The 72,089-nt window shown below is 35.8% G+C and overlaps 1 long non-coding RNA gene across 1 annotated transcript; it reads left to right on the forward strand.

The window, feature by feature from the left end:
• Nucleotides 1–9,980: 9,980 nt before the first annotated feature.
• On the forward strand, nucleotides 9,981–57,323 carry LOC140527325 (uncharacterized). Its single transcript, XR_011974765.1, has 3 exons — nucleotides 9,981–10,223; nucleotides 31,262–31,329; nucleotides 56,817–57,323. It is a non-coding gene; the product is annotated as an uncharacterized lncRNA (long non-coding RNA).
• Nucleotides 57,324–72,089: the final 14,766 nt, after the last annotated feature.

Consider the following 72,089-nt stretch of genomic DNA (forward strand, 5'->3'; position numbering starts at 1 on the left):
TACAACTGTGTCTAATATGGAAACGTGTTTTACTTGATAATACATGCACATATATGTATATACTTCCTATTTCAAATTTCAAATCTGTTATTTTAAAAAGAGGGGTGGAGAGGGAAGGAGAAAAATTAGAAACTCAAAATCTAGTAAAAATGAATGCTAAAATTTATCTGGACATAATTGGAGTAAAATGAAATACCATTTAAAAATAGAAATATCTTAAGTTAAAATAACCTCCCTTGTCTTTCAGAATTCATGCCATATGCCCCTACTGAAATAATAACCCCTCCGTTCTTTCTGGATTATTTCCTGCTTTCTAGTTCAAGCTTAAGTAGGTATCATGTGGCAGCATTAATTGAGCAATGATCAATATGATATTCCTCATAAGGCCAGGTCAATCAGCAAGTACACAATCTCAGAAATTTCCATTGAGTTTTGGTAAATCCTCCTCATTTTATATTAGGCTGAGAAAGGCTCATGGAATGAACTTGAAATACACACTGTCTATGGAAAGTTTAACATTTTTACCAAATGTTTTACTCTTTACTCTTGTTGCCCTCACCCGCAATAGATAGTTAGTCATCAAATTCTACCTTCTCTTTCATCATGTATTTACTACATTCATCCCCTTATCTCCATTCACTCAGTCACTATCCTAGTACAAAGCCTCATTACTTCTCTCCTGAACAATTTTATCAGTTTCCTGATTGGTCTCCCCGTCTCGAGTTTCTTCACACAACTGCCAACATGATTTTCTAAAGTATAGTTCTGATTATGTAACTCCAGTAATTAATCCCATTAATCTCCAGTAGCTTCCTTTAACTTATTATATAAAATATAATCTCCCTGTTTGACTTTTAATACCCTTTATAACACTGGACTTAGACTACTTTTTCAGTCTTATTAAGTATTACTCCTTCTCACATATGCTGCAGTCCAACTAATCTAGCTTTTTTCTTGGTTCTGATCAATCACATTTGCCATCTATGTCTTTACATTATCTGTCCCCTGCATATGGAAAATCTTTGCTTGTCTCCTCTGCTCTTAGAATACCTAGATTTCTTCAAGGTGGATGTCAGATACCATCTTTTGTTTCTCTATTCTTACAGCCATTGATAATTCCCCCTCCTTGCCCCATTAAAAAAAAATCTGTATCTATTTTATATAGGTACACATTGTCTCTCTCATGCAAACTTCTCAAAGATGGTGACTTTCACATTTTTTCATATCTCCAGAAAAAAACACAGGGTCTGTCAAATGGAAGGCATTGAATAAATGATTTTTGATTGATTGTTGACTCCTGTTTGCCCAGAACAATAATATCTTAATATCCCATCCACCACCTATCCTCCCTTTAAAATAAAATTAAAAACAAACAAATAAGAACAATTGTTCCAAAACAGCAGTGAATTTCATCTTATAATGTACACAACATTCCTTACTCCATGATGTTCTACCCTGAGGAGGAAGGTATGCTCATTGTGTTTCTTTTGGGACATTGTAATTAATCTGTGTTCAATTGCCTCTTGGATTTTATTTTTTTTTAACTTATTGTAATCATGGTTATATCATCTTCTGGATTCTGCTTTTTTTTCACTTTGCATCATTTGCTACAAAATTTCCCATGCTTGTCTGAATGCTCTGAATTTTTGTTTCTTAAAATGAAATTATATTTCATTAGATTCACATTTTTATAACAACTTACTAGTTAATAGGCATTCGTCTTTTTTTGCTACCCCCAAAAATACTTAAATGGCTATAGAGATTATGTTTATGAAAATTTCTGGTTACATTATTAATTAAGTGATCATTTGGTGAAGGGCACAAGAAATTCAAGGACAATTCATGCATAATTTCAAGTTTTGACTGACGTATTAGCACTTTCTATGTACCACATAGACATTTAGTACATATCACATTGACATAGTACACATTTATATTCTAGGTAAATTGTTGTATCCTCACATGATATGGAAAGTTACTGGAGCTCGGAACTTTGTGGATAAACATTTTTCTCAACTAGGCCCATGTCATCACAACATCTTTGCCCCACCCCCCAAAATAATATAGCACTTGTAGAGAAAAGTAGGGCCTTTATAATATCTGGTCACCTCCACAGATAGTAATTACTTGCCCTGCAGTGGTTCTAGAAATCCAATCTATATGTATCATCTTGGAAACATTTCTCAGGAACCAAAGCCAGAGACATTTCCTTATATTCTCAGTTTCTGAACAGAGAACTGGGTTAAGAATGCTCACAATGGGGGACTCTTGTTATAATTCACTCCCCAATATAAGTCCACCTGTATCATCTTTCCCATCCTTACTGGATAATTAGTCCATTTATTCCTTTCTCATATTCTCAGTTATACTTCACTTTCTGTGGATCACTCAATAATGTTATCCTTACTTGATAATCAGGGAAGCTAGATTTCTAGGCCTGGAATCTGGAAAAATCATCTTTTATGAGTTCAAATCCATTCTCAGGCCCTTATAAGCAGTGTAACCCTGGGCAAACCACTTAATTTCCTTTGCCTCAGTTTCTCATCTGTAGAAAAAATGAGCTGGAGAAGGAAATTTCAAATCACTTCAGTATCTTTGTGATGAGATCCCCAAATGGGGTCACAGAGTCAGAACCAAAATGACTGAATAACAGCAACATTTTTTTTTCACAAAAATCCTGGTGTTATTTATTTATACAGAAATTGTATATGCCTTCATCACATACACACTAAACACACACAAGGGTTTGTTCTCATCAGTGCCACAGATAATGAGCTATTATCACCTAGTAATGTTTGAGAGTGGGGTCTTAGGGACTTGAAGGAGGAGAATATTTGGGACTTCAGTTGCAGGAAGTTGTGCCAGAAATTCAGTTTGCCAGTGCGGCTACCCGTTTTCCCCTAGGACTTTCAACCACAGCACATTGGATTTCAGTTTGGAGGTTGCCAGCTTTAAAAGGTGAAGACACTCATAGTACTTAATATGCAATTAATATTTAAAGAACGTTTACTTCTAGTACTAATCATAACAAAATATTTACTTGCTATTATTTTGTGATATTGATATTCTCTACATTCTTCCTCAGAGAAAATGTATTATTGCTATTGAAAAGCCTACTTTCAGGCCTTGTATCAATAGGAAAGTACTTTATAAAACTTGCCTATGAGAGAAAATTATATATCCCCTTAGTGTCATATGTCTTGGGGCAGTGAATAGAGAGAAGTAATGCCAGTTGTTATTTCGAAAAATAATCTTTCAATTCAATTTTATTCCATTTTTTATTAGAGAGGGAAAAGGAATAAACAGAAACTCTAATTTGATCTTAAAATTTGTTTAATTACAGTTTTATTAATTCCTTGGATTTTATGTTAGCTATTTAATGACCATCCCTGTTGTCCCCCTCCCGTCAAACAATTAAAATATGTAAGAAAACCAAATAATTCAGCAACCACCTCTGCCAGTGTTTGCAAGATGAAATATTCTTTCCTAAGAGTCCCCCACATTTCTAAGAAGTCAGTCCAATTTGTTATATTTGGGGGCACAGTCTTAAAGAAAAAGATAGGAAGGGAAGTAGGAACAACTAATTTGAATAATGTGCATATTATTTCTTTTATTTCTGTAAAATCAATACATAACCTTATGGGCTTCATCTATTATTTAAGAGGAGGTGTCAATATTCTTATCCAAATTCATTCACAAGGAGTGCAAGGTAGACATTCTACAGTTATGCATAGGTAGATTATCCATTTGATTGTTTATTTTTTATTTCATAGCTCACAGATTTAAAATTATAAGGTACTTTAGAACTGGAAAGAGTGAGATTATCTGAACAGACTGGGACTCAAATTCTTTACCTCCTAGATATGGAAGATGAGGCACAGAGAATGGATGTAATTTGTCCAAAGTCACTCAGTAAATAATTCATAATTCCAAGTCACTTTTTTTGATATCATATATAGAGCTCCCTCCATTAAAACATACTGTCATGAATTTTGTTTTGCTGATGTAATTTTTTTGTCTTTTCTGATATAGTAAAACTGATATGAGTGTTTCATCCCCCAGGAAACATGTATGCTAAAGCTTAATTGTCCAGGGGGCTATAGTCCTCCTCTCCTCATGTTTCATTCATTATTATGCAATTAAGAATATATCCTCATTTCACTGGTCCATCATACCCCACTGCTTCACTCCACTACTAATAGGGCATCCTAATATTAGCACAGCTTTAGCACACTCTGACTTGGAGAACTGGATTGGAGTTCACATCTGTTTGTACATTCTACTCATCTATCCAGACATTCACATTGACACTTAGAAATATTAAACTATATACATGAGTTAATATTGTAAATTAAAACTCATTTCTTCAGAGTTTTTAATATATTTTAATGGACCTATTAATACCACTTCCATATTGGTAAGTTAAGAGGTTATTTTCCCCAAATTTATGAATTTATTTGTTTTGAGTTTTCAACAGTCACTTCCAAATTTTTTCCCCTTCCCTCCCCAAGATGACGTGCAATCATATATGGGTTCTACACATGCATTCCTTTTAAACACATTTTCATATTTCTCATGTTGCATAAAAGAATTAAAATGAATGGGAGAAAGCATGAGTAAAACTAAACAAAACTAAACACAACAAAAAATAAAATACTTTGTTTCATTCAGGGTTTTGACTCCATAGTTTTTCCTTTGGATGTGGATGGCATTTTGCATCATGGGTCCTTTGGAAATGTTTTAGGTCCTTTCAATGCTGTGAAGGACTAATTCTATCAAAAAGAGTTCTCTCATGATGTGGCTATTACTGTGTATAATGTTCTCATGTTCCTGCTCACTTTAATCACCATCAGTTCATATAAGTCTATCAGGCATTTCTGAAGTCTACCTATTTGTCATTTCTTATGGCACAATATTATTTCATTCATGCATCATAACTTGCTCAGTCATTATGCAATTGATGGGCATTCCCTCCATTTCCAGTACTGGGCCAACACAAAAAGGTCTGCTATAAATATTTTTGTACATGGAAGTCCTTTTCCCATCTTTATGATCTCTTTGGGATACAATCCTAGAAATGGTATTGCTAGGTTAAAGGGTATGCACATTTTTGTAACCCTTTGGGCATAGTTGCAAATTGCTTTCCAGAACGGTTGCATCAGCTCACAGGTCCACCCACAAAGGATTAATATTCCAACTCTCCCACATTTTCTCCAGTGGTTTATCATTTTTCTGTTTTATCAGGTTAGCCAATCTGATAGGTGTGACATGGTACCTCAGAGTTATTTTGATTTGCATCTCTCTAATCAATAGTGATTTAGAACATTTTTCACATGTGACTACAGGTAACTTTATTTCTTTCTCTGAAAACTGCTTGTGCATATCCTTTGACAATTTATCAACTGGAGAATGACATGTTTTCTTGCAAATTTGACTCAGTTTTCTAAATATTTTAGAAATGAGGCCTTTATCAAAGGCTCTAGTTGTAAAAATTCTTTCCCAGTCTTTTGTTTGCCTCCTAATCCTCATTGCAATGACTCTTTCGTGTGTGAAAACTTTTCATTCAATTTGATGTCATCAGAGTTATCCACTTTGCAATTTATAGCGTTCTTTATCTCTTGGTCATAAATTCCTCTAATTTCCATAAATTTGACAAATAAAGTATAGCTTGCTCCCCTAGTTTGTTTATAGTATTAGCCTTTATACCTCAATCATGTACGCACCCAGACTTTATTGTGGTGTGTGGTGTCAGGCATTGGTCAATGCCTAATTCCTGACACGCTATTGTCCTATTTTCCCAAGAGTTTTTCTCAAACAGTGAGTTATTATCCCAGAAGCTGGGGACCTGAGGTTTATCAACCTGTAAACTGCTATAATCATTGACTGCTACATCACCAGTACCATGTAGTTTTGCTGATTGCTGCTTTATAATACAATTTAAGATCTGGTATGGGTAGTCCACCTTCCCTAGTGTTTTTTTTTTTCATTAATTCTCTTGATATTCTGGATGTTTTGTCTTTCTGGATGAATATTGATATAATTTTTTTCTAGATCTATAAAATAATTTTTAGTAGTTTGATTGGTATAGCATTAAATAAGTGAATTAATTCAGGTAGAATTGATATTTTTTATTATATTAGGTCATCCTATCCATGAGCAACTTCTGTTTTTTCAACTGTTGAGATTTGACATTATTTATGCAAAAACTGCCCAGCAATTGTGTTCATATAGTCCCTGGATTTTTTTTTTTTGTAATTTGGTAGTGGTATTTTCTGTTTTTTTAATCTTCAATGTCTATTTATTTATTTTTACTTTTCAATATTCATTTCCAAAAAATTTTGAGTTCCAAACTTTCTCCCCATTTCTCCCCTTCCCCCAACCCACAACACCTTGTATTCTGATTACACTATCCCTCAATATGCCTTCCCTTTTATCACACCTCTCCCTTCCATTATCCCCACCTTCTCTCTTTTCTTATGGGGCAAAAGAGATTTCTGTACCCAATAATCTGTATGTCTTATTCCCCAGTTGTAAACAAAAATGTTTCTCAACATTTGTTCCTAATACTTTGAATTCCAACTTCTCTCCTTTCCTCCCTTTCCACCCATCCTCACTGAAAAGGCAAGAAATTCACTATAGGCTATATATGTGTACTTTTGCAAAAGACATAATAGGCATGCTGTGTAAGACTAACCATATTTACCTCCATCCTATCCTGCTTCCCATTTATTCTATTCTCTCTTTTGACCTTGTCCCTCCCCAAAAATGTTTACTTCTAATTATTTCCTTCTCCCATTTGCCCTCCCTTCTATCATCTCCCTCACCTTACTTATCCCCTTCTCCCCTACTTTTCTGAAGTGTAATAAAGATTTTCATATCAAATTGAGTTGGTATGTTATTCCCTCCTTAAGCCAAATGTGAAGAGATTAAGCTTCACTTTTGCCCTCTCACCTTCTCCCTTTTCTCCTTCATTGAATAAGTTTATTCTTGCCTCTTTTATGAGTGATAATTTGCCCCATTCCATTTCTCTGTTTGTCTTCACAATATATTCCTCTTTCGCCCCTTAATTAAATTTTTTTAGATGCCATTCCTTCTTATTAAACTCATCTTGTACTGTGTGTGTGTATAATCCCTCCAAGTACAGGTGCTAGTTCCATATGGGACTACCCATTTAGTAGTCCCATAATTTTTAAATTTTTTCTCCTGGATCTGTTTTCCAGGTCAGTTGTTTGTCCAATGAGATATTTCACATTATCTTCCATTTTTTCATTGTTTTAGTTTTGTTTTGTAATTTCTTGGACTCCTAACAGGCTTCAGGGAGTCCCTGGCAGCAGCAATTCCCAGATTGCTTAACCCACAAATACCACAGATAGCTTTAAAGGTGAGTGAGGAAGTTCCTTCAGCCAGGAGAAGGGCACACAGTCTGGACTGCTGGCAGCAGCCCCTGCAGAGGCAGCTTCCATTTTTGAAGCCCACCACCTAATATCCCTGGGGGAACTGAGCAAGCAGATGATCTGAATCTCAGCCCTGAGCTCAGCCCTGGGTTGAGGAGGAGCACTGGTGTGGTGGAGCTGGAGGTGGTTGTTGAGAGGAAATTCTACTCACAGATTCTGGGTAGAAAAGTTTTTGGTTTCTCCCAGACCAGTGAGCAGGCCAGGAGAGGAGTAAACTCTTCTCCCTTGATTGTGCCACCTTGGAGGAACTGAGAACTTACAGGTCCCCAGAGTGTACCCTCCTCTTGACAAAAGACTCAAAAGTCAAGTAACTGCCTGAAAAAATGCCCAAAACAGGTCAAAAAATAAGACTATATAAGGTTACTTTCTTGGTTAACAGTTATTTTCTTCCACCCTTTCTGATAAGGAAGAACAATGCATAACATCAGAGGAAGACATAAAAGTCAAGGCTTCTCCATCCAAAATCTCCAAAATAAATATGCAATTGTCTCAGGCCATGAAAGAACTCAAAAAGGATTTTGAAAGTCAAGTAAATGAGGTGCAGGACAAATTGGGAAGACAAGTGAGAGCAATGCAAGAAAACCATGAAAAGCAAGTCAACAGCTTGCTAAAGGAGACCCAAAAAATGCTGAAGAAATTACACCTTAAAAAACAGACTAACTCAAATGGCAAAAGAGGTTCAAAAAGTCAGTGAGGAGAACAAAGCTTTAGAGAGTAGAATTCACCAAATAAAAGGGAAGTTCAAAAGTTCAGTGAAGAAAATAGTTCTTTAAAAATTAGAATGAAGCAGATGGAAGCTAATGACTTTATGAGAAACAAAGAATTACAAAACAAAACAAAAGAATGAAAAAGTAGAAGACAATGTCAAATATCTGATTAGAAGAACAATTGACCTGGAAAATAGGTCCAGGATAGATAATTTAAAAATTATTGGTCTACCTGAGAACCATGATAAAAAAAAAATAGCCTAGACATCATCTTCTATGAAATTATCAAGGAGAACTGCCCTGATATTCTAGAATGAGAGGGTAAAATAGAAATGGAAAGAATTCACCAATCACCTCCTGAAAGAGACCCCAAAGGAAACCTCCTAGAAATATTGTAGTCAAATTCCAGAGTTCCCACATCAAGGAGAAAATATTGCAAGCAGTCAGAGAGAAACAATTCAAACATTGTGGAAATACAATCAGGATAATACAGATTTAGCAGCTTCTACACTAAGGGACTGAAGGACCTGGAACACGATACTACAGAGGTCAAAGGAGACAGAACTAAAACCAAGAATCACCTACACAGCAAAACAGAGTATAATACATCAGGAGAAAAGATGGAATTTCAATGAAATAGAGGACTTCTAAGCATTAATCTCATTTCTCTTCCCATTTTTTCCTCCATCTCTATAACTTGATTTTCAAAATCCTTTTTGAGTTCTTCCATGACCTGAGACCACTGCATATTTTTTGGAGGTTTTGGATGCAGAGACCTTGACTGTGACGTCTTCTTTTGATGATATGCTGTGTTCTTTCTCACCTGAAAGGAGTGAAGAAAATACCTTTTCACTGAGAAAGTAGCCTTCTATGGTTTTATTTTTTCCCTTTGTGGGGCATTTTCCCAGACTGTTACTTGAGTTTTTGTTCCTTTGTCAAATGAAGGGTATAGTACTCTAGGCTTCAGAGGTTTTGTGCAGTTGTCTTCTGAGATATTTCTAGGGACCTATAAGTTCTCAGTTCCTCTAATGTGACACCCTCAAGGGAGAGGAGTTTACTTCTCTCCTGGCCTTTGCTCTGGTTTGTGAGCAAGAACAAACATTTTTTTCTACCCTAGAACTGTGAGTAGGGTTTCCTCTCCACAGCCACCACCAGCTCTACCATACCAGTGCTCCTCCTCACCCCAGGACCTCCACTCAGGTCTGAGACTCACTAGCTGCTTGATTCCCCCAGGGTCGTTATGCCGAGGGCTCCAAAAGTGGATACTGCTGCCTCAGTGACTGCTGCTGCTCTGTGGTCAGAACTGTGGCTGATCACAGTCCCCTTTCACTCAGGTGAAAGAGATTTCTTATTGACCTTTGAAGCTGTTTTTAGTGTTTGTGGGTTGAGAAATCTGGGAACTTCTGCTTTTACCTGTGATTTAGTGGCCTGTTGCCTGCTCTAGTCCTGTATATGCTATATGATCCAGGCTGCGCTGTGCTCTGTTCCTAAGCCCTTCATGGTTGACTCTTCCTGCTGTCCTTCCAGACTTTCTTGGGCTGGAAATTTGTTTCACTTTGTCATTTTGTGGCTTCTGTTGTTCTAGAATTTGTTTAGAGTCATTGTTTACAGGTATTTTATAGGTTATGGGGGGAGATCTAGAGAAGGCCAGTCTTTTTACTCAGTCATTCTGGCTCCTCATCCCCAGTAAGTGTCTTTCAAACATTCAGTTTGTGGGTTGATAGCCCCAGAAACAGTTGTGATTGCTGCCATGAGTCCCATATTTCTCTCTCACCTGAATCCACTTGACTTCCATCCCATGCTGAGAGGTTTGGGAAGCAGCACTACTGCTGATGACTCAGACCACCTGGGGCCTTTCCCACTCCACTATGGCAAAGTCTATGCTAGTGTAGCCTGCATGCTCTGAGCTCCCCCAACCTGGTGTAACATCTTTCCAGTCGACATTTTGGGCTCTGCTGTGCTGGAAATCTGCCACACTCTGTCTCCTAGTGGATTTGCCACTATAAAATTTGTTCAGGTTTAATTTTTAAAGGTATCTGAAGGAATTTGTGGAAGAACTCAGGTGAGTCCTTGCTTTTACTCTGCCATCATGGCTCTGTCCCCCATTATGAAGTTATTTATACCATTCCTGCCTTCCAGTACTGTGGGAGGGAGTGTCTTGTACTGAAATGAAAGATGAACTTGAAATCAGAAAATACCTCAGTTCAAAACCTACTTCTGAAATTTATTAATTGTGTCCATCATAAGCAAGTCATGTAGTGTACATAACCCTAATTATTAAAAGGGTGACAGTGATAATAGTACCCCATAGGAGTGAGATTAGGATCAAATGAAAACAAAGTAAGAATAAGTGTTAAGCGCTTGACCAATTTTAAACTACTACGTATATCCCAGCAATTATGGAAAATAAGTAATTTAACTGAATAATGGACAATTTAATTGCCCATTATTAATAAGATAGATGTGATCTAGTAAGCATCCTGCCATTTTACTTAATCCAAATAACAAATCAGAAAGAAAGATTTAAGGAGGTACCTGGAATGTCTGAATGGAGGATATTCATATAACAAGACCTGTCCTGTATCTAGGGTCTTTTTTCCCCAAAACTATTTTATTTCTCATATAGAGATGACAATAATAATAACATCTTCATAAGAGGTCATCCATCTATTCATTCATTTATACAAACAAGCATTATTTAAGTAATCGTGTGCCAAATTTTATGTTTTGTGCTGGTATAGGAGACCAAATAAATCAAACATTCCCAGAGCTCAAGGGCCTTACATCCTACTGGGGGGAATAACATATAAGCAAAAAAGTAAATTCAAAATTAGTCACATAGAATGATTTTGGAGGCAAAAGGATGATACCATTATCTGGAAGGATAAGATGTCTTCAAATACAGGGTAAGACTCCAGCTGAGTTTTGAAGATCTAGGAATATTGAGAATCAGAAAAGAAGGAAAACATTCTAGAGAGGAGACAGTCAGTATAGAAGCCATAATAAGCCTCTAGTATGTGTGCACATAAATTACATGAATACAATATTCAGACTCCTCTACACACAAGCAACGTTTTGCAACCAGCTGTGTTTTCTGTCCTAATGTGTTGAAGTAAGCATCTAAATGGCAATAAACTCAAGACATTTCAAAGTATCTATAGACATTTGTTTTCTTCTGAGAGTCTGTAAGGCACAGCAGTAAGAGCACTGGATTTGGAGTCAAGAGATGTGAATTCAAGTCATGACTCTGCTACTTACTGTGTGACCCTGGGCAAGTTACTTCATGTCTTTGAGCCTTGGTTTTTGCATCCAGAAAATGAGTATTCTAATACTTGCACCATCTATATCATAGGCTGATTGTGAGGAAAGTCCTTTGAAAATTTTAATGTACTTTATCCTGTAAACATATACATATATGAAGGAATTGTTTGACTTAGGATAGTTAATTTTGAGACAGTTCTCATTAGTGATTTCATCCCAGTGCTACTGGTGATATACCAGCTACTCATTTAGGCTATTTATGCCTGGCCTGTAGTAGAGCATTATGTACTCATATTGGTCTGATCAGCCACAGCTGGACACATTGCACATTGTGTCCTATTTTAATGATGTAATTTTGGTCATCTTTGAATATGAAGGACAAGCCCTGGTGATATAATTACTTAATTCTTTTCCATGTTAACCTAGTGTTGACTACCTCGGAGTGACCATCTCATAGGAAGTGATCATTGCTGTGGTTATTGCCTCTAAAGTCACTTTGCCAATTCTCTTTTTTAAAAATCTATTCATACCAATCCCCACACACATTTTCTCATATGATACAGCCAAATTCTCTGCTTTGCGGCTGTGTGACTGTGTCTACCTCTCCTTACATTTTTAGGGAGGAGAGTAATTACAGAACACTTACATCTGTTATTCATTATTCATTGCCAAACCTAGTCAAGTCTAGACAGATCTTTTGCAGATATGACTTACTTGACCTCTAGAAAGACTAAACAGAATGGAATTTAATTACTTGTTTAATATTCATGTACTAAAAGAGCTTGTCTGAGGGATAGTCTACAGAGATTCCTGCAAGAACACAACTATGTTGGGTGAAAAATCAAATGCTACATGTTGCTTGTAAAACTAGAAGTAAAAGAGAATAAGGTATACAGGAGAAGGAAAAGGTCTAATAATTAAATCAGGTACTACAAAAGTCAATATTGGTTAAAAAAATACCAAGTAATAGATAAATTTTCTTATGCTGTTGTTTGTTTTTGTTTAACGGTATTAGTGAGAAAATGGAGTTGGGGCAGGATTGATGAAAGAGGTAGACCTAGGTTGGACCTATGCCTAGTCAACAAGTAAAGATGATTTCAAGATCAAGATGCTGATATATTAAAAAATCACCAAAATATAACATCAGTATACTTCCTTACTATGTCACTCATATATATGATTGCAGGATTCAGATCAACCTGACAAATAACTAAGAGATGTTCTGGTCCAACTCCTTCACTTTTGAGATGGGAAGACTGGGGCAGAAAGGCAGAGCATGTTGAACAGTGTCACAAAAAATATATGAGAATTGGTATGTTTCAAACAAAGTCTCATACAACTTAGTAGTGATCTGATTGTAAAAGGCTTCCAGAGAAATTATTCAGTGTTAAAGAAGAAAATTACATTGCATATGTATATGTATATATGTATACACACACACATACATACACACCTGTGTGTGTGCATTTGTTTTTCTTTTGCAGTGTGCTTATAAGGAAGCAGTATCTCATTCAAGGTCCAAGGCAAGGGTCACTGCCACATACTAATATCCCCTTTTGTTGACTAATTCTTAATGTGGGAATCTTGAAATTTTTAAAAAATGGTAGCAATTTCAATACAGTTGATGCTCTCTATAATCCTATTTTTTATGAATTTAAAAACATTATCCCTTGTAGGAGTTCATAGTTTTAAACATTACTAAAGGAGTTCATTCATAAACACACACAAAAAAATTAAAGAACTCTTCCCTTGAGCCTTCTCCACTCCCTGACACACAGAAATTATTTTGCATTTACTTGTCTGGTTAAAAGCTATCTCCTTAAAATAGAATATCAATTCCTAGAGGGCAGGTCCTTGTTTGTTTTTTGTCCTTGTATTCCTATTGTCTTGCAGTGTACAAAGAATATATAAAGTATCAAAGTGTTTTGAATGGACACTAAATTAGTTTGCCATTTCAATTCCTATGACAAAAATTTTTGTGTTTTAATATATGCTCAGTGCTGGGATAGACAAAGAAGGAGTAAGATCTTTTTCTATAACTAGACTTTGAGATGCACATTCTCTAGTTAGGGAGACAAGACTTTAGAAGTGTGAAACAGTCATAGACAGCAATATATCAATCAAAAGTTAACCTGAATATAATCAGCTATTCCCAGAATTTAATGTGAAAATGAATACCATGAAGGTAATTAAGAGAGATACAACATAAAACTAGACATCATGGAAGGCAAGTCTCTTCTTTTGATGGGTTTTCTCTCCCTCCCTTACACCCCCAACTCAAAATACTAGATTAGCAATGAGCTATTATAATAATTTTATTTGTAACTTGATTTTTATTGCTTAGGAAAGGACCAAGTGCAATTTAGATTTTAAAACAGATACATATGAATAATAAGTAATCCAAAGTTCAGGAATTCAGAGGTAAATAAGCATCTCAACAAATTATATACCCTCTCTGGCATTCTATGTAGAATCAGTAAGTAGCAAGCTATTTCTCTATATTCTGGTACAATTTATTTTTACTGAATAAATAAATTATAGGATTGGGTACATAATAGTTAATGCTTGGCTTATACATTTTTTTCCTAGAACATACACATGAATTTCAGTCAGATACTATTAAGTTGTTAGTTAATTTTATATTTTTTTTATTTTTTTTGTTTTTTTAATTTATTTATTTAACTTTTAACATTCATTTTAACAAAATTTTGGGTTGCAAATTTTCTCCCCTTTTGTCCCCTCCCCTACCCCCAAACACCAAGCATTCTAATTGCCCCTATGACCAATCTGCTCTCTCTTCTATCATCCCTCTCTGCCCTTGTCTCCAACTGCTCTTTTGTCCTGTAGGGCCAGATAACTTTCTATACCCCTTTACCTGTATTTCTTATTTCCTAGTGGCAAGAACATTACTCGACAGTTATTCCTAAAACTTTGAGTTCCAACTGCTTTACCTACCTCCCTCCCCACCCCTTCCCTTTGGAAGGCAAGCAACTCCATATAGGCCAAATCTGTGTAGTTTTGCAAATGACTTCCATAATAGTTGTGTTGTATAAGACTAACTATATTTCCCTCCATCCTATCCTGTCCCTCATTTCTTCTATTCTCTTTTGATCCTGTCCCTCCCCATGAGTGTTGACGGCATATTGCTCCCTCCTCCCCATGCTCTCCCTTCCATCATCCCCCCCACCCTGCTTATCCCCTTATCCCCCACTTTCTTGTATTGTAAGATAGGTTTTCATACCAAAATGAGTGTGCATTTTATTCCTTCCTTTAGTGGAATGTGATGAGAGTAAACTTCATGTTTTTCTCTCACCTCCCCTCTTTATCCCTCCACTAAAAAGTCTTTTGCTTGCCTCTTTTATGAGAGATAATTTGCCCCATTCCATTTCTCCCTTTCTCCTCCCAATATATTTCTCTCTCACTGCTTGATTTCATTTTTTTAAGATATGATCCCATCCTCTTCAATTCACTCTCTGCATTCTGTCTCTATGTGTGTGTGCATGTGTGCATGTGTGTGTGTGTAATCCCAGCCAGTACCCAGATACTGAAAAGCTTCAAGAGTTACAAATATTGGCTTTCCATGTAGGAATGTAAACAGTTCAACTTTAGTAAGTCCCTTATGACTTCTCTTTGCTGTTCACCTTTTCATGGTTCTCTTCATTCTTGTATTTGAAAGTCAAATTTTCTTTTCAGCTCTGGTCTTTTCATCAAGAATACTTGAAAGTCCTCTATTTCATTGAAACACCAATTTTTCCCCTGAAGTATTATACTCAGTTTTGCTGGGTAGGTGATTCTTGGTTTTAGTCCTAGTTCCTTTGACTTCTGGAATATCCTATTCCATGCCCTTCGATCCCTTAATGCAGAAGCTGCTAGATCCTGTGTTATCCTGATTGTATTTCCATAATACTTGAATTGTTTCTTTCTAGCTGCTTGCAATATTTTCTCCTTGACCTGGGAACTCTGGAATTTGGCCACAATGTTCCTAGGAGTTTCTCTTTTTGGATCTCTTCCCTGTGGTGTTCTGTGGATTCCTTGAATATTTATTTTGCCCTCTGGTTCTAGAATCTCAGGGCAGTTTTCCTTGATAATTTCATGAAAGATGAGGTCTAGGCCCTTTTTTTTGATCATGGCTTTAAGGTAGTCCCATAATTTTTAAATTGTCTCTCCTGATTCTATTTTCCAGGTCAGTTGTTTTTCCAATGAGATATTTCACATTATCTTCCATTTTTTCATTCTTTTGGTTTTGTTTTGTGATTTCTTGGTTTCTCATAAAGTCATTAGCCTCCATCTGTTCCATTCTAATTTTGAAAGAACTATTTTCTTCAGTGAGCTTTTGAATCTCCTTTTCCATTTGGCTAATTCTGCTTTTGAAAGCATTCTTCTCCTCATTGGCTTCTTGAACCTCCTTTGCCAATTGAGTTAGCCTGTTTTTCAGGGTGTTATTTTCTTCAGCATTTTTTTGGGTCTCCTTTAGCAGGGTGCTGATCTGCTATTCATACTTTGCTTGCATGTCTTTGATTGATCTTTCCAGTTTTTCCTCCAGTCCTCTAACATAATTTTCAAAATTTTCTGAGCCCTTTTTGAGCTTTTCCCAGGTTTGATCCCATTGAGTAGGCTGGGATACAGAAGCCCTAACTTCCATGTCTTTCCCTGATGGTGAACACCACTCTTCCTCATCAGAAAGGAGGGGAGGAGAAACCTGTTCACCAAGAGAGTAACCCTCTATAGTCTTGGTTTTTTTTTTCCCTTTTCTGGGCATTTTCCCAGCCAGTGACTTGACCTCTGAATATTCTCCTCACACCCACCTTGCCTCCTGATCCTCCCAGCCAGCACTTGGTGTCTGAGCCTCAAATGCTGCTTCCCAACCTCAGGGCTTTGGGCAGGGGCAGGGCTGCTATTCAGTGTGAAATAAAGTTCAGGTGCTCAGGTGGGGGCAGGGCCATTACATGGGGCTCAGTTCCCTCAGGGGGTTTATGCAGAGACCTTCAACAATGGATCCAGGCTCCTGCCTGTTTGGGGAGCCTCAGTCTGCTCCTGCCTCCGCTGTTGCCTCCCGAGGGGCCTGAGTTATGGGGGCACCCCACTCCCCTCTCCACCCACCAAAGAGACCTTCTCACTGACCCCTGTCACCTGTGAGTGGAGGGACCAGCGTGGCCACTGGAGATCCCATCCCTGAAGCCTGCTTGGATCAGCTCGTCTCGGTGCCGGGGCCACGGCAGGGCTGGGCTGGGCTCCGCGTCTGCTGTGTGACGGACCTTTTGCGAGAGGTTTGCAGGTTCCTCTGGAACAGAAATCTCCTTCCCTCCACTGTTTTGTGGCCTCTGCTGCTCCAGAATTCGCCATGAGTTACTTTTTATAGATGTTCTATGGGTTGTGGGTTCGGAGCTATGTGTATGTGCGTCTTTCTACTCCGCCATCTTGGCTCTGCCCCCCCCCCCCCCCCCCCGCCGTTAGTTAACTTTTTAAACAAAATCATTGAACATTACAGAGAGATACAGTGTTAGTCCTGTCCTAAAGGTCATTGCCATTCTCAGGGACATTTATGGACCATTTACCAGTCCTAAATTGTTATTTTATAATGATATAATATGAAGTAAGCAATTTTTTAAAGATTTGTTTCAAGAAGGAGAAGGTGCTTTCTTCAAGCTGAGAGTCATCTGGTTTTCTAAACTGATATCAAATCGGTTTCTCCTCATGTTAATTGGGAAAAATGTAAATGTCATTTCCCATTTTGAATCTAATTCTCATTATGAATTTTACTTAATAGATAAGAGTTCAAAAAAAACTTCATTTATTTTTTAAACTGATCTCAATCCTATGAGGCTATGTTGCTCATTATTTTAAAATGGGAAAATTTCCTTTTTTGGTTACTGCATTTACCATTTCAAAAGGAAATGAAAATATATTTTCAGCAAAATGTAGGTAATTTTAAAGTCTATTACAATGCAAAGACAAGCACAGCTTTATCTACATTTTTGACAGCCACCCTCAGGTACCTGTGGTAATTTATGAACTGCAGTCATTCTAAAAGGATCTATGACAACCCTAGAATTCCATTACTCTAATTGAATTGACTAAGAGCATTTCATATGTAATTCTATAAGCTAAGAGTGAATACCACAACTTACACTTCTGTTATTGAGCATTTACACATTTTGAGATGAGGGGGCTAGAAGATGAGAATTCTGAAAGTAATTGCTTCCCATGCATTTACATCCTACCCCAAACTGTTAGCCCCTCCAGGGTAGCTTTCGATATGTAAAATTACTTGAGATGTTTTTTCTCTCTCAGGGGTAAAATACAATAAGAGACCACATGGAACATCAATTTTCCTTGGTTCTCTAATGTTTACAACTTCTTTGGTGTATTTATCAAGAAATACACAACTCCCTATAGTTAGGACCATGCTGGCAAACAGTGGGACCTCTAAATGTTGATGGAGCTATTGATCACACAAACATTAAAATTATGTCTCCTGGAGTAAATGCCAATAAAAGAGTGGTGCATTAATCAGGAAATCAATACCCTTGTCAATAGAAAAGCTAGGTCTGACAATGCAATGTTATAGGCAGACCCAGTGGCCATGGGACTAGTAAATGAGTAACCCACGTAGTGACCTATTTATTTGACTTCAGGCTGTGCTGGAAGTTATGTAAGAAAAAAAAATAATGATGAGGAGAGAAACAAGAACCTGAGGAATTAGCCATTTTATTTTTTCTGCAAGAATAAAGACAAGATTACTACTTCAGTGACCTTTAGTTGTGAAATTTCCCAAACTCCTACCTCATGCTACACAATAAAAACTGTTTAATTACACAAAACTGCCAGGTTGTTGGTAAAAACAATAAATAAAATAATCTGTATATAATTAAAATGTCGTTAATTATGGTAGTTGTATTTTTTTATTAATCTAAAGTTTGTAGGCACACACATGTATGAGTGGAAGAGGTGAATTCATAGTAGGTTGATTTAATTTAAGGAGTCAGGATACTTAAATATGAATAATTTTTATATAGCCAATTCAAAAAAAAAATAAAAGTAGTTACTAAACTTTGGTGCACTTACCAAAATTTCTTACAAGAACATCTCTGATTGAAATATCCTTCTGATTGAAAAAAACTGTTATTGAAGTAGTTTTCCTATTGTCCTACCCCCATTGTGCTGGCCTCCTCTATCACATTATCATGCCCATAGTGGGTACTTAAAAAATGATGAATTGACTTTCTTCTCATGAGATTCACTGAGGCTATCATAAATATTTTAGATGAAAAAACAATAGCTTGGACATTTCATTTCACATTTCATACATAGTGATTTGGAAATATTTTTTTTACCCCAACAAAAAAACTGTATCAACATCATGGCAATGAATGTCTTAGGATCACACTTGGTACTGAGCCTAGTGAGGCTCATTTTGGCGATGTCTACCCATTATCAATGTCCAACAGCATGAATTCAATGGCTTTGCCACTAAATTGTTGGGCATACTAAAGTCTGTTCCTCTATTCAGTATAAATGAATAAAGGAAATGAAATGTAAACTACCAAATCAGAGGAGCAAGAAACCATTAATACTTTAATTTACATAGAAACTTTATTTGATGATATTCAAAAGGTGGTTGAATCCTGCCATTTGCAAAAACCCTAAAGTTTAATTTGTAAAATGAATTCAATGGATTATGACTGTGGTTCATCCATGAAAGTTATGTTTAAATAGCATGAATATTTTTCTTTTTATATTAACTTACCACATCTGGTGGCAAAATCATTATGGAATCATCCTTTAATATGGTGATTATATCACTTGTTTAAATATGTCATTGAATAGCTGGGCAGGACCTCATGATGACTCTGAGGCAATGGAATTTATAACTCTACTGTTAACTTACATGCAGAAATTCCCATTCATGTTTTATAAGATTATTTCCTTGCTTTGATTTAAGGTTTAGAAGAAAGCAACTATAACTGCTTTGTTCTCATGTTATAGGCTGGTCTGATCTCAGGTCAGCCTTGCTCAGTGTATGAAAGGAATCTATCAGTGATGATCAAACACTATGGAAATATCAGTATAATGTAAGGTACACTTGAGAAAAGCATAGTAAGCAGAACAAATAACCTAACCAGGTAGATATCAAAAAAGAGAGAACAGAATTAGTCCCCAGTTAGTCAGGGGAGGTGTTATTCCTCTTTATCAGGATGTAAGTGGTTTTGTTTACAAGGAAAGGCATTTGTGCAATTTGGATAGGATCTGAAAATTGTTTTCCTCTGCATTTGAAATTTGTACTTTTTCTGGATACAAAAAGATGCTTTGAAACTTCACTGTATCAGATAACTTAACATCACAAAATACATACTATGTTCAATGGGAATAGATTTTCTGGCACTGAAAATAAGTTAATTTTGACAAGTACTAATTTTTAAGTGTTATTCCTTTTGTCTCCCTATGCACTGGTATGCAGCTACATGCCCCTAGTCCAGGTTCAGATTGCACCAATTGATCATTTTGTAGATTGTCATGGCATATGATGAATTATATTGCGAAGTACTGTGAATGGGTATGTCAGGATAATCAGGGTTCCCTGTCAATTTTTTGCTTCCAGCATATTGGTTTGTTTTAGAATGATGTGCATTGGCCCAATATTTTATACTCTCATGGCTGATTATTTACCATCTACAATGGTAAATCTGGTTAGCCATTAAGGACACTTGATTCTGTCCATCTCACTACATAGAGATCTATCTCACTAGAGAATTAAAGAAGGAATACATCTTATTTGTTTGCTCTCTCTTTTAGAACATAGTTACATATCATCTATCAGTAGACTGTGCTTCCCCTGAGGCACAATTCATAAATGAAACCTCCTACCTAGAAGAACAGAGATCAAAGAAAGTCATTACATAATTTAAAGCAAATGCAGTCACTTATTACTTCTTGCCTTTTGAATGATAATTGATATAGTAAATGAGTATATGGCTGGGAAATATGTGGAGTAAAATTCCTTTCTCTGTAAGAGAGAATTGAACACTTCCACAGAAGTGGGGCTAAACTACCATCTCAAAGTAAAAAAGACAGAAATACTAGGTATCTTGGTCTAAAATTTCAGTAGTGGTAGGATAGTTGTTGCTGCTATTTATTATTGTGGTTATTGATGATAATGATGATGACAATAATAACGAAGGAGGGTTTTTTGTTATGTTTTTAGTATTAATTTTAATTCTTTTGCTGATATCTTCTGTTTTTAAATCACGTAAGTTCTCTGTTACCTCAGTCAAGAGAGCTATACTTTCCAAGTGATTTTTGAAGTAAAAAAAAAAAAGTAAAAAATTGGAAAAAAATGATATGAATAAGCACCCCCAAAAATCCTTCATTACATACAATATTAAACAGGTGTGAGTTTTGCAGATCTTCAAAGGAAACAAGAGGAGATGTCTCATACATTTTTGTATATGTAAGTGTATGGATGTGTGTATATACATATACATGTATACGTGGATGTGTGTACATATATGCATGCTTATTGTTTTTAATTTGGTGACATTCATTTTGACTGTTTTGTGGCTATTGTTTTTACATTGTAATTTTATTTTTTTCTTCTTTTTTCACATGATCCAAAATTTTAAATTTATCTCAATATTTTTTTCCTTCCTCCCTGAGGCCAAACTTATATAATAAGTTTCTAAGTTTACGTGTATGTCCATATCCATATCATCTATCTGTATCTATCTCTATGTAAAGAATAAAAAGAGAAAAAAGTCAGTAAAACAATTTACACGTTGAAAGTTGGCTAACAATAAACGCAATGTTGCATTTCTGTTGTCTTACTTCTGCAAAAATGTATGTGTGTGGGTGGATGGGAGGTTTTCTTCTCATACTTCTTATACTGGGCCATATTCATTATAAAACTTAATCATACCTTTTTTGTAGATTCTTTAGTGGTTGCTCTTTTCATTTATATCTTTTATAGGCTATATTCCCACATAATTTTGTGTGTATGTGTGTATGTATGTGTGTATATACATGCATGCATGCATACATACATGCATACATGCCTACACACACCTTTTCTTGGCTTTGTTTATTCACTTTACAACAGTCTGTATAAGGTTACTTTCTTTCTTTCCTTGTATTCATCATATTTACTATTTCTGCAATGCAATAATATTCCATGACATCCATTTATCACTGTCATTTACCCTTTCTCCAACTGATGGTTATCTACTTTCCTCCTAGTACTTTGTCAGAAAAAAGGGATTCCTCAAATTATTTCCGTCATGGATTCTTGAGTTTTATTGATTACCTCCTTGGAATATATACCTACTAGTGAAATTTTGTGGAATTTGTATTTCAAAGGTTATGGACATTTTTAGGTTTAGTTGTTTTTTAAATATGAATTCTTAACTAAATTAGAAAAAAAAAGTCTGTTAGGTTAGTAAATGTATTGGACCTATAGATCCTTCCAAAAACTGCAAATAAAGTAAGTTACAGAATTTTGCCCATACTTAAAACTCACCACTGATAATCAGATTGTCCTGCAGGGATTTGCACTGATCCTTAAGTTGGCTAATTGTACTTCATTTTGTATACATTTCTATAGCCACAATTCAATGGATTACATAAATTCCAAATGTTTTATTGATATAGTGGTATCTCTCGATAGTACCACCATGGTCTCACAGTTCTTGAGGGCTTAGAGAGAATCTTATTTTGGTACAGTCTCTTGACTATATTATCTACAAGGTTTACCTGGGATATTGAGTGTTGTAATGTCTACCTAGGCCAACCTCTTATTAACTGACTATACTCTCACACTATCACCTTTAATAATAAGAAGTTAATTAAAAGTAAAACCAGAGAATGTCTTTGCATTCTTTAAAGTCCTTCATTAGCCAAAACTAAATGTGATAAATATGCACCAATTAGAAATTCACACCTACACTTGGTTGCATAAAGGTGAAATGTAAACATATCCATTCGATAATTTGTATGGAAATTCTTGCACGCAACTATTCCATAACATAGCCTGGAGAGCAATTTCCTTTTTGGTGGCCTTAAATCTTAGAAGATCTAGTGGAGGTGGTAGCTATGCCCAGGGCTATTTTTCATAAATATAGATGAAAGCTTTTTGCAAATGAAATGAATTCCCTCAAGAATCTTAAATACATATTTTTATGTATACCTATAAACAAGAAAAAACATTAAAAAAAAATCCTACGTCTAAATGTTTACCATTTTAAACATGAATATTCTAAACCATTTCATTGAATTCTGAAAGTTTAAAAATAAATGTATATTTAAATATATAAATATGTACATAAATAAAATTCTCCAAAGCAATAAAAAGAGTAGAAATTATACATTAAAGAAGAGTTTTGAAACTGTTCTCAACATAGTCAACAAAGTAAATAATATTAAAAGGATGTTTTTCAGAGTTAATTATAATATTCAGGATCTCTTTCACGAGGTGATCTGTGGATTATTTCAATATATATTTTGCCCTCTGCATCTAGAATATCAGGGAAGTTTCCTTGATACTTTCATGAAAGATGATGTCTAAGATCTTTTTGTGATCATGACTTTCAAATAGTACCATAATTTTTAAATTGTCTCTTCTGTATTTCTTTTCCAGGTCAGTTGTTTTTCCAATGAGATATTTCACATTATCTTCTATTTTTTCATTCTTTTGGTTTTGTTTTGTAATTTCTTGGTTTCTCATAAGGTCATTAGTTTCCATCTCTTTTCTTCCAATTTTTAAAGAGCTATTTTCTTCAGTGAGCTTTTGAACCTCCTTTTCCACTTGGCTAATTCTGTTTTTTAAAATATTCATATCCTCATTGGCTTTTTGGATCTCTTTCACCAATTGAGTTAGCCTATTTTTAAAGGTGGTATTTTCTTCAGCATTTTTTGGGGGTCTCCTTTAGCAAGCTGTTGAGTTCCTTTTTATGATTTTCTTGCATCTCTCTCATTTCTCTTCCCAATTTTTCCTCCACCTCTCTTACTTGATTTTCAAAATCATTTTTGAGCTCTTCCATGGCCTGAGATCACTGCAAATTTATTTTGGAGATTTTGGACCCAGAAGCTTTCATGTTATGCTTTGTTCTTCCTCATGTGAAAGGATGGAAGAAAATACCTGTTCACCAAGAAAGTAACCTTCTATAGTCTTATTTTTTCTCCTCTTTTTGGGCATTTTTCCTGCCAGTTACTTGACTTTTGAGACTTTTGTCAAGAGGAGGGTATATTACAGTGATCTGTAAGTTCTCAGTTCCTCCATGATGGTACAATCAAGGGTGAGGTGTTTATTCCTCTCCTGACGTGCACACTGGTCTGGGAGCAACCAAAACCTTTTCTACCCATAATCTGCAACTGAATTTCCTCTCCAGATCCTCTACCAGCTCCACTACCAGTGCTCCTCCTCATCACTGGCTGGAGTTCTGGGCTGAGAATGAGTTCAGTGACTCAACTCCCTCAGGGGTTTTAGCTGGATGTCTCCCATGGCTGCCACTCAGGGCTGAGATTCAATCATACCTTCACTTCCCCTAGGGACTTGAGGTGGAGGGCTCCCAAAATGGCAGTTGCCTTTGCAGTGCCTGCTGCTGGAGGTCCAGACTGCACTCCCCTCTCTTGGGTGAAAGAGTTCTCCCACTGACCTTTGAAGCTGTCTGTGGCATTTGTGGGTTGAGGTATCTGGCAACTGCTCCTGGTGGCACCCTGAATCCTGTTCTGGGTTCTGTCCTTGATGCTTTACACTGGTCTCCTCATGTCACACTGCTCTGGTCTCTGTTCCTCTTGCTGGTCTGGTCTGCCACAAATGTTTTTTAAAGCATGTTGCAAACTGTCAAGAGGAGAACAGGTGTGAACATTTATATTGTATTTAATGCTAACCTTGTTCAGCTTTCTAAACTTGTTGGAAAGGTCTTCCAGCTTTTTAGATTGAATCACTGTGGAAAATGTACAATAGGATAGACTTATGGAGGATGAAATTCTATGGATGTTATGGTACTTGCACGAGATTCAATAGAATGAATCTCCCACATTGATGAATCACAGTCTTGAGAAAAATACTTTTGTGATAATATAAATAAATACTCATGATAATAGTGGAGAGTATAAAAGCTGGCTTGAAGCTTAATAATAGAAAACTAAGATTTTGGCCAATGATCCCATCATTTCCTGCAATGCAGTTGGAGAGGAAATGGAATCAGTGTCAGATTTTATATCCTTGAGCTGAGATATCATTGCAAACAGCAGCTGCAGCCTTAAAATCAAAAGATGCTTACTTCTTCAATGGAATGCTATGACAAATCTGAACAGAATACACAAAACCAGAGATATTTCCTTGCAAAAAAAGGTCTGTTTGGTCAAATCTATGTGTTTTTTTGTTTGTTTAGTTGTTTTTTTGTTTTGTTTTGTTACATTTTTTTTTCAGTAGCAATGTATGGTTGTGAGAGTTGAACTGCAAGGAAAGTTGAACACCATAGAATCTACAGTTCAAATTGTGGTCCTGAGGAAGACTTTGGATTGATTCTTGAGCAGCAAGCAGATCAAATCTATCCATACTTAAGTTAATTCAAGCTATTCACTAGAATGACAAATATTCCAGCTGCTGCTGAAGCTTAAATACTTTGACCACAGAATTAGAAGACAGGATTCATTGGAAAAGGCCCTGATGTTGGGAAGGATTGATGACAAAAGGAAAAGTGGATGGCAGTGGTTGATATGGATAGATAGTATCATTTAAAAACTGAACATGAACTTGTACAGACTGGGAAACAGTGGAGGATAAAAGGACCTGGCATACTATGGTCTATGACATCACAAAAAAGTTGGACACAACAAAATTTCTGAATAATAAAATAAATACTTCAAAATTTCTAAGACCTTAGCTAACTTAATGATGAAATATTACGTAGGAAATGTAATTTATTAAATTTGCTCCTCTTAATGATTTTCCTTGACTCTAATATAATTGAAAGAATTACAGAAGTTTCTGGGTTTTTTTTTTCAAGTAAAATGTAAGAAAGATATTTAGATAAAATTTCTGGAAATGGTTGATTTTTTTTAAAATATAAAATGCCCATGATAATTTAATAAAAAAAGAAAGAAATATAAAAAGTCATAAATGAGCTTTCAATGGTTGGGGTAACCTGGAACTAAATAAATTATATGGATATTCTATTGAACATTTAAAGAGCAACTAGTTACCTTAAGAAAATAAGGGTTCCTACTACCTTTTTCCTGACAAAAATACAGTGTTGAAACCCAAATCAAGAAGAGTGAAAAGAAGAGAAAGAACACTATATATAGAATAACATTTATAATGACTATCAATGGAAAAGAAAATAGAATATTATTGAAGCAAAAGTACACAAAGATTTTAACTATAAAAAGTTTGAATTTATATCAGGAATGTAGTATTTGTTCAATTTTAGAAAAACTAATAATATAATAAACCATAATAATAAACAGCAATAGCAATCATAAATATAGAAAAAAGTTTTTTAAAAAAATAATTAAAAGAGTGAAGTTTCTCCTTATATTTTAAGTAATGTCTTTCAAAAACCAAGAACAAACATTACATGTGATGCCATAAATTGAAGCCTTTTCTAATAAGATCAGGGATAAAGAAAGGATATCCATTAATACCAACACTATTTGATTTAGCTCTAGAAATGTCTTTTTTTATATTTTGTAATGTTTAAAAATCACTGCCATACAATTGCGATTTTATCCCTCCCCACCTACTCCCCACCACCCCCCTCCCTCCCCACGACTGCATACAATTCTGTATAGATTCTACATATACTTTCCTATTGAGTATATTTTCACTATAGTCATGCTATGTAGTCAGACTAAGATAAATGAAAGAAAACGTATAACAAATCAGAACATGATACACAAACACATACACATACATAAACATGATCTGCTACAATATGTGAGTGACTTCCATATTTCTCTCTCTGCGTGTGGCAGGCATTTTGCCTTGAGATCCTCCATTGGGATTTTTTTTTTTTTTTTGGTAAGAAGTTCTTGTGTTATTACAAAAATCTAAGTCTCCCAGAAAAAACTCTCACACACTGTGGTTGTTGCTGTGCATAAAGTTCTCCTGGTTCTGCTCCTTTCACTCAGCATCAGGTCATATAAGACCTTCCAGGCCTCTCTGAAGTCTTTTTGTTCATCATTTCTTATGGCACAATAGTACTCCATTACATTCATATACCATAATTTATTCAGCCATTCCCCAATTGATGGACATCCCCTTGACTTCCAGTTTTTGGCAACTACATAGAGTGCTGCTATAAATATTTTTGTACATGTGGGACCCTTTCCCATTTTTATGATCTCTTGGGGATGTAGTCCTAGTAGCGATATTGCTGGGTCAAAGGGTATGCACATTTTTGTAGCCCTTTGGGCATAGTTCCAAATTGCTCTCCAGAATGGTTGGATGCGCTCACAGCTCCACCAACAATGAATTAGTGTTCCAACTCTCCCACATCCTCTCCAGCATTTATCATTTTCTTGTTCTGTCATGTTTGCCAATCTTATAGGTGTGATGTGGTACCTCAGAGTTGTTTTGATTTGCATCTCTCTAACCAATAGTGATTTAGAGCATTTTTTCATATGATTATAGATAGCTTTAATTTCTTCCTCTGAAAATTGCCTGTTCATATCCTTTGACCATTTATCAATTGGGGAATGACTTGTATGATTATACATTTGGATCAGTTCTCTATATATTCTAGAAATGAGGCCTTTATCCCCGAGCTTAGCTGTAAAAATTCTTTCCCAATTTACTACATCCCTCCGGATTTTGGTTGCATTGGGTTTGGTTGTGCAAAAACTTCTCAGTTTAATGTAATCAAAGTTATCCATTTTGCATTTCATAATGCATTCTATCTCTCCTTTAGTAAAGAATTCTTCCCTTCTCCATAGATCTGATAAATACACTATTCCTTGCTTCTCCAGTTTATTCATGGTATCAATCTTTATACCTAAATCATGTACCCATTTGGACTTTATTCTTGTGTATGGTGTCAGGTATGGGTCTATGCCTAGTTTCTGCCACACTGTTATCCAGTTTTCCCAACAATTTTTGTCAAACAATGAGTTCTTATCCCAGAAGCTGGGGTCCTTGGGTTTATCAAACAGAAGGTTGCTATATTCCTTGCCTACTGCATCTTGAGTACCAAGTCTATTCCACTTGTCTACCTCTCTGTTTCTTAGCCAATACCAAGTGGTTTTGATAATTGCTGCTTTATAGTACAGTTTGAGGTCTGGTAGCGCTAGGCCACCTTCCCAAGCATTTCTTTTCATTAGTCCCTTTGATATTCTGGACCTTTTGTTTTTCCAAATGAATTTTGATATTATTTTGTCCAGCTCTAGAAAGTAATTGTCTGATAGTTTAATTGGTATGGCACTAAATAAGTATATTAATTTGGGTAGAATTGTCATTTTTATTATATTACCACGGCCTACCCATGAGCAACTAATGTTTTTCCACTTACTTAAATCTGACTTTATTTGTGCAAAAAGTGTCTTGTAATTGTGTTCATATAATCCCTGGGTTTGTTTTGGCAGGTAGACTCCTAAGTATTTTATACTGTCTACCCTAACTTTAAATGGGATTTCTCTTTCTATCTCTTGCTGTTGGACTTTGTTGCTAATATATAGGAATGCAGAAGATTTGTGTGGGTTTATTTTGTACCCTGCAACTTTGCCAAAGTTGTTTATTAATTCTAGTAATTTTTTACTTGAATCTCTGGGATTCTCTAGGTAAATCATCATATCATCTGCAAAGAGTGATAACTTAGTTTCTTCTTTGGCTATTTTAATTCCTTGGATAATTTCTTGTCTAATTGCTACAGCTAACATTACTAGTACCATATTAAATAATCGTGGTGATAATGGACAACCTTGTTTCACCCCTGATCTTATTGGGAATGCATCTAGCTTATCCCCATTGCATATAATGCTTGCTGAAGGTTTTAGATAGATACTGCTTATTATTTTATGGAAAGTTCCCTTTATTCCTACATTCTCCAATGTTTTTAGTAGGAATGGATGTTGTATTTTGTCAAAAGCTTTTTCTGCATCTATTGAGAAAATCATGTGGTTTTTGTTAGCTTTGTTGTTGATGTGATCGATAATGCTAATAGTTTTCCTAATACTGAACCAGCCCTGTAGTCCTGGTATGAATCCTACCTGATCATAATGTATTAATCTCGTGATAAGATGCTGTATTCGTTTTGCTAGAATCTTATTTAAAATTTTTGCATCTATATTCATTAGGAAAATTGGTCTATAATTTTCTTTCTCTGTTTTGTCTCTTCCTGGTTTGGGTATCAAAACCATATTTGTATCATAGAAAGAATTTGGGAGGACTCCTTCTTCCCCAATTTTCAAGAATAGTGTATGTAGTATTGGAATTAACTGTTCTTTAAATGTTTGATAGAATTCACTTGTGAATCCATCTGGCCCTGGAGATTTTTTCCTAGGGAGTTCACTGATGGCTTGTTCAATTTCTTTTTCTGAGATGGGGTTGTTTAAGTATTCAACTTCGTCTTCTGTTAATCTGGGCAATTTGTATTTTTTAAAATATTCATCCATCTCATTTAGATTATCGAATTTGTGGGCATAAAGTTGGGCAAAGTAGTTTCTAATTATTGTTTTAATTTCCTCCTCATTGGAGGTGAGTTCACCCCTTTCATTTTTAATATTAGTAATTTGGTTTTCTTCTTTCTTTTTTTTAATCAGATTGAACAAAGGTTTATCAATTTTATTAGTTTTTTCATAAAACCAACTATTGGTTTTATTTATTAATTCAATAGTTTTCTTAATTTCAATTTCATTAATCTCTCCTTTAGTTTTCAGTATTTCTAATTTGGTATTTACTTGGGGATTTTCAATTTGTTCTTTTTCTAGCTTTTGCAACTGCAAGCCTAAGTCATTGATCTCCTCTTTCTCTATTTTATTTATGTACGCATTCAGAGATATAAAACTTCCCCTAATAACTGCTTTTGCAGTATCCCATAAGTTTTGGTATGTTGTCTCACTATTGTCATTCTCTCAAATGAAATTGTTGATTGTTTCTATGATTTCTTCTTTAACCCAACCCTTCTTTAGAATTAGATTATTTAGTTTCCAATTGATTTTTGGTTTCTCTTTCCATGGCCTTTTATTACATGTAATTTTTAATGCATTATGATCTGAAAAGGATGCATTGATTATCTCTACCTTTCTGCACTGGATTGTGAGATTTTTATGTCCTAGTACATGGTCAATTTTTGTAAATGTTCCATGTACCGCTGAGAAAAAAATATATTCCTTTCTCTTCCCATTTAATTTTCTCCAAAGATCTATCATATCTACCTTATCCAGAGTTTTATTTACCTCCTTAACCTCTTTCTTGTTTATTTTGAGGTTGGATTTATCGAGTTCAGAGAGGGGGAGGTTGAGGTCCCCCACTAGTATAGTTTTGCTATCAATTTCTTCCTTCAACTCCCCCAACCTCTCCTCTAAGAATCTGGATGCTGTACCACTTGGAGCATACATGTTTAGTAATGATATTGCTTCATTGTCTATGGTGCCTTTTAGCAGGATATAGTTTCCATCCTTATCCCTTTTGATTAGATCTATTTCTGCTTTTGCTTTGTCTGAGATTAGGATTGCTACTCCTTCCTTTCTTACATGAGCTGAAGCACAATATATTCTGCTCCATCTAGCTCTAGAAATGTTAAGGAAGATAAGGATGAGAAATGGAAGGAGCATAAGAAAAGAAGGAAAAAAACCTTTCATTTTGTAGATAATATGGTAGTTTAATTTCACTTAGACTATCCTAGGGAATCAACTAAAAATAATCTGAGTACTTTATAACTTCAGTAAAAGTTTAGAATGTCAGTGAAACCACATAAATCATCTCTTTTGAATATTACCAACCAAACCTAGAAGGAATAGATAGAAAGGAAAAGTCTACTTAACATGATTATAGATATCAATTTTGGCAGTGTGGCCTGCCTGGAACTCTATAAATAAAAGTACAGAAGACTCTATATACAAATAAAGACAGATACAAATAACTGAAAAAATATTCATTATTCATAGTTAGATCAAGTAAATATAATTAAAATGATAATTTAAATTAAATTACTTCAGGAATTCTGTATCATAACAATAAAATCAACAAAAGATTACTTTATAGAACCAGAAAATAAATCTAACAAAGTTCATCTGGAAGAGCAAAAGTTTGAAAATGTCAAGGAGAAATACTGAAAAAAAGTGGAAAGGATCAGGCGCTGTCTGGAAAAAAATGAAAAAAATGAAATTATTCTCCAAATGATAGTAAACTGAGAACACTCATTGATCTAACAATATTACTATTAAGTCTAAACCACAAAGAGATCAAAGAATCAAGAAAAAGCACCATAACTGCCAAAAACAGGTTATTGTTGTTATTCATTCATGTCCAACTTTTCGTGACACATTTGGGAGTTACTTTGCAAAGACACTAGATTGGTTTGTCCTTTCCTTCTCTAGTTTACTTTTTTTCTTTTTCTTTTTTTTTTTTTTTTTTTTTACTGGGTGAGGAACATGAGAATTGTTTGAACTGTTTCAGAGTCAAGTCAGTAGAATCAGGGGAAAATCATATTCTAATAACAACAACCTTGTGAATAAAAACTACTTCAAAAGAATTAAGAATTATGATTACCATAATGATTATCAAAGATTTTAAAGGTCTTATGATGAAATATCTTTAAAGGTTTTATAATGAAATCCCTCTGTGGACAGGAAACAATGAACTCAGGGTATAAACTGGGATTCCTTTTTTCCTCTTCTTTTGGCCAGATGTGACAGAAACACAAAGCTATGCCTCTGATTGGATAAAAAAGAAAACAAATTCTCTTCAACCTAAGGTAAGGTTAATTGCCCTAGTTGGAAGAACTTTGCAGTATTTTAGCTAATAAGAGTATATAACAACATTCCAGCTGAAGAGCTTGTAATATCCTTTGTCCTAGGCAGTAGCTGAAAGTAGAAACAGATTAAAGATGCCCATGGAATAATAAACCCAAGAGAACAAAAGAATTACCCATCCAGAAGATATACTACACCCTGAAAAGAGTTCTGCCTAGTATTAGCTTTCTAGTTTTTTTCCACAGACAATGTCTAGGGGAAAAGTGATCTACTCAACTCCATGGATGGACACACATCCTAGCTTAATAGACTGAAGGGGAGCCAGGATGCCAAACAAGTGACTTACTTGGTCTAATAAAGCAACAGTGGACTCTGGTGATGAAATAGTATAGGCATAAAGCATCCTGCTTAACCTATCCCAGGAGCAGACTGGCCCATCTACTGAAAAGATTACACTCAAATAGGAAATAATAGAAGGAAAAAAACTAGAATTAAGAGAGATTGGGTAAGAAATAATGCAGAGACTGAATCAAAAGCCAGGCCATATACTCTCAGATTTTTAAGACGCTGTGACAATTTTACCTTCTCCTTCCCTATCTCCACCCTGTTGCTCCGATGCTTATCCTTTTTTTCCCACACAAGCTGGTCTGGAAAGAATCAGAACCACATTTTGTCTCCTTTTAATAATATAACAGGGAAAAAGGACAGTGTGGCCTCTTATGGCTATACTTATACTTATCTTCCACTCTCCCTTCCAGGTTTATTCAGCTTCACATTTCTCTATATTTAGTCAGTTAAGACCCAGACATATGGAAGAATATAGATATAGTCTGAAAATGAAAGTTGCTTTACATCGACTACATTTGTAATCTCACAACATTACACAACCACCACCACCACCACCACCACAACTGGAATTTATGTGGAATCTCTTATGTGCTAGGCACTATGCTAAGTACTTTACAATTACTTTGTCATTTGATCCTCACGATAGTTCTGGGAGTTAGTTGCCATTATTTTCTCCATTTTTATAGATGAGGAAACTGAAACAAACTGGGGGTTGATGCTTTGTCCAGGGTCACAGAGCTAATAAATATCTGAGGATGGATTTGAAATTAGTTCTTCCTGACTGTAGTTCTGGTGTTCTATCTACTATATGACCTAGGTAAAATAGAATGCCTTATACACAATAGTTTTTTTTAAAAATTTTGATTTTTTAAATAAGGTGAATCTGCCATTACTGTACTCTCACCATAATCACCAAGATAGTGTGTTCTTTATTAACAGACAGTTCCACCGCTGTAAGGAAGCTACCAGTCATTCCCATCCCTCTTTCCCAAATTCTGAACCCATTAGAAAAACTGCTTAGGTGAGTGTGGATATTGGATTGGAACTGGTCTTTTCCTAGGAGATTTTAGCTATACCAGGTCTTCCTTGAAATTATGGAAGTACACTACAGAAACCCAGGCAAAAATGTCTTGTGACTACAGAACACTCCAGTTGTTTCAATGAAAAAGGGCTTATTCTTTTTCCAACCTGAATACAAGCCATAAACAGGGAGTAGGAAAACTTTCAATGTCAAGAGTTACTACTCCACAATCAAAACTGATATGTGTCTATAAAAAAATATATCTCTCACGTTGCTGGCTTCTTTGCTAAAACTTTTTTACCCCCAATATAATTTCAATAGGTTGGATGACTTTGAAGTTGTTTTGAGCTTTAGTGTGAAGGCCATGGTCTCTTAGAATCCTTATAAAGTTGTAGAATTATCTGTTCCTAGCAAGTGCATCATATAAGCACTTCAGTTATTCCAGTTATTTCTGACTCTTCATGACTTCCTTTGGAGTTTTTTTGGCAAAGATACTGAAGTGATTTGCTATTTCCTTCACCTGCTCATTTTATAGATGAGCACACTGAGGCAAACAGGGTTAAGTGACTTACCCAGGATCATATGGCTAATAAATGTCTGAGGCCAGATTTGAACTCAGGTCTTCTGGACTCTAGGCCCAGGACACTATTCACTGCACCACCTAACTGCCTATTACCTGTGGCATAACATGGCCAAAACAAGAATTCTTTATCCTATCTCAAATGTAATCTTCTTTCTAACTTTCTTATTTTACAAATATAGTCTGCCTTCCACCATCCTTCCAATCACGTAGATTTACCATCTCAAAGTCATTCTTGAATCTTCATTCTCCCTCACCATACTCAAGTCCAACCACATGTCAATATTTTTACCATCCTCCACTGTCTTCACTCATAATGCAACACTCTAGTTCAGGACTTTACCACCAGTCTTAAAATTCACGTCAAGTGGGTTCTGTGCTTCAGACCTCTCCCTTATCTAAATTCCACTTATCCACATTTGAGAAAGTGAGGTTCCTAAAAAAAAAATCTGTATATGCATACACATTGTCTCTCTTGATAGAATGTGAGATCCTTGAGGGCTAGAACTGGTTTATTGTTGTTTAATAGTCCCTTTGCCAAGATTAGGCATTTGGTTGATTAAAAATGTCTGACTAATTCTGAAAGATTTATGATGAAAGATGTTATCCAGGTTCAGAAGAATAACTAGTGTAATCTGAATGCTGATTAAAGATACATGTTCTTAATTTATTTTTTGTCTCTTTTCTTTCACAACATGACTAATATGGAAATATGTTATGTACAATTGCCCAGGTGTAACTCATATCAAATTTTCAATGAGGTAGAATAGAAAGGAGATGGAGAGAGAACTTGTAACTCAATTTAAAAAAAAAATGTATGTTAAAATATTTTTACATGTATTTGGAAAAAAAAAAATAAAGTATTTAAGAAAAAAAATAACACCATGTCTGACATTATGACTTCTCTGCTCCAAAAAGTTCAGCGACTTTCTTTTGCCTTTAGGATACAATGAAAGTTTTTCTTTTTCTTCTTAGAACTTAAGACCTTGCTCATACTCAACTTGCAAATTATCTTCTTTGACTATTTAACATGCTACTCACGTACTTCCACCTCACTCAGCTTTGTAGCCAAATTTGCTTTTCTGTTCCCTATTCATAACACTCTGTGTCTCACAATGCTTTACTCATGCCTATTTTATTGCTTTACTTCTTGTCTTCTGACATGTGGAATCCATCAAAGAAAATCTTAGGTGCTTCTTGGGAGGCCTCTCTCCATCCTCCCAAAGGTTAGTGTTCTCCACCCCTCTGCTGGGGCTTACTTATGCTTACTCTTCATAAATTCATATTTATACTGCTATGCATATACACATATATGTACTCATCTGTGTATATATCAATCTATGTGCAATACATATACATATTTATTGATTTATCCGTCATGTATTTATTTATTTTTTGCTTATCTATGAAAATTTTACATTCCCCCCAGTCAAATACCAATCTTGAAAAGAGGGAAAATTTGATTTTATCTTTGGTCTCCCTACACCTAATTCTGTGCCTTGCACATTGTAGTCACTCACTAAATGTTTGCTGAATTGAATTGTTTTATCTTGAATTTTAAATGATTTTTTTTTATTACTAAATCATCTTCATTTCCAAAATTTATCACACTATTCTATATCCAATGTCTATTCCTTGTCACAAAATACTTTTAAAATAGTTAGCTTAGCAACTCTAACTAGAATGTCAGTTGATTCAGGCAATATATGCAATATGCCACACCCACACTTCTCTACCACTTGAAAGTTAAAGGATATAAAATGTTTAAAATGCTTCAGAGTCTACCCACCAAGATAAACAAAACAACTATGTAAAAGTCACTGTTTATGAAAATAAAGCCATACCAAATAATTAGACAGATATTAATTGACTATAGATAGGTGAGATAACACTGTAAAAGTGACAGTACAACTGCATTATTTACTTATTCACTTAAATGTTGCGTGTGGTTTCCAATGAAGTCATTGAATAATTGATTTTCATTAGCTGTTTTACATTGTTATAAGAGACCTCTTTCGAAGTGGGAATTATCTGTAAATGTAATGTAAAACCAAAATGCATCAATAAAAATTTTTAGAAAAAATAAAGATATGAATTTGCTCATCTCTTGAAAAGGGCTATGGTTTTTTTCATTTTCAGATCATTCAACAGATCTACACTTGTTTAGCTACTGAGTTTATCAGACTCCTCAATGTCTTTTGAATCTTTGATACCATAATAGGTAAGACATAATGAATCCATACTAAATAATGAATATATCCCATGCATGCCTTCTGCTCACATCATTGAAATTATTTCTAGGTTTTAATGAGTTGTCTATAGATGAGAAACAATAGTCTGTCAATTACTCTTTACAGGTGTTTCTTCCTGGAGACAAATACCACATGGTAACATTTGGGAACGTGAATTCAGCCATTGTTATGACATTTGAGAATAAATCATTTCTAGCAGCAAAGAATAAGCACTGTCTAAATGCCATGAATTGGTTATCAGTACATTTTGTCTGTATAAGAGGAAAAATGAAGGTTTTCAAGAATTCAATTATGCTGAAATAGTTTTTTTTTTTTTGATTCACTTGTATTCATTTACTTAAATTTGGGAAAGAAAATGGGATATATTTTAAAACCAAAAGTTTTCTTAAAAAGGAGGGATAACCATTAATAAAATAATAATAGCACTAAAGCAATCAGTTTGAAAAATGGAGGAAAATCTGAGTAAAGATGAAGTGTCAGAAACTGAAATAGAAGTGGATTTTGATATCTCTGTAGAGATCAAAGGGTTTAATGAGATTAGGTCACCCTGAATAATTCAGGATCTAATACTTGACGCTAGCTATATTGGGTTAAGATCAAATATAGATATAGGAAATCAAATTCTTTTTTTTTTTTTTTAAATCACAACTCTGTCTCCTCACAATAGGTTAGGTTCAATTTTAGCAAATATACACATGAAATAAACAAAACAGTCATAGTATGAAGTATGCTCTGTTTTTTAAAGGCAAGTAGTCAAATGTTTTTGTTATTCTCTGCAAAAGAACCCATATTATCCAAAGTTGAATTTTTGAAGTAGGTTTCTTTTTTTTTTTTTTGTAAAGGAACTTGGGGGATGAAGTGAACACTGATTTATGAAGACTTTATGCTATTTGGACATTTCAGAAATACCTACTAAATTGACTAAACTCATTGACAGTAGCTTTTGTCAAATTTTGAATGCAATCTTTAAATGAGACTTCTAACACAATTAACCCTGATGTAGAAGTCAGTTAAATTTGATATATGTGTATATGCATATACACACATATATATACACATAATATACACATACATATATACATGCATACATAATACACATATTTATACATAGACATACACATATGCCTGCAATGTGCTAGGCAATAAGGATGAAGAGACAACAAATGAAACCAGTGTTGAGCTCTAAGATTTTATGATCTACTTGGGGGAAGCACCAAATACAAATAAGTAATTTAAAATATATGTAAATAATCTGCCATGGGAGCAGCAATAACTGTGAGAATAAAACAGTTATTCTAGGACATGGCAGTTTAACTAACCACTGAATCACACAGAATTTCTAATGAGTGCATGGGTTTTTTAACTAAAGGGAACAAAACATAAGATCAACTCTCTGTTTTGTACATGAGAGCCATGGAAACTTAGAGAAATGAAGTGACTTCTCCAAGGTCATTGGGGTTAGATGCAGTAAACCTAGGATTCAATGACAATTCCTTTGACTCAATTTTCCATGCATTTTCACTACAAAAGTTAGATTATTTGAATATGTCTTTTACAGATCCTGATCAATGTTTTGTGTGGTTTGAGTGTTCAATGACAATACAATAATTCTAGAGGGAGATTTTAATATAGTAAGCAAATTCTACCTGACAAAATGTAATTAGTCATAAATCTAAAATATATTAACAACACTCACCATTTCAGTAAATAAAATAGTCACTACTTTTGGCCATAAAAATGAGAACTAGGGGAAGAGCCAAGATGGTGGAGTAGAAAGATACACATATGCTAGCTCCTAACCCACAGCCCATAAAATACCTGTAAAGAAGAACTCCCAACAAATTCTGGAGCAGCAGAAGCCACAGAACAATGGAGCAGAGGAGATTTCTGTTCCATAGATACCTAAAAAACTGACCTGAAAGGTCTGTCACGCACCAGACCCAGAGCAGAGCCCAGCCCTGCCTTGGCCATGCGGCACCGAGAGGAGGAGATCCAAGCAGGCTTCAGGGACAGAATCTCCAGTGACCACACAGGTCCCTCCACCCACAGAGCCAAAGGTCAGAGAGAGGGTCTTTTCAGCTTGCTGAGAGGGGAGCTGGGGGTCTCCATAACTCAGGCCCCTTGGAGAGGCAGCAGCAGACAGGGACTCCCAAAGCAGGCAGGAGACCAGATCCATTGTTGAAGGTCTCTGCATAAACACCCTGTGGGAACTGAACCCTGTGTGGAGGCCCTGCACCCATCTGAACTTAATCTCACATTGAATAGCAGTCCTGCCCCCACCAAAAGCCCTGAGGCTGGAGAGCAGCATTTGAATCTCAGACCCTAAGCACTAGCAGGGTGGATCTGGAGGTGAGGTGGGTGTGGAAAGGAAACTCAGAAGTCAAGTAATTGACTTAAAAATGCCCAGAAAAGGGAAAAAAAAATAAGACCATAGAAGGTTACTTTCTTGGTGAACAGATATCTCCTCCCTTCCTTTCAGATGAGGAAGAACAATGCTTACCATCAGGAAAAGACACAGAAGTCAAGGCTTCTGTATCCCACACATCCAAAATCAATATACCATGGGTTCAGGGCATGGAAGAGCTCAAAAAGGATTTCGAAAATCAAGTTAGAGAGGTGGAGGAAAAACAGGGAAGAGAAATGGGAGAGATGAAAGAAAAGCATGAAAAACAGGTCAACACATTGCTAAAGGAGACCCAAAAAAATGCTGAGGAAAATAACCCCTTGAAAAATAGGCTAACTCAATTGGCAAAAGAGGTTCAAAAAGCCAATGAGGAGAAGAATGCTTTCAAAAGCAGAATTAGCCAAATGGAAAAGGTGGTCTAAAAGCTCACTGAAGAAAATAATTCTTTCAAAATTAGAATGGAACAGATGGAGGCTAATGACTTGATGAGAAACCAAGAAATCACAAAACAAAACCAAAAGAATGAAAAAATAGAAGATAATGTGGAATATCTCATTGGAAAAACAACTGACCTGGAAAATAGATCCAGGAGAGACAATTTAAAAATTATGGGACTACCTGAAAGTCATGATCAAAAAAAGAGCCTAAACATCATCTTTCATGAAATTATCAAGGAAAACTGCCCTGAGATTCTAGAACCAGAGGGCAAAATAAGTATTCAAGGAATTCACTGATCACCGTCTGAAAAAGATCCAAAAAGAGAAACTCCTAGGAATATTGTGGCCAAATTCCAGAGTTCCCTGGTCAAGGAGAAAATATTGCAAGCAGCTAGAAAGAAACAATTCAAGTGTTGTGGAAATACAATCAGGATAACACAAGACCTAGCAGCTTCTACATTAAGGGATCGAAGGGCATGGAATAGGATATTCCAGAAGTCAAAGGAACTAGAACTAAAACCAAGAATCACCTACCCCACAAACAGAGTGTAATACTTCAGGGGAAAAAATGGTCTTTCAATGAAATCAAGGACTTTCAAACATTTTTGATGAAAAGACCAGAGCTGAAAAGAAAATTTGACTTTCAAACACAAGAATGAAGAGAAGCATGAAAAGGTAAACAGCAAAGAAAAGTCATAAGGGACTTTACCAAAGATGAACTGTTTACATTCCCACCTGGAAAGACAACATTTGTAACTCTTGAAACTTTTCAGTATCTGAGTAGTTTGTGGGATTACATGCATACATACACACACACACACACACACACACACAGAGCACAGAGTGAATGGAATAGGATGGCATCATATCTTAAAAAATGAAATTAAGGGGTGAGAGAGAAATATATTGGGAGGAGAAAGGGAAAAATGGAATGGGGCAAATTATCTCTCACAAAAGAGGCAGGTAAAAGACTTTTAGTGGAGGAAAAAGAGGGGAGGTGAGAGAAAAACATGAGGCTTATTCTCACCACATTCGACTAAAGGAAGGAATAAAATGCACACTCATTTTGGTATGAAAACCTATCTTACGATACAAGAAAGTGGGGGAGAAGGGGATAAGCAGGATGGTGTGGATGATGGAAGGGAGGACAGTGGAAGGAGGGAGCAATTTGAAGTCAACACCCTTGGGGAGGAACAGGATCAAAAGACAGAATAGAAGCAATGAGGGGCAGGATAGGATGGAGAGAAATTATGGAAGTCATTTGAAAAACTACACAGATATGGCCTATATTGATTTGCTTACCTTCCCAAAGTGAATGGGTGGGGAGGGAGGGATGAAGAGAAGTTGGAATTCAAAGTTTTAGGAACAACTGTTGAGTACTGTTCTTACTACTAGGAAATAAGACACACAGGTAATGGGGTATAGAAAGTTATCTGGCCCTACAGGACAGAAGAGAAGATGGGGACAAGGGAAGGGAGGGATGATAGAAGAGAGGGCAGATTGGTCATAGGGGCAATTAGAATGCTTGGTGTTTGGGGGTGGGGCAGGGGAGAAATGATGAGAAAATTTGGAATCCAAAATTTTGTTAAAATGAATGTCAAATAAATTAAAAAATAAATAAAATAAAAAAATGAATGTTAAATAAATAAATAAATTAAAAAAATAAAAAAATATGATTGCTACAATAATGTACTCTCACTGCTTTATAGACTTGTACTATGCTGATTTATTATTTTTGAATTTATGAAATACCAAATTCCCTGATGATTACTTTCTTTAACCTTTAAACTAACTTTCCAAGAAAACCTTCCTAGGTAGTCACATCATATTGTCAGAAGGTTAATACAAGCAAATGAAATATGAGTATTTCACTTTTCAGAAAGTGAAGCAAAACCAGCACTATAATTCAGCTATATGGGCATGCTGGGAGAAAAGGAAAGTGATGAGGTTGGACTAGAAAAGGAATGAACCTTTGTTCTAGGACACTGAAATTCAGAGCCTGCTCACATCAATTGTAGTTCCTCAGAAGCACAGAAATAACATCATAATAGTATGGGGGCTGGGAAGAGGATGTTATCAGAAATGTGTCTTTTCTATAGCAAGGTATGCCAACCATGTTCTTCAGACTACTGACTCAACCTTTCCCTACCGCTGATTCTGCCTACACAATAGAGCTGGAAGGTATGATTTGGTTTCTTTGTCCTTGCACAAAAACTGCCACTTACAGTTTTGATTCAGGATATAGGATGCCAGAAACATGGTTAAGGATTTAACAAAGTTTGTGTTCAATAGACAGTTGAACATTGTTTTTTTTTTTTTCTTTTTTTATTTAACTTTTAACATTTATTTTCACACGATTTTGGGTTACAAATTTTCTCCCCTTTTATCCCCTCCCCCCCCCAAACCCGAGCTTTCTGATTGCCCCTGTGACCTATCTGCTCTCTCCTCTATCCTCCCTCTCTGCCCTTGTCTCTGTCTTCTCTTTTGTCCTGTAGGGCCAGATAGCTTTCTTGACCCCTTAACCTGTATTTCTTGTTACCCAGTGGTACAAACATGACATTTGGTCCTAACACTTTGAGTTCCAACTTCTTTGGCTCCCTCCCTCTCCACCCCTTCCCCTTGGAAGACAGGCAATTCAATATAGGCCATATCTGTTTAGTTTTGCAAATGATTTCCATGCTAGTTGAGTTGTATAGGACTAACTATATTTCCCTCCATCCTATCCTGTCCCCCTTTACTTCTATTTTCTTATGGTCCTTTCCCTCCCCATGAGTGTCGACCTCGTATTGCATTTTCCTCCCCATGCCCTCCCCTCCATCCTCCCCCCCACCCTGCTTGTGCCCCTGTCCCCCACTCTCCTGTATTATGAGATAGGTTTTCCTATCAAAATGAGTGTGCATTATATTCTTTCCTTTAGTGGAATGTGATGAGAGTAGACCTCATGTTTTTCTCTTGCCTCCCCTCTTAATCTCACCACTAATAGGTCTTTTGCTTGCCTCTTTTATGAGAGATAATTTGCCCCATATAACTTCTCCCTTTCTCCTCCCAATATTTCTCTCTCACTGCTTGATTTCATTTTTTTTTAAGATATGATCCCATCCTCTTCAATTCACTCTGTACACTCTGTCTCTATGTATGTGTGCGTGTGTGCATGTGTGTGTGTGTGTGTGTGTACTCCCACCCAGTACCCAGATACTGAAATGTTTCAAGAGTTACAAATATTGTCTTTCCATGTAGGAATGTAAACAGTTCAACTTTAGTAAGTCCCTTATGACTTCTCCTTGCTGTTCACCTTTTCATGGTTCTCTTCATTCTTGTGTTTGGAAGTCAAATTTTCTTTTCAGCTCTGGTCTTTTCATGAAGAATGCTTGAAAGCCCCAATTTCATTGAAAGACCACTTTTTCCCCTGAAGCATTATACTCAGTTTGCTGGGTAGGTGATTCTTGGTTTTAGTCCTAGTTCCTTTGACTTCTGGAATATCCTATTCCATGCCCTTCGATCCCTTAATGTAGAAGCTGCTAGATCTTGTGTTATCCTGATTGTATTTCCACAATATTTGAATTGTTTCTTTCTAGCTGCTTGCAATATTTTCTCTTTGACTTGGGAACTCTGGAATTTGGCCACAATGTTCCTAGGAGTTTCTCTTTTTGGATCTCTTTCAGGCGGTGTTCTGTGGATTCCTTGAATATTTATTTTGTCCTCTGGTTCTAGAATCTCAGGGCAATTTTCCTTGATAATTTCATGAAAGATGATGTCTAGGCTCTTCTTTTGATCATGGCTTTCAGGTAGTCCCATAATTTTTAAATTGTCTCTCCTGGATCTATTTTCCAGGTCAGTTGTTTTTCCAATGAGATATTTCACATTATCTTCCATTTTTCGAATCCTCGCGGTATGTTCTGAGATATCTGTCTTTCTCGAAAAGTCCTTAGCTTCCATCCGTACCATTCCAGATTTGAAAGATCTATTTTCTTCAGTGAGCTTTTGAATCTCCTTTTCCATTTGGTTAATTCTGCTTTTGAAAGCATTCTTCTCCTCATTGGCCCCTTGCACCTCCCTTGCCAGCTGAGTTAGGCTAGTTCTCAAGGTGCCAATTTCTTCAAGATTTTTTTGATTCTCCTTTAGCAGGGAGCTGATCTGCTTTTCATGCTTCTCCCTCAGCCCTCTCATTTCCCTTCCCAGTCTTTCCTCCACCTCTCTAACTTGATTTTCAAAATTCCTCTTGAGCTCTTCCATGGCCAGAGCCCATTGGGTGGGCTAGGACACAGAATCCTCGATTTCTGTGTCTTTGCCTGATGGCAAGCATTGTTCCTCCCCATCAGAAAGGAAGGGAGGAAGTGTCTTTTCTCCGCTAAAATACCCTTCAATAGTTTTATTTCTTTTCCCTTTTCTTGGCATTTTTTCCAACCAGTGGCCTGACCTCTGAATGTTCTCCTCACACCCAACTTGCCTCCTGGTCCTCCCAGCCAGCGTTTGGGGACTGTGATTCAAATGCTGCTTCCCACCTTAGAGTTTTTGGTGGGGGCAGGGCTGCTATTCAGTGTTAAATTAAGTTCAGGTGCTGAGGTCATGGGCAGGGCCGCCTCTCTGGCTCAGTTCCCTCAGGGGGTTTATGCATAGACCTTCCACAATGGATCCAAGCTCCCGCCCGCTTGGGGAGCCCCTGTCTGCAGCCGCCTCTCAGCTTCCATCTCCTGGGGGGGCCCGAGCCATGGGAGCACCCCACTCCCCTCTCAACCCGCCAAAGAGACTCTCTCACCTACCCCCTGTCAGTCACCTGTTGGTGGGGGGGCTTGTGCTGCCGCTGAAGATCCCGTCTCTGGAGCCCTCCCAGATCCATGTCTCTCGGAGCCGCGGCCGCCGCCGCCGGCGCAGGTCCGGGCTGGGCACTGCGTCTGCACCGCGACGGACCTTTTGCGAGAGGTTTGCAGGTCCCTCTGTGGGTGGGGGGACCCGCGTGGCCGCTGGAGATTCCTTCCCCGTAGCCCTCTCGGATCTCTTCCCCTCGGTGTAGTGGCCGCGGCAGGGCTGCCCTCTGCTCCCTGTCCCGGCGCCCAGTCCGCGGCGCAAAGGACCCCCGCGAGAGGTTTGCAGGTCTCTCCGGAGCAGAAATCTCCCTTGCTCCAATACTCCGTGGTCTCTGGGTGCAGAATTCGCCCTGGCTTGGTCCCCTCTAGCTGCTCTGTGGTTTGTGGGCTCGGAGCTGTGTGTATGTGTGTCTTTCTACTTCGCCATCTTGGCTCCGCCCTCGACAGTTGAACATTGTAAAAGAGCAGCTCAGCTCTTAAGAACTGATGAAAAATTATTTATTTGCAAGAAACCAGTTTTGGAAGAGCTGAACAATGGCCACAGTCATTACAGATAATGTAGAGGAATTCTGTAGTCTGGTGAATCAGAACAAAATTTTTTATTTGCTTTGCCAGAAATCCCACATTTTTCCATGGAATGAACTTTCAGAAGTGCTTCATGCCTTTCTCCCTCTCCCCTTGCCTTGGATATCTAGAACATTGTGTTTCAATAAACATTTATTAAGTTTCTATTGGGCACAAACACAGTTCTGTTTTAGGCATTGGCATTGCCTGACCTGGGATGAGGCCTTTTCATCAGTCCAATCCTTTGGCAGTATCATTCATGACAACACACTCTGACTGGCTATTTAAGTAAAGATGTTCTATATTAGTTCTAGCCAGTTGAGATTATCTTCAAATTAGTTGAGGAAATATTTTTCTGTTTTGCATATGCAACCCTTGACTCAAAGGGAAAATTACAAACATCTCTCTCAACAATGAATATTGGCTACAGAATCAATCCCTACACTTGCATGAGGAGTAGGGTTGGCAAGAAGTGAAGGAAAGAGAAATTTAAATAATTCTGGCTTCCACTCTACAATGATAGGATATGTGATTCCAACCTTTTTTAAGATCAAATAAGGGAGAATGACTCTGGGAAGAAGCAGACATTTAAAGAAGCTGACAGTCTCTATCATATCCCCAATGCAAGCTTACTATTTTAGAGAGTTAGGAGAATTTTCCCTTAGGTGAGAGCTGAGATTGTTCTTAATTGAGCTGCGTCATCTCCCTTCTTAACTGCAGTCAATCACTTTGTATTATTGATATATACATTCCAATGAATAGAATATTCCTCTGACATCTATTTTCCCACTGAATTGGAAAACCAGATTACTTGCTATTTGCTTCGTGTGTCCATTGTTAAAATGGTATTTGGTCTGTCTTAAATATAGAAGTTGGGACTCTTTCCCATTAAGGAATAGCAACCATTCAAGAGGGCAACTTTTACCTAAAAATGTCTCCTAGATTAATAATGTTTAAGAATGCTGATAGACATAATTTTAATCCACTAACCCCCTCAAAGGAGAGTAGAGCAGTCAGCCTCTGACACAAACCTCCTATTTTCTTTCCTAGCAGAAAGCAACGTATCTCTTAGAGAAAGATGGGAGAAGGAGATGTTAGAGTTGTTTATTTGTTCCTCTCTGTGATCCACATGTAGATAGACACATGTGGACGTACATAACCTACAAGGGCAAAAACAAAACAGCCCCACACATCACACCCTTTTTTACACATATAAAAGTTCATTTTGTTTCTGGACATTGGTCCACAATGAATCATGTGGACTGAATGAAAGACGCAGCTGTCTGCACCTTACTGGCATTAGACCTCTATTTCAAAACTCAAACAAAGTAGTTATAAATGGGAATGTACACAAAGTATATTTACTTTTAATTTAATGTTTTATTTTCTGAACTATCTGTAAAAGCAACTTTGGCATTCTTTTTTTCTTCTAATTTTAAGTTCCAAATTCTCTACCTCTGCCCTCCTTTGAGAAGGTGAGCAATTTGACATAAGTTATACATGTGTAGTCATGAAAAACATATTTCCATCTGCCATACTGTGAAAGAAAACATACAAAAAATAAAAAAAAAAAGAAAATGTATCTTTGATCTGTACCCCAGATCCACCAGTTCTTTCTCTGGAGATGGAGAGCACCTTTCATCCTGAGTCTTTCAGAATTTTCTTGGATTATTTTGTTGCTGAGAAAACCTAGTATTATTTATTCACAGCAAATCATTTTACAATATTCCTATTATTGTGTATAATGTTCTCCCGTTTCTGCTCATTTAACTTTGCATCAGTAAATGTAAATTTTTTTCAAGTTTTTCTGAGAGAATCCTGCTCATCATTTCTTAGAGTACAGTAGCATTCCATCAAAATCATATACAACAGCATGTTGTCATTCTGCAATTGATAGGTATCATCTCAATTTCCAGTATTTAGTCCCCACTAAAAGAGCTGCTATAGATATTTTGTCTATATATCTCCTTTTTAAAAATCTCTTTAAGATAAAGATCTAGTAGTGATATTGCTTGGTCAGTTGTTTTCTTCAGTATTTTTGTTCTTGCTGTACCAAACTGTTGACTTTTTTTTCATGATTTTCTTTCATCACTCTCATTTTTCTTCCCATTTTTCCCTCTGCTTCTCTTAATTTTAAAATCCTTTTAAGGCCTTTCCATGAGTTAAGACCAATTCATATTTTTCTTTGGAGCTTCAGATGTAGGAGTTTTGAGTTTGTTGTCTTCTTCTGAGTATAGTTTTTATCTTCCCTGTCACCAAAGTAACTATACTCGGAATATTTTTCTGCTATTTGCTCATTTTCCAACCTAGTTCTTGAATTTTTAACTCTGTGCTAAAGTGGGGCTCTACTTCTGGAGTGGAGGAGGTACCGTCCCAAGTGTAAAGTTTTTAGTATAGCTCTTTTCAGAAGTAATTCTAGGGACTTGTGAGTTTTTGGTTCTCCCAAGGTGATGTGATCTAGGAAAAGTTGTGTATACTAACCTCCTGGAATGTGCACTGGTCTATGAGGGACCACAAGCACACTATTCCACCCTGATACTATCACCAGGGCCCCCACTTCCCTGCAGCCACAATCTCTGTTTTCCTAGTGCTTCTCCTTGCCATGGGACTGACATCAAGTACTTAGACTATGATCTTAGTATGTTCCATGCAAGAGTCTTGCCCCCAGTGCCAGCAAATACATCCCTGTAATCTTCTAATCAGTTATGTGACACTTTTACCATTTGTGGCGTGAGATGTCTAGAAACTGCCACTGTGGTCACTGATTCTGTTACCCTAATGCCTGCTCCTAATTTTCTGGGGCCAGGTCTGTGGTAGTGTGACCTGCACTGGCCTGAGCTCTACTCTCACCCTGGTGCAACAGACTTGTCTTGGGCTGGAAAATTGTTTCATTCCATCCTTTTGGGGTTTTGCTGCTGTAAGATTTGTTGTGAACCATTGTTTAAAGGTATTTGGAGGAATTTGAGGGGGAGCGCAAGTGAGTCCCTCCCTTTTCTATGCCATCTTGGCTCCTCTGATATACATAAAATATCAACTCATCTTTGTGGAGAGGAGCATATTTACTAAATAGCTTTGGGTCTTAGTAGCAGCAGGGCACATAGCTAGCAAAGTATAACATGATTTTTCCAACAATATTAGGCAGAGTTGAAGATGTGCTGGGATTTTTGCCCACAATTTGCTTCAAACTCTACTCAAAGAGATTACTACAAGCATAGTGTTTGTTGGATTTTTTTGTTCTTTCCTTCCTTCTGCTCAGCCATGAAGTACTAGCTATTTTTCTCTGTACTCAAAGTATCCTTTATTTCTCTGGTTGGGGAGAGGCAGTGATACTTGGTCATATTCTTTTTATAAACTTTCCTTCTACTTTCTTTTCTGTTTCTCTGTGTCTCTCTCTGTCTCCCTGTTTCTCTCTCTGTCCCTCTGTGTCCCTCTGTGTCTCTGTCTCTGTCTCTCTGTCTCTCTGTGTCTCTGTCTCTGTCTCTGTCTCTCTCTGTCTCTCTCTCTTTCTCTCTCTCTCTCTCTCTCTCTCTCTCTCTCTCTCTCTCTCTCTCTCTCTCTCTCTCTCTCTCTTTCTCTCTCTCTCCTTTCTCCTTGTCCTCTTCACTCTCCCTCAGGAGTTGAGAGGTCTCCAGATATCTTTGGCCAAGGACTGAATAATTTTATCTTATTTGCTTAGAATTCTTATTAAAGTTCCTTATTTATTATATAATTCATTTTGATACATATGTGCATTCATGAATGAATTAATAATATTATATAATAATATTCTATGTGTATGGTAGTTTAGTTTTTACAAGACTAGCAGGTTAATTATTGATTTGACAATTTTCTTTGAAATGACAATTCCTATTAAAACTCTTTTTCATGAATGTATTTATTTTGCGATGTTCATATTCTGGCTCTAAGTATGAAGTCCAAAAGATTGGGAGAGTTCTTAACTGATCACCAACAGACTGAGGGTATAAGCAGGGAAGAGAAGAATAATTGAGAACTTATAAAGTTCTTCCCCACTCCCGATGTCTGCCTTTCTAATAAGCTTGATAAGATATCCACAATTTCTCCATTTCTTGTTATAACAGTCTGTCTAACAAAAGCTTTTGCCCTCTCCTATATACAAAATTCTGCACTTTGGACTTGCTTATGAGAACAATGCTTCAGCATCCATTTTGTCTGTTATTTTGTTTAAGATTGTTCTCCTTTTCTTGAGATGTGCCACTGGCTTGACTTCTTTACCATTGTTCAGCCAAGATATTCCACACATTTGACCCCACATCCAATACAATCTTATAGCATTTCTTAAATGATTGTCTATTATTTTTTAAAAAAAAAAAATAGGATTTTCTATTTTTTCTTGACTTCTCAAGTAAATTTTGAGCTCCTGGAAGTCAAGCATTTTATTATATCATTGTTACAGAACTCACATGCTGTTCCTTAGCAGGACATTCCAACTTCTATCCCCATTTCTTTGCATTTGTTGTGCCCCTTCACTGGAACACACTCCCTCTCTCTCACCTTCTCTTAAAATCCTAACAACAGTCAAAACTCAAATCAAAGGTTATCCTCGATGGAGATTTTTCCTGATTTTCTCAGCTTCAGTCTCTTCCCCTCCTTAATTATCTTGTATTTATCTTGCACATATTGAGTATCTGTTTATATATGTGTGTGTATACATATATACACACACACATATATATGTGTGTATATGTAAATATGTATGTATATATGTATGTGTATATATGTATACACACGTGTGTGTATGTGTGTGTATATATATATATATATATATATATATTCCCCTCAGATCATATGTTAACTTAGTTCCTGGCACATAATAGATGATTAATATATTCTTGTTAACTGACTATGATTGGTTTTCTTTCTTCTATGGCATTTAGCACAGAACTTTTAATACAATAGGTACGCACAAGACATTTCTTTAGATTTTAATGTTCCAAAACATCTCTCAAAACTAAGAAGATTAAAACATTGAAGCAATCATCTCTACTATTAATTTAATGACATTTTTATTAAAATTAGGTTTAGGCTGATTTAACAAAAATAATTAGGAGAAGTACATGAGAAGTAATAAAAAAGTATACCTTTAAAAGGTTAAATGATAGTAGCTAATCACAGGTGTTTCTGTACTAGGAGGACCAATGAGAGATTATACTCATGAAAAGAAAGTGATCCTGCTGAGGTAAAAAAAGAGAATAGAGGGTATTGACATGCTGGAAGAAAGACAACTCAAAAGACATCCAGAATAAACTAAGAAGGCATCCTGGCTGACTTTATAAGAACAAGGAAAGAGTCATCCTTAAAGCTGCCTCTGACATGTAAGGAAAAGGATCACTAGAATCAGTCACAAGAATTTATTAGTCATTTACTGTGAGAGGTAGCTGGTGGCATGTAGACAGTGTAGGCTTGGAGTCAATAAGATCTGAGTCCAAATCCAATCTAAGAAAATTACAACATATGTGATCCTGGGCAAATTCCTTAACTTCTCCGTTCCTCAATTTCCCTATCTATGAAATGTGGATAAAAGATCATTTATCGCACTAGTTTCTTTTGAGGATAAGATGAAATATGGGCAATTAGCTTTGAAAATCTTAAAACACTTTATAAATGCTAGCTATGATTTGTAGTATAATTAATATATGGCAGGCACTGGTCTAAGTTTGCAGGGTACAAGTACCAAAAATATATGAATATTTCTTACTCACAAAGAGCTTACATTTTAACGGGGGAGATCAATCTATATAGAAGTATATACTGCATAGACATACAGTGAGATTTGCAAGGGGAGAATACCAATAGTTGGGATCAGGAAAACTTCCAGTAAAAGATGTTGCTTGATGTGTATTTTAAAAGAAGAAAGGGAGTCTATGAAATGTAGGTCACCAGGGAGGGGGGCAGGGGAAGGAGTACATTTCACACATGTAGCTTGAGCAGCCCAAAAGCATGGAGACTGGAGACAAATTAAGGAACAATGAGAGAACACATTGGCTGAATCACAGAGTACAGAAGGAGAAGTAGTTTGTACAATGAAGTTAGGAAAATAGACTGTCAGCTGATTGTGAAGGGTTTAAAAGCTTAACAATAGGTTTTATATTTTATTTTGGGGGAAATAGGTAGCTACTAGAATGTATGGCATAGGAAAAGGATAAGATCAGAATTGGGCTTAAGGAAAACAAATTTAGCCACAATAGGTAAGGGTGGGCTGGAGGGGTAAGGAGATTGATATAGGAAGGCCAATTAGCAGATGTTGCAATAAACCAGGCAAGAAATAATGAAGGCTAGAACTGTGATGAAACTTGTGTGAGTAGAGTTAAGGGGTCACGTGTTAGAGCTATTCTGAAGGAAGAAATAGCAAGATACAACAATTGTTTGAATATGGGGGATGTTAAGGGAGATGAGAAGTTATGTATAATGCCAAAATTTCCATTTTTTACCTTCAACTGATAATATTCAGAAATCATTACATTCCCTGGAACTTCTGTTGGTAGTCTGAAGATGGTCCCCTAACAATTCTCTGACATGGGGCTAGGTCAGAGATCAAGAAATACATTTTCCCTATGTGTTGATTTTTAGGTGATCTTTTTTTTGATGAACATGACCCTATCTACCCACTCAGGGTATATTCAAATATATTACTTCCTTAGAGAGCCAAGTTAGTTACATCACAAGTTAGGATCAACAACATGCCATACCAATATAGATTTTTGTTCACATGCCATCTCTTATTAAGAGCTAATAGTGGTTTTTTCAAGCTTGTTAATGTTTTTGTAGTCAAAAAACATTAATAATAAAAGGTGAAATATTAAGTGTAAAATTATTAATAATATCAACTTAGTATGATGAGAATTCTGAGAAAGGAGAGATCATTCTCCTTTGTATGTGGCAAATGCTTGATTAATTCTTGCATGATAAATTTATCCCACAAATCCATAAAAGTCTTTTCTTTCTGATCATAGAATTATAGGATCATAGATCTGAGCTTGAAAAAAACTTACACGTCTTTTAATTCAAACCCTGCATTTTATAGATAAGGATACTGAGGCTAAAAGATGCTAAGTTGCCCAAGATTATTAAGTAGAAGTGCCAGGATTTGACTCGATCATGAATTCAGTCCACTGATCTGATGTCCAATGCACCATAACAATCTGAAAACTACTACCATGTACCCATGAATAATAGTTCTCTTTTCTGGGATAAACATTCATATTTTCCTTCCACTTATCATTTTACGTCTTGATTTTGAGTCATTTTAACATTCTGGGTACTACATTTATTGAGGAAAATCTTAATAAATGATGATGTTACCCTGCACTGATTCCAGCTAATCTGTTAATATTGTTCCTAACATGTATCTCCTCACACTAAACACAATCTTCAAAATATTTTTTAAAAATGCAAGTGCCCTCCCTTTGCTCTGGACCCTGGGATTCCCTTATGATAGCCAAAGCTGACATTAGCTTGTTTTAGTTTCCTAGTCCACTTTTCCATGTAATTCTCCTTTTAAGCTAAAAGAATGTCTTTGGACAAATTCCTTTTTGACAAAGTAGTATTTTTTCTGATGTAGATCACTTTCTGTAAGAAACCACCATCAATGAATGATATGGAGGGTATCTTATTGGAATAGACAGGTGGATAGGCACTCCATTTTTAGAGTTATTTGACTTTCTTTGAAGTTTACATTTCTGATTTTAACCTCCTTTCAAAGTAGGAAAACAGTAGTAAATATAATAGTTCTTAGGAGTAATGATTTGCTTCTGTAACTTGTAGTTGCTTGCAGGTAATTACTATACCTACCTGTCAATGACACTACAATGTGACAAACTGCCTAATTTATGAAAGTACATTGCTGCAAGCTACAGAGATTTAGAAAATAAAAAGTTCAGAAACCAAATCTCCTATGCTCTTAAAGAGGTTGCTGTCTCTAATTTGTCTTTTCCCAATGAATAATTAACAGGACACTACAATCTATTTCTTGCCAATCTGTTACTCGTAGCAAAATCCCTAAGGACCATGTTTTTTCTATGTAAAAATTTGTGACCTAATCAGAAGGAATATTACCATCAGTGATCTCTCTCTCTCTCTCTGTCTCTCTCTCTCTCTCTCTCTCTGTCTCTGTGTGTGTGTCTATCTATCCTATCTATCTATCTATCTATCTATGTCTCTCATCTATCTATCCATATCCATATATACAAATATACACATATACTATATATGAATTTATGCATGCACGTATGCATGTATGTGTATACACACATGCACATATATGTATGCATGCATGTGAATATACATATATGTGTGCATTGTGCGTGTATATGAACACATACATATGCATATATATACACAAAAACTAAATATGAGCTACCATATTGCTTAAGTAAATGCTAAAATGATAACCAAATTTAAAATTAAATGCTATTTCAAAGGAATAATGGAAACACAAAAACTTATTGAAGAATAAATGTAAGATGTAATGGATTAGACAAAATGTGTGTACATGTAAATTTAGGAGGTGCTTTAGTTTTGTTTTTGTGTTTATCAATATTATTTATTCAAAGACTTCAAAGAATCTATAATCTTATTTTTGTGGTTCATTGATGTAGACAAACCATGTTTTGATGGATAAAAAGCTGGCCTTATAGCCAGGAAGATCTGGGGTTAAATCCTGCTTTGGATATAAAATGACTATGAGACCCTGGCTAAAGCATTTAACATTTCTGTGCTGTAAGCAGCTCTCTAATGCTAAATGTTGAAGAGAAGCTGCCAACATGCATTGACAGGGAGAGCTTTTTCTTCTAAAATTTTGGCATACTAATGAAATTATCGTTTGTATACCTACATGTGAATGCATGTATGCATTATGTGTGCATACATATATACACACAACACATACGCATATATGTATATACGTGTATATGTGTGCACATATTTGTCTTCTGTTAAAGAGGGGAAATGAGAGAGAAGAAAAGGCTGCATTTGTGTATTTTTATTCCAAGAAGCCTTTCCCTTGTCCTTCTATCTTGTATGACCCTCATATATGTAATTCTTTAACTTTGTCAAAGGAAATCCATGCAGTGTGATCAGGGCCTTCCACTAATTGTCTAGATCAGGTGCTCTTAAACTTTTTCCATTCATAACCCCTTTTCTGACTAGAAATTTTTTTGTGACCACAAGTATATAGGTATATAAATCAGGTATAAAAATCAAACATTTGCTGGCAATGAATTCTAAAAGGATTTATTTTAAAGCAATTCCTTGGCATACATATAATTTTATCATTTATTTAAAAATGAAAGAATATTTGCATACTAATGAGATGGATGCATTTGTCTATTTTTTAACTAAAAAATTGAATCTTTACTAAGTCTCAGCTTTCCATAATTAAAATGTTTCTGTAAGAGCATAAAACTTTATATGTACAGTAAAAACACTGCAATTTATAACAAAATAGTTTCGAATCTGAGTCAAGGTGTTTCTGGCAATGTTTATTAGCATTGCATGTGATGACAGCATATGCAGTACAAAGTGCACATGCCATGTACTCAGAACCAAGGCTGCAGTACGATGAAACATAGGCAAGCACTGCAAGAAATACCTAGGAATCATTACATATTTCATTTTTAATTACATTTTGGTCGTTGCATGTTCAGAAACCTTTTACTGTTGCCATATTTTTAAGGAGCCTCACATTCAGTTACGTGACCTCTTCATCAATATTGATATATAAGCTGACCATCTTTTTTCTGTTTATGTATTTCTTTCTCTCTCTCTCTTTGCACGATGTTTATCATGTTTTTTTCTATGTTACTCTTTATCTGAAATATGTAGCAGCTGGTCCTCATTCACCACGTACCCTTCCATTAATATCTGGGTACTTCTCAAGTTCAATTCCTTGGCGGTTCTCATTCCATCATTAATCACTCAGATTATAGTTTCCTAATCTCATTACTGAACCAAAAATATTCCCTCTGAAATTAAGATCATAACTGATTTCTTAATTGCTAAGCTCAATGATCTATTTTTAATCTGAATCTTTCTTGGCATGTCCATAGACTCTGACTCTGTTGAACATCAGATGGGTCTTACAAGATAATTTCTTTTTGAGGAATTTGTGACATTACACTCTCTAGGATCTCTTAAGATATGTCTAAATGTTCTTTCTCAGTCCCTTTTGTTAAATCATCATTTATATCCTGCCCCATATCTGCAGATGATCCTCAGAAGATATCTCCTAGAGGGAATCTTATCTTCTCTCTACATGCTCTCTTTTGTTGACTTCATCAGTTCTTATGGATTTAATAATCATATTTATGGAGATGACTCCCAAGTCTATTATATTCCATACCTTCACCTTTTTATTAAGCTTGAGTTCCAAATCACCAAGACAGGTTGCACATATCTAAATGATTTTCCTGTATATATCCTTAACATAAGTGTGAATATATTACTACCTTGTTCAATGAATACCGTTGGTTCCCTGGTATCCCTAGGATGAAATATAATCTTCTCAGTTGACCTATAAAGCTCTTTACAACCTACCTTTCTAGTCTCATTTTATAAAAATTTTTCTGTGCTCTAATTAATCTGAACCTCTTGCAGCTCTTTGAACTTGAGATTCCATCTTACATCTCTATATTTTACTACAGGCTTCCACCTTCTTTTAGATTCCATAACTTCCTTCAAAGTTCAGCTGAAAAGTCATCTCTTAATTTGAACTTTTCCTGTTCTCTCCAGCTACTAAAATCTCTCAAACATGCCATGAATTTATGTTGTATGTATTTGATACTTTTTGTATATGTTTATAGTGATCTATTCTGATGAGATGCAGCTTTATTGAAGGTAGAGAGTTATATGTCTGTCTTAATATCCTTAGAATTTATCAAAGCACAATATATTTTACATATAGTGTAGTATAGTAGAAAAGGCATTACATTTAGAATTAGAACTAAGCTAAACTATATGATCTAATCCTAAATCTGTCAATTATTACCTTTATAAACTTGGGTAAGTCACAGCTTCACTGAACTTTTTTTCCCATATGTAAAATGAGAGGATTGATAGCATAGACCAAAATTCCATCAGATCATTCAGTAAATAAATATTTATTAAATATCTGTTATGTGTGAGGCACTGTGCTAATGCTGTGGCTCATCATTTAACATGTTTCTTTTTCAGCTTGATTTCATGTAGGACATCTTCATTAGTGACAATCAGATTTGGTTCCCCTACTTTATATTTCACTTAACATTCATTTAAAGGCAATAAACAAAGAAAGTTATTTCTGTTACTTCTTTCAAGGAATATTTTGAGATTTTGACACAGTCTTTGGAGACACCTTATTCAAGATAAGAGTTTAAGGAAGTGTTTAAATTACCCATTACATAAAAGTATATTTTTATAGCTACTAAACAATAAACAGTGAGATTTTGTACTCTTTATAAAGTTTAGATAAGTGATAACTATAAACATGTGTTCAGCTATAAAATATTGTTTGAGGAAGTGACGGCAGTTCCTTTCTCATGTATTTATTAATGATAGTCTCCATGTGCATTGAAGCAAAAATTGTGCAGCAATAGGAAAGGAAGCATTTTGTTTGGTCTTTAAGAGGTAGCAAAATAGCAATGAAGGCAGAGGTCAAAGGTTGAAATACTCTTTCAAATTTGCTATCAGTGTATCCTTGGATATGTGATTTAATTTCAATAGACATCAAATTCCTTATTTGTAAATTAAAAATGTTGAGCTATTTGATAAGGAGCTTCTGAGGTTTTTTTTAGCTCTAGGTCCTTATTCTATAATATTCTCTCAAGTAACATTTTTTAACATGTAAAAATAATATCTGATGCCCACCCCTTTTTCTTTTGGTATATTCCCCTCTGATTTACCAATAGCCTCAGAACTTTTTCTGCCCTAGTATGCATCTTCTGTGTTCATTTTTTTTTCCAGTTTAACAACTATTTTAATCAAGACTTTTTTTTTTGTTTATTTCCATTTCTACTCTCTCATATAGTACATCTTTAATAGAAAAGTGATAATATGTTGGTTCTTCTGTCCTTGATTGTAATAAATGTTTGTGATAAAAATAGATGTTTTTTACCAACAGAATAATTATACTCAAGCTTACATATTCATATATATGTATGCATACATACATATGTACATACACAGCATACACTGAGATAGAAAAAATGGTTTATACCTGGACAAATGAAGATTGAATGTCTTTCAGAGCTGAATTGAGTTTGTATAAAACATATTTAAATGCATAGATGAGACATAATTATACATATATGTGTGTGTACATGTACATATTTCTTTGCATATTTATAAATTTACACACATATATGTATATTCTAATAAATACATTTTTGAAAACACATACCTTCAGAGCATTACCTACCTAAATTTATAATACCCCAGGTAACTCTCTAAGATTAAAATTTGCAAAGTAGTAGAGAATTTGCCTTAGGAACTACTTACAACGATGGATTCAAAGGTGCAGTCAAATAAATATTAGATGTGTTTTTTGGTATGCACACATATAAATATTATTTCTGTAACATGCAAATCAATCCTTACAAACCTAATGTATTTTTTTTTTACCAGAATTGTGACTATTTTGTTTTAGGGAATTCCTGGTAAGGTAGTTCTCCTACCCAAACAGATCAACATTTTCTCTGCAAATTTTGTAATTCCTAAATTTCTTCTGCATAATCCTATATTGATTACATATTTATACCTGCTCACAAATACCATGAAAGTCTTGATTGCCTTCTGCATGTGCTTATTTTTTAATGTTTTAGAAACTAGTGTTCCATTCCTCCGTATTTCCATTCAACATACTGTAACAGCAAACAAAGTAGAATTTTTTGTTGCTCTTCTGGATTGTTTTAGCCAATGAAGTGACTTTGATTGAGTTTCACCTTTGATTCAATAAAGAATCTTTGATTGGAAACTACATATATATGTATGTATGTGCATATGTATATATGTATGTATGAGATGATGATGCTGGTTAACATGTATAAATATAATTACACCACTGTTAAACTTTTTGTTTTTCCCCTAGAAACAGAAGCTCCAGGCAAGAGTTGCTGAAATCTGCTATCAGGCAGAAGCAGGAAGAGTTTGGAATGAAAGAGTCCCTGTCAGCTGCATCAATGAGCAGGAGCAGAGAGCTGCGGGCATGTAAACCCAGGCAAAAGTTGGGACCCATTGGCCCACAGAGGAAAAGCCATGGTGTTTAGAAGTCAGCCTCGAGTCAAAATGAGAAAGGACTTTATTTTGACAATGTGTATTGATTATGAAGACTGTTCTTACAGTAACCTAGGGGTGGATGGTGTGTTATTTTCTGCTACCTGTTAAGGATGTTTCATTTTAGGGAAGATCTTAACCTGAGACCCCCTGACTTTGGGGATGCAATGATATATGCTATGTGTTCTATGATATACTGAGTGTTACAAGATTCATATATGTATTAGATGATATGATATAAAGATGCTGTTGTGAATGTTGTTCTTTGCTTTTATTGAATAATGTTTAATTTATTGCTGAATAAATAGAGTTGATTATACTATGTGATTAGATCCTTAAAATCATTTACAGAGGCAGTCCTAAAGAGTGCTTCCATGATTGGCTTTACATATAGCAACATTGGTAGATGCTTAGAATTTTTTTAAAGTTACTTTCAGGGATCATTAAGAGTTTTTACAAATTTCAAGAAAGTAATCCAACTCACTCATTTTTCCTCACAAGACATTCATATATATGAATATACATGTATATATGTATGTGTGTGTATATGAGCATATATGCATATATATATACATATATATGTATGTGTGTATATATATACCAACAATGTAGTTGACTGCTAATGGTGTGAATATGTATAAAAAGACCATATGGGGGGTGAAATCAAGATGGAGGGGTAGAATGGTGCACCTCTAGATGTTCTCCTCCCACAGCCCATAAAATACCTGTAAGAATGACTCTAAACAAATTCTAGTGCAGTAGAAGCCACAAAACAACAAAGTGAAAGAGATTTCCAGGCCAAGGTAGCCTGGAAAGCTGACAGGAAAGGTCTATTGCATTGGGCGCAGAGAGAAACACGCCACAGAATGGGCAATGTTGAGGCACAGGCAGGACTGGAGCTGGCTTCAAGGCATTAGCAGCAGCAGCTGCAGGTCCCAGATTACTCAACTCACAAATGGCAGAGACAGCTTCAAAGGTAAGTAAGAAAGCTCTTTCACTTGGGTGAAGGAAGGCTATGTTCCAGTCCAGGCCGTAGGCAGCAGCAGCTTCCTTTGTTGGAGAACTAGCCTAAAGCTTGTGGGGGATTTGAGCAACTGATCTGGATAACAGTCCTGAATGGCTGCCCTGTGGTGAGGAGTGCTGACTGGTGAAGCTGGCAGAGGCTTTGAAGAGGGAATCCTGCTCACAAATCAGAGTGCAGGCCAGGAGAGGAATAAACTGCTCTCCCTTGACTGTGTCACCTTGGAGGAACTGAGAACTTACAGATACTCAGAGTATACTCTCCCCTTGACAAAGAACTCAGAAGTCAAGTAACTAGCTGGGAAAATGCCCCAGAAAGGGAAAAAAAGAATAAGATGACAGAAAGCTCCTGTCTTGGCAAACAAGTATTTACTTCCATCGTTCCAGAAGAGGAGGAACAATGCATGTCATCAGAGGAAGAACTAAAAATCAAGGCTTCTGCATCCAAAACCTAGAAAATAAATATGTAATTGTCTCAGGCCATGGAACTGCTCAAAAAGAAATTTGAAAATCAAGTAAGAGAGATGGAGGAAAAATTGGGAAGAGAAATGAGAGTGATGCAAGAAAATCATGAAAATCCAGTCAAAAGCTTGCTAAAGGAGAATCAGAAAATGCTGAAGAAATTAACACCTTTAAAAACAGACAAATTCAAATGTCAAAAGAGGCCCAAAAAGCCAATGAGGAGAAGAATGCTTTAAAGAGAAGAATTAACCAAATGGAAAGGGAGGTTCAAAAACTTCATGAAGAAAATAGTTCTTTAAAAATTCGAATAGAGCAGAAGGAAGTTAATGAGTTTATGAGAAACCAAGAAATTACAAAACCAAAAAAGAATGAAAGAACAGAAGGGGATGTGAAATGTTTTCATTGGAAAAGGACCGACTTGGAAAATAGATCCGAGAGAAAATTTAGTCTGTCCTTATGAATCCCTTATAATCAGTCTTTGGTATGCACTTTATATTTCTTTTGGTTCTTGTATGTCAAATCTATTAAGTTCAGAATTTTTTTAAACAAAATCTTGAAAGTCTGGGAGTTTATCAAATGTCTGTTTTTTTCATTCAGGATAATGTTTAACCTTGCAAGGCATGATATTTTTGTCCAGAGCCCAAGTGCTTTTGCTCTTTCATATATTATGTCCCAAGACTTGTGTTCCTTTAATGTTTTTGTTGCTAGGTTTTATAGATGAGTCTATTCGCGGCACCACCATACGTAAATTGTTTTAATTTTGATATTTTTAATATTTTATCACTAAGTTGGGGATTTCAGAATTTCACTATGATATTCCTGTGAGTTTTCCTCATAGGATCTCTTTTATATGATGATCAATGCATTTTTTTCTATTTCTACTCCCCTCTCCCACTGGTTCTAATGCTTCAGGACAATTTTTTAAAATAATTTCTTATATTATTGTACCAAAATTCTTTTTGATCATAACTTTCTGTTAGTCCAATTACTTTTATATTTTCTGTTCTTGATCTATTCTCCAAATCTGTTGTTTTTCTTGTAAGATGTTTCACTTTCTCTTCTATTTTTTATTGTTCATATTTTGATTAATTATTTCTTGATCTCTTATAATTTTGATGGCTTCACTTTGCCCACTTCTCATTTTCAAAGTGTCACTTTCTTTCTTAAGATTCTGAATTTCCTTTTCTAATTGGTTGACTTTCCTGTCATCCTTTTTGTTTTTCTTGGATTATTCTTAATTTTTTCTTTATTTTTCCTCCATGTCTGTCATTTGGTTTTTAAACCCTTTTTATAGATCTTCTAAGAATTCTTTTTGGGCAAGTGACCATTTGACATTACTCTTTGGAGTTTTCTTTAATTCAGTTTCCTCCTTTGAAGATGAACCCCAGTCATCTCTTTTCCCATAATAGCTTTCTATGGTTGTATTGTTTCTCCTTTGCCTGTTCATTTCTTGTAGTAATAGCTTAATTTTTGTAATCACCTATAGCCCTGGGTTATGGGAAATGGTACTCGTTACCATAAATCTTCAGGTCTCCCCTCCTGCATGGAAACAAAGTCAAACCTCCAACCTCCTGTAAGTGCCTGCAGCCAGAGGCTTTCTGTCCCACTGCTTCTGCACTCACTGGGCATATTCTAGTTCTTTCTTGCCCCTGATGCTCTTTCTTCAAGCACAGCTGGGTCTGGTGTTCATTATCAGCAGAGATTCCCTTAATCTTCTGGGGCTCAAAGGCCCAATTCCCCTCACTATTCACGGTGTGAGAGTTCCTGTGCCCAGAGCCAAGGTAGCTTCTCAAACCAACTAACCCCAGGACTTGCACTTGTAGAAAAGCACCCTAGCCTGGAGACATTTACTCTTCACTGGGACCAAAGCTCTTCCTGGGATTTTTCTTCTGATCTTCTCAAATTGTGCAAGGAAGACCCAGGTTGTGCCCTATTTTTATTTACCTCTACCCATACTTTGTTAACCCTAAGGCACTATTTTAATTCTTGTATGTGGGAAAATCTTGAAAGCTTGGAATTTTCTGACCAACTCCTCCATTTCCCCAGAATCCTCTCTCCATTAATGCTTTTTAATCGATTATCCTACCAGTTTCCATTTTTAGGCTGAGTTCATCCCATTCACAATCACAGTTATGACCATCCTACTTCCTATTTCTTTCTATCTTATATACCTCCATTTGTCCTTTCTCTCTCTCTCTCTCTCTCTCTCTCTCTCTCTCTCTCTCTCTCTCTCTCTCTCTCTCTCTCTCTCTCTCTCTCCTTTTATTCATCCTCCAAAATCTGTTTCACTTCTGACTACTACTTTCAAACATTTCATGTCTCTTTTATGTGAGATAATCTGCCCTGTTCTTGCTCTCCCTTTCTCCTTCTCCAAGTAGATCCCTCTTTTTCACCCCTTAATTATTTTAACTCATCCTACTATGGTAATCTCACACCTGTGCCATTTGTCTATCTACAGTCTAATTGCCCTAACAATGATAAAGTTCTTAGGTATTATAATTTTGTCTTCCCATATAAGAATGTAAACATTGTGGCCTTATTGATTTCCTTATGATTTATTTTTCATATTTACCTTTTCATGCTTATCTTGAGTCATGTATTTGAAAATCCGATTTTCTATTCAGCTCTGATCTTTTAATCAGGAATGCTTGAAAATCTCTATTTCCTTAAATATCATGTTTTCCCCTGAAGGATTATATTCCTTTAGCTGGATATCTTATTTTTCGTTGTAATTCTTGCACTTTTCCTTTCTGAAATATCATATGTCAATTCCCCCAACACCCTAGTCCTTTAATGTGGAAACTGCTAAATCTTGTCTGATCTGGACAGTGGATCCACAGTATTTGAATAATTTCTTTCTGCCTATTTGCAACATTATCTTTTTTCTTTCACCTGGAAACTCTGGAATTTGACTATAATATTCCTGAGAGTTTTTATTTGGGGATCTCTTTCAGGTGGTGACTGGTGGATTCCCTCTATTTCTATTTTACCCTTTGATTCTAAGATATCAGGACAATTTTCTTTGATGATTTCTTTAAATACATATGTAGACTCTATTTTGAGAATGTATTTCAGGTGGTACAATAATTCTTAAATTATCTCTTCTGGATCTATGTTCCAGGGCAGTTATTTTTCCAATGAGGTATTTTATGTTGTGTTCTATTTTTTTCATTCTTTTGAATGATTTTTATTAGTTTTTTGATGTCTCATGGCATCATTGGCTTTCAGTTGCCTGGTTTTAATTTTGAAGTAATTAGTTTCTTCAGTGAGCTTTTGTTTCTCTTTTACCATTTGACCAGTTCTTTTTTTTTTTTCTAAATATGTGGAAAATAACACCTTAAAAAAAAAAACAGATCATTGTGGTCCTCTCAGCACTGATTAATGATAAGAATATGATTCAAGAGAGGTTGTTTCCTTATGTCTTTTGGTGTTATTAGCTTCCACTAATCTCATTGTAATTTTTAAGTAATTAGTTTCTTCAGTGAACTTTTATATCTCTTTTACTATTTGACCAATTCTATTTTTAAGTTACTATTTTCTATAATACTTGTGTGCTCTGTTTAATAAGTTATTGAGTCTCTTTATAATTTTCTTACATCGCTCATTTCTTTTAATAATTATTCTTCTGTCTTTGTTCATTAGTTTTTAAAATACTTTATAGCTATTCTATGAATTCTTTTTTTTAGCCTGTGACCAATTTGAATTTTTCTTTGACACTTTGAATGTACCTGGTTTGACTTTATTATAGCTTTAGTTTTTGTCTTCATCATCTCTGTCACCATAGTGACTGTCTATGGTCAGATTCTTTTGTTTTCTTTTGTTTTTGCATAATTTGCAGCTTATTTCTTCATGTTTAATTTTTTGTTAAAATTTGGCTCTTTTCTTGGAGTGGAGTGTGCCTGTACCAAGCATCAGATCTTTCTTGCTACTATTTCCAAAATTAGACTTTGAAATATGTAAGTTTTCATTGTTTCGAAGATAGGGTGATCTAAGTTGAGTCATGATTATGGTTCCCCTGTTCTGAGCTCTGGTCTTGACCCAATAAGGGATTTTGTTTTGCTGCAAACAATACAGCCATCCTCAAGGTACACACTGACTTTACTTCCTCTAGAAGCCTACTACGACCTGGTAAGACAAACATTTCCTGAGGACCTCCTAAGTTTTTTGGCTGGGAAAATTGTTTCACCTAACTTTTTATTGTTTCTACAACTCCAGCATTTCATTTAAGGCATTGATTTAGAGGCGTCTTGATGATAACTTAGGAAAACTCAGCTGAGTGCTTCTCTACTCTGTCATATTAGCATCTGTTTGTCCACGCTGAGGGAGAAAATAATCAACTGGCTTGCCCAAGGTTTCATAGCTAGTGAGTTTCTAAGGTAAGATTTTGAAGTGTTGTTTGGAGAAAAAAACAACATGATAGTATTGCCTAATAAAGATGTGTAGATGAGCAATGCACTCTAGAGAGAAAATGATTTTAGTTTTAGGTGAATAGGACTCAATTACCTTAATTTGGAGTAAGTCATGTGAAAAAAGAGATCCCTTCCAGCCCTACAGTTTTAATCTTATGAACTTTTGAAGTCAGAAATAAGAATACTTAAAGAATAAGACAGACTCTTCTTTTTATAAAACCCTAAACTTGCAAATATGATGGAAAAGGAATGAAGTCTAACTTTAGATCTACTATTCAATCTAATTTATACAGCAAAACAATGCAGATAAACTAGAGGTTTATATTGTCAGTATGCTCATAAGTTTTCTCAGCATTCTGACTACAACTGAAACCTGGAAAGGGAATGAAACCTATCATTGTAATATAGCTTAACAAAAAAAATTAATCTCACGGCAAGGGAAAAATTAACAATAAAAAGTTTCTTAACGCAAGTTTTGAAATGACGATTTTTAAAGTTCCTTTTTAATTTTGAGACAGGTAAACTTTATAGAATGATGTCCATTGCTCTCTTTAGTATGTGAAACTTTATATTATCATGAAAAAGCAATAAAACCTTATTTGTTAAATTTCAGTTCCTTGATGAGGTGCTTTGTACAGTTTTGACACAGTGATTTTTTTTCATGTTGCTCTAAGGTAACACTTAGTTTTAGCAAACATTCTTGGTCATACTGTTGAAAAAACAATTTGGGTTTTAGGATGTCTCTTTCCCCCTGGAGTTTGGCTTGGGAGATATTATTCAGCAGTCTTTTCAATAATGAAGACATAAAGAAAATTTAAGTATTTAAAAAAATCATCTTCCTGATTCTTAGAATTTTCTAAGGTCATTGGTTTACCTATGCACACAAACATCTGAATAGAAGAAAATGAAAACAAACGGTTCTCTAAGAAAACATGTTATACTTTCTCCTTTGTATAATGCAAGTAATGTCTCATTCTTCTTTCTCCTTTCTCATACATACAATTTTAGCATGATGTTTTCAGCCATGTTGACAAATGCTTTCAATGAGGATGAACATGGCATCAAGGTCAACTACCATACTGATAGTAAGTTCTTCAATTTGAAAAGGCTTCAAGCCAAGACCAAAGTGGAGGGAGTGTTGGTGCATCATTTTCTGTTTGTGGGTGATTGTATACTCGATGCAGCCTCTGGAACTGATATGTAATAAATTATGGATCAATTGTCTGCTGCCTATACTAATTTTGGCCTAATAATTAAGACCAAGAAAACACAGGTGCTGCATAAGCCACAAACACACCATCAATATGTGGAACCATTGGCTACAACAAATGGAGAAGTTTTGAATACTGTAGATAAGTTCATTTACCTTGGTAGTGTACTTTCCAGAGATGTACACATTGACAATGAGATGGATGCACTCATTGCCAGAGGTAACTCAATATTTGGGAGGCTCTGAATAAGTTTGGGAGAGAAGAGATATTTGACTGACTACCAAACTGAAGGTCTACAGAGCTGTTGTGCTGACCTTGTTGTTATATGCTTGTGAAACATGGACAGTCTAACAGGAAACTGAATCACTTCCATTTGAACTGTCTTAGGAAGATTCTGAGGATCACCTGATAGGATAAAGTATCAGACACTGAAGTCCTTGCTCTAGCTAAATTGAAAAGATTGAAACTATGCTTCAGAGAGCGCAACTCTGATGAGCTCACCACATTGTTCAAATGCAAAATGTACACTACCCTCATGGGGCAGGCGATCACATGGTGGCCAGAAGCAATGATACAAGGACACTCTCAAGAACTTTGGATTTGACTGTGCAACATGGAAGACTGACAGAGGACCACTCAGCTTGGCCTGCCCACATCAGAATGGGTGCTGTGCTCTTTAAGCAAAGCAGAATTGATACAGCACAAAGTAAACACAAGATGCACAAATTTGGAATATTCTCCCCAAATATTCACGTGGACTATCTGTGTACAACCTGTGGTAGACTATTCCGAGCTTGTATTGGTCTGATTAGTCACAGTTGGACACACTGAAATTTCACTTTGTCATGGTGATGTCATTTTGTTCCTCTTCAAAGACGAAGGACAACAACCAACCAAAAAACTAACATACTTGAGGGATCCAACATGTGATGATGATAGCAAAGTTCTATTAGAACTCAATCTGTTTGATCTTGGGCAAGACCCTTTAAATTTCTGCCCTTTGATTTCACTGAAAGTGTAAAGTGAAGGGGTTGAGATATATATTATAAAAGTTTTCTTTCATTTCTAATCTATGATTCTATGGCAGTGTTTCTAAGACTCCATTCATCAATGACAATTGCATTCAAATTTCTTTATTTCTTTTGCCCTCTTGTTGTGTAATGTTTAGAGTTATGTTTCACCTTTTCCCAGCTTGAGATAGGTTTTATATATATACACATACACATACATATACATATATGGATATACGTAAATGTATATTTCATACTATATACAATATATATTTTATATTGCATATTATAATGTATCATATATAGCATTATATATTATTACATATTATGCATATATATTTTTATATATTATGTATACACATGTATTTTATATATATATTACATATATTTTTTTTTATCTTTCTGTACACTGAGAAAGTATTTGTGCTCAAGTACAACAGAAAATATTAATGCCTCCCACCTTATGGTCAGTTGTGATTCTTACCTTTTAACTGCATAAGTGGCATATTTACATTGTTCCCAGCATCTGGAAGTGACACAGCTATCAGATTAGCAATATCAGGAAAGATTCAGCTTCTGATGATCTTTTCCCAACCATTTCATAACTATATTTTAAAAGGACACTTGCCTTACAGCTTTTAACTGATAGACATTAAAGTAACACTATCCATGTGCAGTTAAAATGCTGCAAAATGAAACCCGATTCTGTAAAGCTACTTTAAGACAATTATTTGTTGGTATTAAATTTATACTTATCTTTCTTTTAACTGGGTTAAAGAGAATGAAGACTCATAGATACTATGTTTTTTTTTTCCAAAATGACACAATTGTTGAATATGAAGTAAGAGTCTTAATGTATCATGTAGAAAGAGTCAAAAGGCTCATATATATGTCAGGTTGCCTCTATTTCATTTTCATTTTGAAATAAGCTTTTATTGAGGTCTTTTTTCCCTGATTTTTAATCACTATATTTCTCTCCCAGTAACTTTCCTCCTTCTATGTCTCAGAGAACTATCTCTTAATAACAAAATATACATTTGTGCATAAGGACACTTTCTTCTGATCACTGGCCTTTTTGGGTTATAAGCCTAGGAGTAGACACTGGCTCAAAATGTATAGATATCTAACCATTTTTTTCCTATCTTTTTATTTTGCAAAATTAGAAACTGTTTTACAAAGTGCTTGTATTGGTTCACTGTTCGACTAACAGTACCTTAATGTGTTTCTTCTTATAACCAATCCAGTATTGATCATTCACATCTATTATCTTTTCCAATTTCCAGGGTGTGAGATGAATCCTCAGGTTTGTTTTGAGTGGCATGTCTCTTGGTGATTTGATTCATATGACTGTTAATTGTGTTTAGCTTTTTTTAAGCAAAGTTAGTTCATATTTGTTGATCTCTCTCTCTCTCTCTCTCTCTCTCTCTCTCTCTCTCTCTCTCTGTAATGTTAAACTCATTCAGAGTTTACATACACATACATATACATACATATATGCATACATACATATTCCAATCAAATACTTTCCTTCTTATCCTATGTGGAGATTTTGTTTGTGAAGAAATTTTTTTTTAGTTTCACAAAATCAAAAGTAGCAAGAGAAGATGCAAATGCAAGGATGGGACCAATTTATTGTGAGAACTATCCTCATGTGTGTCAAAGGGAGTCATAATAGACATCTCTACCTTTTGGTTCTCACCACCTTCTCTGAGAGAGACTTTCATTCCTTCCAGGATGAGAAACAGGAAGAAGGAGGTTGGAACTGGAGGCCATCACTTTGCTTTCCTTAGGGAGAGCAGAAATCAGACTAGAAATATATATGTCTGCTCCCTTAAATAGCTCCCATCTAAGGGGAATCATCAGGTTTTAACTAACTTCTGAGTTTTCTGTCATTTGGGGAAAAAAGGGCATTAAAACCAATACATAAGACTTGTCGCCTTTCATAGCAAAGGTAAAACACATGTAGAATAGCAAAGAAATCCATTTTACCCAAATATAGCAAAACAGAAATCAAAGAAGGTTTATAGGTGAATATATGCCAGACAATACAAAGTTAAGAAACTCCCATGGGAGCAAGAAACCTCACATCAACAAAGAAAAATGGTCCTAAATCTCACTCAAGTGGAAACTCTCTGAAGGATCTAGAGTAGCATACTTTGAATAGGGATATGATGAAAACTGTCCATTCTTTCGAGTCTTCCCAACATCTTTTCATTCAGTAGCCTTAAATGCAGTTGTACTTTTCCATCTTCTCTCTTGAAACCAGAAGATATGTTCAATGTTATCCTTGAAGTTTTTCACTTATAGACCACTCAAAGGGAGACTGACTGAGAATTGGTTCTGTACCCCCTTATCATTCATTTCCACCAAATAGAGTGTTGCAGGCCAAGAAGTTTCGGGGTAGGAATTAACCACTTTAACTTTCACAAATGCTTCTGTCCCTTGTTTACTTAGAATAAATCTACATTTTTGAAAGTTATATCTCTGATACACATTTATTTTTAATGATGTGATCTTTAATATTAAGATAATACATCCATTTAGAATTTATTGTGGGACATGAATTATTACTGGTGCAAGTCTTGTTTCTTCTGGACAGTTTTTCCATTTCTCCACCAATTTTTATCAGTTTTTCCTAACTTATTTGCCTTTGTTATTTTCTAATTGTCTGGTCTTATGCGAGGAATTTAACTTGCCTGATATCCAAATATATCACATGTAAAGTGAAATAATAATACTTGAGAGGCACCATGGCATATTAGAAAGTTGTATTCCAAGTAATAACACAATGCACTAGTTTTGACTCTGTTTTATGATTATTCCCTGTATAACTTTGGACAAGTCATTGAGCCTTTCTAGACCTCTTTGGTTCTCATGAGAAAAGATGGTGAAGTTAAATTCAATGCTCTCTGATTTGCTTTCCAATTCAAATTTATGTACCTGTAGTAAATTTTCAACTACTTTCTGTACCTCTTTCATAGGGTTGTTGCAAGGAGCAAAAAGTGTTATGTAAACATAGATATCTATCTAAGATTTTGTTGTTGTCCTTAATAAATTAAATTTAATAAATATTTGTAAATTAGTACTAGTACATGAATCTTTTTACTTCCTTATGTGGGAGTAGGTTACAGGAGAAAAGCAGAAGAAAGATTCATGTGAGATAAATGAGAAGAAAATTGTGCAGATAATTGTGGATAAATTAGGTAGGTCAGTGGTTAAATTATGAGATCAGAAATTTGCAGAAAATTGGGAAAACTGAGAAAAAATTAAAGAAAAATATACATTCCAGCCATTTTTCAGGATTCTGCTTCCAGGTTCATTAAAAGAAGTTTTAAAGAAAAGAATGAAGTAAGATTATGAGGAGAAAAAGAAGGTTAAAAAGGATAAAAGAAGAATAGGAAATAGAACCTGAGAAGAAAGCATAAAGTAGAAAGATTACTTGCCGAGATTAAACAAAGTAAACAGGAAAAGGTAAATGGAATCATTGGAAAGTTAAAAAAATAACAAATTTTGTTGTTAAAGTGGAGCAAATTTGTCAAAATGATAAGGAATTGATTCAAGGCTCAAAGGGAAACCAGGTGTGACTAGAAAATTGTTTTTGAGACTACAGAAAGATATTTAAGTACATTTACCAAATGATAACAATTGACTGTATATTAATCATGTGATTGGGATTAGGGTATAAACATCAACAAATACTTCCATAAAAGAAAGCTGAAAATAGCAATCAATCATTTATTTATTTATTTATTTTTTAAATTTATTTATTTAACTTTTAACATTCATTTTCACAAAATTTTGGGTTCCAAATTTTCTCCCCATTTCTCCCCTCCTCCCACCCCAAAGCACCGAGCATTCTGATTGCCCCTATCACCAATCTGCCCTCTCTTCTATCATCCCTCCCTTTTCTTGTCCCCATCTTTTCTTTTCTTCTCTAGGGCCAGATAACTTTCTATACTCCATTACCTGTATTTCTTATTTCCTAGTAGCAAGAACATTACTCAATAGTTGTTCCTAAAACTTTGAATTCCAACTTCTCTTTATCCCTCCCTCCTCACCCATTCCCTTTGGGAAGGAAAGCAATTCAATATAGGCCAAATCTGTGTAGCTTTGCAAATGACTTCCATAATAGTTGTGTTGTGTAAGATTAACTATATTTCCCTCCATCCTATCCTGCCCCCCATTGCTTCTATTCTCTCTTTTGATCCTGTCTCTCCCCAAGAGTGTAGACCTCAAATTGCTCCCTCCTCCCCATGCCCTCCCTTCCATCATCCCCCCCAGCCTGCTTATCCCTTTATCCCCCACTTTCCTGTATTGTAAGATAGGTTTTCATACCAAAATGAGTGTGCATTTTATTCCTTCCTTTAGTCGAATGTGATGAGAGTAAGCTTCATGTTTTTCTCTCACCTCCCCTCTTTTTCCCCCCACTAAAATGTCTTTTACCTGCCTCTTTTGTGAGAGATAATTTGCCCCAATCCATTTCTCCCTTTCTCCTCCCAATATATTTCTCTCTCACCCCTTAATTTCATTTTTTAAAGATATGATCCCATCCTATTCCATTCACTCTGTGCTGTGTGTGTGTGTATGTAATTCCACCAACTACCCAGATACTGAAAAGTTTCAAGAGTTACAAATGTTGTCTTTCCATGTAGGAATGTAAACAGTTCAACTTTAGTAAAGTCCCTTATGAGTTTTCTTTGCTGTATACCTTTTCATGCTTCCCTTCATTCTTGTGTTTGAAAGTCAAATTTTCTTTTCAGCTCTGGTCTTTTCATCAAGAATGCTTGAAAGTCCTTGATTTCATTGAAAGACCATTTTTTTCCCCTGAAGTATTATACTCAGTTTTGCTGAGTAGGTGATTCTTGGTTTTAGTCCTAGTTCCTTTGACTTCTGGAATATCATATTCCACTCCCTTCAATCCCTTAATGTAGAAGCTACTAGATCTTGTGTTTTCCTGATTGTATTTCCACAACACTTGAATTGTTTCTTTCTAGCTGCTTGCAATACTTTCTCCTTGACCAGGGGACTCTGGAATTTGGCCACAATGTTCCTGGGAGTTTCTCTTTTGGGATCTCTTTCAGGCAGTGATCAGTGGGTTCCTTGAATATTTATTTTGCCCTCTGGTTCTAGAATCTCAGGGCAGTTTCCCTTGATAATTTCATGAAGGATGATGTCTAGGCTCTTTTTTTCATCATGGCTTTCAGGTAGTCCCATCATTTTTAAATTGTCTCTCCTGGATCTATTTTCCAGGTCTGTTGTTTTTCCAATGAGATATTCCACATTATCTTCCATTTTTTCATTCTTTTGGTTTTGTTTTGTGATTTCTTGGTTTCTCATCAAGTCATTAGCCTCCATCTCTTCCATTCTAATTTTGAAAGATTTTTTTCAATGAGATTTTGAACCTCCTTTTCCATTTGGCTAATTCTACTTTTGAAAGTATTCTTCTGCTCATTGGCTTTTTGAACCTCTTTTGCCAATTGAGTTAACCTATTTTTCAAGGTGCTATTTTCTTCAGCATTTTTTTGGGTTTACTTTAGCAGGGTGTTGACCTGCTTTTCATGCTTTTCTTACATCTCTCTCATTTCTCTTCCCAGTTTTTCCTCCACCTCTCTAACTTGATTTTCAAAATCCTTTTTGAGCTCTTCCATGGCCTGAACCCATGGTATATTGATTTTGGATGTGTGGGATACAGAAGCCTTGACTTCTGTGTCTTTTCCTGATGGTAAGCATTGTTCTTCCTCATCTGAAAGGAAGGGAGGAGATATCTGTTCACCAAGAAAGTACCCTTCTGTGGTCTTATTTTTTTTCCCTTTTCTGGGCATTTTCCCAGCCAGAGACTTGACTTCTGAGTGTCCTCTCCACACCCACCACACCTCCAGATCCACCCAGGTAGTGCTTGCGGTCTGAGATTTAAATGCTGCTTCCCAGCCTCAGGGTTTTCAGCAGGGGCTGAGCTGCTATTCAGTGTGAGATTAAGTTCAGGTGCTTAGGTGGGGGCAGGGCCGCCTCAGGGGTCTCAGTTCCCTCAGGGGGTTTATACAGAGACCTTCAATAATGGATCTGGTGTCCTGCCTGCTTTGGGAGCCCCTGTCTGCTGCAGCTTCTGCTGCTGCCTTAGTTATGGGGACACCTTGCTCCCTTCTCAGCTAGCCAAAAATACTCTCTCACTGACCTGTGGGTGGAGGGACCTGTGCAGCCGCTGGAGATTCTGTCCCTGAAGCCTCCTCAAATCTGCCTCTCTTGGTGCCATGCAGCCAAGGCAGGGCTGGTCTTTGCTCCTGGTCTGGTGCACGATGGACCTTTCACGTTTATTTTTCAGGTCTCTCTGGAAGAGAAATCTCTTCCACTCCGTTGTTCTGTGGCTTCTGCTGCTCCAGAATTTCTTGGGAGTTCGTCTTTACAGGTATTTTATGGGCTGTGGGTTCCAAGCTAACATATGTGTATCTTTTTACTCCACCATCTTGGCTCCTCCAATAGCAATCAATTTTGAGAGTAGGTAAAATTGTGTAGACTCAAATTAGGAATGTCATGTTTGCATTTCTGCTATAGTAACTATTATCTATGCTGCAAGTATAAATTGATCTCCCTCTTGAATTAGACTGTTAAGGGACACAAAGGATTTCATTAAACTGTTCAGATTCTTAAAGAAAATTAATTATTTCTAAAGTAAAAATAAAGGAGGATTCAATGAGAATAAAAGGGAATCAAAAGTGGACAGGAAATGAATAATAATCTTGACTTCAATTTCCTTGTTTGAGGTGGAAGAGTAGGAAATTATTACACAGAGGAGAAAGTAAGGAATAAATGTAGTAGTGTGGCAAGACTATAAGAACTTAGTTGTAGTTTTTTCCAGAAGTAAGAAATAGATGTTCTTAGTAAGAAGAAGCTGCTTGCCCTCCAGTGAATAATGGAATAGAATCAGTGAAGCTTACAGATATCCATTAAAGATAAGAGGTAAAAATGAATAGCAATAGCA

The sequence above is a fragment of the Notamacropus eugenii genome, chromosome 2 (genome assembly GCF_028372415.1).
Source record: "Notamacropus eugenii isolate mMacEug1 chromosome 2, mMacEug1.pri_v2, whole genome shotgun sequence".
NCBI lineage: Eukaryota > Metazoa > Chordata > Mammalia > Diprotodontia > Macropodidae > Notamacropus > Notamacropus eugenii.